General features: G+C 45.6%; 4 protein-coding genes across 4 annotated transcripts in view; 1 reads left to right on the forward strand and 3 right to left on the reverse strand.

Moving 5' to 3' along the window:
- Positions 1-5,538: 5,538 nt before the first annotated feature.
- Positions 5,539-15,688, reverse strand: LOC142490435 (heat shock 70 kDa protein). The gene is made up of 2 exons (XM_075592742.1): positions 13,338-15,688; positions 5,539-5,877 (listed from the first exon to the last, which is right to left on the reverse strand). The coding sequence occupies exons 1-2, from the start codon at positions 15,208-15,210 to the stop codon at positions 5,774-5,776; spliced, it is 1,977 nt and encodes a 658-aa protein (XP_075448857.1). The 5' UTR covers positions 15,211-15,688; the 3' UTR covers positions 5,539-5,773.
- A 761-nt stretch (positions 15,689-16,449) lies between these two features.
- DNAJB13 (DnaJ heat shock protein family (Hsp40) member B13) lies at positions 16,450-36,737 on the forward strand. The gene is made up of 8 exons (XM_075592741.1): positions 16,450-16,594; positions 17,894-17,997; positions 20,400-20,561; positions 22,023-22,180; positions 24,402-24,515; positions 27,139-27,252; positions 29,870-29,946; positions 35,918-36,737. Exons 1-8 carry the CDS (start codon positions 16,527-16,529, stop codon positions 36,069-36,071), a joined length of 951 nt encoding a protein of 316 aa, XP_075448856.1. The 5' UTR covers positions 16,450-16,526; the 3' UTR covers positions 36,072-36,737.
- Positions 36,738-38,186: 1,449 nt separating this feature from the next.
- UCP2 (uncoupling protein 2) lies at positions 38,187-54,188 on the reverse strand. Its single transcript, XM_075592743.1, has 8 exons — positions 53,867-54,188; positions 51,994-52,152; positions 47,315-47,541; positions 46,345-46,552; positions 42,440-42,634; positions 40,996-41,097; positions 40,264-40,444; positions 38,187-39,957 (listed from the first exon to the last, which is right to left on the reverse strand). Exons 3-8 carry the CDS (start codon positions 47,438-47,440, stop codon positions 39,843-39,845), a joined length of 927 nt encoding a protein of 308 aa, XP_075448858.1. The 5' UTR covers positions 47,441-47,541; positions 51,994-52,152; positions 53,867-54,188; the 3' UTR covers positions 38,187-39,842.
- Positions 54,189-65,950: 11,762 nt separating this feature from the next.
- LOC142490437 (putative mitochondrial transporter UCP3) overlaps positions 65,951-71,798 on the reverse strand; it is a 13,829-nt gene continuing 7,981 nt past the window's right edge. The window contains exons 5-7 of the mRNA XM_075592744.1: positions 71,101-71,202; positions 68,186-68,366; positions 65,951-67,725 (exon numbers count right to left, since the gene is read on the reverse strand). Of these exons, the coding sequence (XP_075448859.1) occupies positions 67,626-67,725; positions 68,186-68,366; positions 71,101-71,202 (383 nt within the window). The 3' untranslated portion in view covers positions 65,951-67,625. The remainder of the gene's footprint in view (positions 67,726-68,185; positions 68,367-71,100; positions 71,203-71,798) is intronic.

The following is a 71,798-nucleotide window of genomic DNA, read 5'->3' on the forward strand; positions in this document are numbered from 1 at the left end:
GCTCACCTACCCTCTCTATCTCTTCCCCTGCCAGCCTCCCTTCCTGTACCCATTCCTGTACCTCTCCGGCAGCCTCTGACGCCATTCCTGCACCACGGCGTGCGCCCCGCAAGACTCGCGCACCCGTGCGGTTCCCAAGCCCCTGCTGCGGAGTTCCCCACTCTCAGCCCCCCTCGGTATCTGCACCCATCCCCTTACCTCCGGCGGCTGTTCCCTCCGTTCCTCCATCCTCCTCTGCGGGTGTCCCCGCGGCACAGCTTTCCGCGCGCCTCGTGACGCAGCCTGTGCGCGCGCACTCTCAGATTACAGAGGGCGCGTGCACACGCTCTTCTTCTAGGGGTTTCCAGCCTCCTGACTCCTCCTCCCATGCCCTGCAAGCGATCTCCCTTACTGGTTCCCCTGTCTCCTCCTCCTCCTCCTCCTCACCTATCCCTAATGTCTCCCACTTCACCTTCTGCTCCTCCCCTCTCTCCTATTGGTGTTCCCTCCTTTATAACCCCTGTCTGTCCTTTCTATCATTGCTCTGCATAGCTTCTCTTATCCCTGTGTGTGCAGTCCTGTGCTTGGCTCTCCTCTGTGTTCCAGCTTGTTCCTGCTCCTGCTTATCTCTGGATCTCCGTGGTTTGACCTCTGCTTGTCCTGGACTACCCTGCTCTCTGTTGCCCGTGAACCCTGCTTACGAACTCTACCTTGCTGACCTCTGTAACCCCTGGACTTTGGCTTACGAACTTGACGACTCTGACTTCTGGATCCCTGGACTCTGGCGCACGGACATCACTATCCTTACTCTGTACTCCCATGGCGTTGCAAGTATCACTAACTACCTTTCAACAGGCCCGGCAACGCCATACCACACTCCGGGCACGCCCTCACTGCTGTGGGTGCGTGGTAATACCCTTCCCACCTCAGTATTGGGGTCTTGCCAGGTCTGCGGGCATACAGGCGTGACAGGATCAGAGCGGTCGCCGACCTGTTGAGCGATGGAAAGTTCCTGAGTTTCCAAGATTTACGCACCAAATTCAACGCACCTGAGCTAGATACATTCAAATTTCTCCAAATTCTGCACTTTTTACAAAAAATGTCCTCAACGTTGAAATTTCCCCCCTCTCACAATATTTGAGAAGCTGTGCCAAGAAGGGGCACACAAAAAAGGTCTAATAACACAAATATACGCCGGAATGGAGAAGCCAGCGAACCCCACCGCACACAATTATATGCTCAAATGGGCAGCGGAATTGAACATGGTTATAGACAGAGAAGAAATATGGGACTCGGCCTCAGGAACTTCCGTATGTATCACAGTGAAGGAAAACATATATAAAATAATTTACCACTGGTATCTTACCCCAGTGAGACTGAAACAAATATACCCTCTGGCCTCAGATTTATGCTGAGGAGGCTGTGGACAAAGAGGGGACATGGCCCACATCTGGTGGCTATGTCCAGAGATTCAGACATTTTGGCTCATAATACAAGATTTAATAAAAGAGGTCACAGACCTCATAATTCCCATTGACCCACTGAGCTTCCTATTGGGCAGACCAATATGGAAATTAATCTCCTTTATTCTCACAGCAGCGAGATGCTCAGTTGCGTCCTCTTAGAAGAAGGTAACGCCCCCCCCACAAAACAAATGGTGAAGAAAAGACTCAATGAGGTCACGACAATGGAAAAACTCACGGCCTTCCTTAAGGGCTTGGTCCTGCTGCGTCCGGTGGCGCGTGCGACACCAGCCCCTTACCTGCAATCCGTTGGTCCCCGCTGCCTCCTCCCTCCGTGGCTCACTACATGCTGTGACGCGTCAGCCGGCCAGCGCTACCAGAAGAAGGTGTTCTGGAGTGTTGACGCGTCACGTGGTGCGCGTGTGAGCCAATGAGGAGGTAAGCAGGGGAGCAGGGAAGGAGCTTGTAGGGAGGCGGCCTGTTTTTTTTTTTTTTGTCGGCTCTAGTTTCATTCAGGAGGAGGGAGCCTGGCCTCCGGGCTCCTGCACACCGGAGGAGGGGATGGGGTGTTCACTGCTTTGTGAATAGCAGATCAGGCAGTATCGCGCTGTAAGGGCATTTATCGCCCATTAAACCACTTATCACTGCTTTTTTAATTGGCCCCATAGAGTCCCTGAAAAAAGAACCCGTTCATCATGTATGGCAGCGGTGTGCAAACTGGGGGCCGCGAGATTGTCTGCTGGGGGCGCGGGGTTTACAGAGGCCCGGGCTCTTCCCGAAGGCACTTAAATTAAGTGCCGGGGAAGCAGAGAAGGCCTCTCTAAACTGCACTTACCTTAGCTCCGGAGATGCATCCCCATAGCAACTCGGCGTCAAATGATGCCGCGAGGTCATGTGACGTCATGACGCCGATGCCGGAGGCGAGGTAAGAGGGGGGGGGGGGCGCGGAGAGAGGGGAACAGCCAGCAGGGGGGCACAGGGAAAAAAGATTGCGGTCCCCTGATGTTAGGCACATACATTTCCCTAGGAAAGCTCCTTAAAGAAATTGAAAGCAAGAAGGATATCATTATCAAATCAGCAGACAAGGGAGGTGCGGTAATGATCATGGACAGGACTGACTGCAGAACAGAGATTGTGAGCCAACTGGCTAATGCCGCTAATCCATCTAATTATGGTATCATGTCTCATTACCATACTGCTGATATTTCTAATAAAATAGCACGGCTTGTCCAGGAAGCAGGGAGGGGTGATTTCTGCCAAGCAGAAAACGACCTTATTTAACCAGATCCCATCATTCCGGTTTTATACACGTTACCTAAGATACACAAGAACCTGATTAAACCAGCGTCCCGCCCTATGGTGGTTGGCACTGACTCAAGGTTTCAGCCCATTGCCACATTTCTTGACACATTGCTCCGCCCTCTGGTGATCAGCACCCGATCCTATATTCAAGACGCTTCTGATTTCTTACATGGGGTCAGCTCACTGCTAGAGATCACAGAGGAGGTATTACTCGTGTAAGATCTCTACCCCCGGCGGACAGAAGAGGGGCCGCACCAAACTGTCCCAATGTGTGTATGTGATGCTCAGCGGCTGTTACCTTATTTCTCAGGGTGCTGGAACGGTGAGCAATAATAGAACCGGGCGCCAGGAACTTTTCTTTAACTTTGTTGTCCCGAAATCTTTAACAGGACTGGTTTTCAGTTACAGGGTAGCGTCTTGTTAGGGCGTAGACCCATGAGACAGGGTGTCCTCAAACATGAGACTTGTAGGCAGGGTAACTCTTTTTCAAGTCTTCCCCCCTGTTGCTGGAAACAGACACTTCACCAATAAGGGTAGGGGGTTAAGGTTAGGGTAAGGAGTCCGATTAGGGGTTTTAGGGTAAAGAGTTAAGGTTTAGCTTTTTAGGGTGAGGGTTCGATTACAGGGTTAGGATAAGGGGTTAGGGATTTACCTTTGAGGCTCACCGGCAGTGGCTAGATGGCAGCGGCCAGATGTCCCAGACAGCTTTGGGGAGGCCATCATTCAGCAGTTCAAGCACACAGGCACTTTTTTTTTTTAGATAATTTATATGTGTGGAATACTGTATGATTTCATTATGTAAAAAATACAGCTATGTATTCTACGTTCTTTTGGGGGAAGTGTGACATAGAAACGCAAACACACGTGAATATATAAAAATGTTGTATTAATGTAACACATCAAACTGCTGTTACAATATATATGTGTGCAAGAATAAGATGACAAAGTACATTACATGTTACCAGATACTTTAGTTACAAAATAATGTTACATATTACAAGGTAGGGTTGCCAGGTGTCTAGTATTGAACTGTCCTGTATTTCGACACTGCCCAGTAAAAAATTAGAGATAATACTGGACATGTATGTGTATTACCTCTCTGGACATAGTGACCTGACCGGCTTGAGGTGGGGGGGTAGGGGGGCACGGGATTTCCCAGAGCAAGGAGAGAGCAGGTCTGTTGCTAGGGGCACTGGGCAGCTTCCTCCATCCTGATTGGCTGCTGCTGGGTAATGCAGCCAATCAGGAGGAGGTGTTAGGAGCCTGGGGGTGGGGCCAAGAAGAGGAGGAAACAGCATGTAGCGGTGAGAGGTGTGTGTGTGTGTGTGTGTGTGTGTGTGTGAGTGTCTCGAGAGCATCACACCTTTCACCATTGTGTCCAGTATTTTTGGAGAAGCCACCTGGAATTACAAGTTCCATACAGATATATATTAACCTCATCCTCCTGTGTACAGCATATCTTCTGTTCTTGAGGAGTTCCTTCGCTTCATCATTCAGGTCATCCCTCTGGAGCTGCTTACTGGAACCTCTTCTCCTGTTGGAAAGCTGCTGATCTCAAGTCTCTCTGGGCTTTAATACCAGTTTTGAGGTCTTTCTCTTTGAATTAACCATGTGTTCAATTTCTACTGGTTAGAAAGATCCTAATCAATCTCTTTCCCTGATAAACTGACCACTGGCTAAATGAGGAAAAACTGGTCTGTGTGTCCAATTTGCTGCCTAGAGTTTACATGGCTACATTGTAGATTCAACTGTTGTTTACCATGTCTTTGAAGTACACGCAGGGGTGCGCAAAGTTTTCTTCAGGTGCCCCCCTGTCTCCTCTCCTCTCGGGCTCGCGCCTCCCCCCCTGCACGTCTCCGGAGTCAAATGACGTCACGTGACCCAGTGGCATAATATGACACCGGGTTGCCATCGAGACGCGTCGCTGGAAGGCAAGGTAAGTAAAGTTACAGAGGCCTCGCGCAATCCCCGGCATTGATTGTAAATGCCTTCGGAGGAAGCGCGGGGCCTCTGTAAAAATCACGCACCCCCACCCCCACTTTGCGCACCCCTGAAGGATAGTATCATTTCTATTGAAGTGTTAGATTTTACAATCACTGACTGGTTTGAGTTTCACATGGTATCTTGTCATCTATTCACACAATGGGTGACTCATATATACATGTGTATACACACCTACATAAATATCTAGACGAAACAGTTTATAATATGAAATCACCGTCTATTCTGAAATTACAGACTTCAATTCTTACAATTAGAAAGTGAAAACCAGGTAGTAGATATTTATTTGTGTGTGATTAATACTGTACTTGAACACTGTTATAAATGTATTAAATATACATAGGTGCCTTTCCTTCAGCATAACTATGCTGGTCCACTGGGTCTGAAAGTGATACAGCGTAGCTCAAAACCCAGATGACATAAATATAGTTATATCATTGACATTAAGAATAGGTTAATTATACATATGGGCAGGGCCACCGACAGGGGGGGGCGGGGACAAAAGGGACAGATGTCCCGGGCCTGGTGGCGGCGGGGGGCAAATTGTAAATTGATCATTTGAACTCTCATTCACTACAATCGGTGTTTACAACTTGTAGAAACGATACAGCTTAAGGAATAGACCTCAAATTGTAAATCTGACTCTAATTACGTCTGCAGAGAACGACTGTAAGGGATGAACATACAGCATGTTTTGGAATACCGTACAAAATTCCTGTTATATAAAACTTAAAACTACAAATTGTCTTTCAGTGCAGAAAAAAATAATATATAAACTAAAGAAACATACAATAATGTAAAAAAAATAGTTTATTTATTACACAACTATTAAGACACGAGTAATATAAAGAACACTTATTCAGAATAACAAAAACACGTCAGACATTTCTGTGATCAAGATATATTAGGGTTCTGAAGAAAATACGCTTTGTTCCACATTATCTGTATAGGTATGACTATTAGAAAATTGTCCTATGAAATTGCACATTATAGTCATAGATTTGAAATGTCCTTTTTTCATACAGTTTTTAATCCACCTCTTCCACAGTAGGGCCAGAGTTGCTGCCTTGTCTGGCTTGGGCACCACAGCTGGCACCTGGCATTCCTCCTGGCATCCCACTTGTTGTAGCACCTTGGTGCAGTTTGGTGATTATGGGGTTGCACACCTTCTCCAGCTCCTTCTGCTGATGGACATACTCCTCTTTCTCAGCTAGATGGTTGCTCTCCAGCCAGGAGAGGACCTCCTTGCACTTCTCGATAATGGTTCTCTTATCGTCCTCGCTGATTTTGCCCTTCACATTCTCATCCTCCACAGTGCTCTTCAGGTTGAAGGCGAAGGACTCCAGTGAGTTCTTGGCTGCAATCTTCTCCCTCTGAGCATCATCATCAACCTTGTACCTTTCTGCTTCCTGCACCATATTTTCAATCTCCTCCTTGCTCAGTCTGCCCTTGTCATTGGTGATTGTAATTTTGTTCTGTTTGCCTGAGCTTTTGTCCATGGCAGAGACATTGAGGATGCCATTGGCATCAATGTCAAAGGTTACCTCGATCTGAGGGACACCACGGGGGGCCGGGGGTATCCCACTCAGCACAAACTTGCCTAAGAGGTTATTGTCTTTTGTCATTGCCCTCTCACCCTCGTAAACCTGGATGAGAACGCCAGGCTGGTTGTCTGAGTAGGTGGTGAAGGTTTGAGTCTGCTTGGTGGGAATGGTGGTGTTGCGTTTTATGAGAACAGTCATGACACCTCCAGCTGTCTCCAGCCCAAGGGAGAGAGGTGCCACGTCCAGCAGGAGGAGGTCCTGTACATTCTCAGACTTGTCACCTGTCAGGATGGCAGCCTGCACTGCAGCCCCGTAAGCCACAGCCTCGTCAGGGTTAATGCTCTTGTTCAGTTCTCGGCCATTGAAGAAGTCTTGCAGCAATTTCTGCACCTTGGGGATACGTGTAGAGCCACCCACCAAGACAATATCATGGATCTTGGTTTTGTCCATCTTGGAATCTCTAAGGGCCTTCTCTACTGGCTCAAGGGTGCCCCTGAAAAGGTCTGAGCAAAGCTCCTCAAATCGGGCCCTGGTGATGGAAGTGTAAAAGTCAGCGCCCTCAAACAAAGAGTCAATTTCGATGCTGGCTTGGGTGCTGGAGGACAGGGTGCGCTTTGCTCTCTCGCAGGCAGTTCTCAGCCTCCTCACCGCCCTCTTGTTCTGGCTGATGTCCTTCTTTTGCTTGCGCTTGAACTCCTCCACAAAGTGATTCACCATGCGGTTGTCAAAGTCCTCCCCTCCCAAGTGGGTGTCACCAGCCGTTGCCTTGACCTCAAAGATCCCATCATCAATGGTGAGGATAGAGACATCGAAGGTACCGCCTCCCAGGTCAAAGATCAGGACGTTGCGCTCACCCTTGCAACCTTTGTCCAAGCCGTAGGCAATAGCGGCCGCTGTGGGCTCGTTGATGATCCTCAACACGTTCAGGCCGGCGATGACACCTGCGTCCTTGGTGGCTTGACGCTGCGAGTCATTGAAGTAGGCAGGCACGGTAATAACTGCGTTTGTCACTGCGTGACCCAGGTAGGCCTCAGCCGTCTCCTTCATCTTGAGCAGGATCATGGAGGAGATTTCCTCCGGAGAGAAGATTTTCTCCCCGCCTTTGTACTCCACTTTCACTTTAGGCTTTCCCCCGTCGCTCACCACCTGGAACGGCCAGGTCTTCATGTCCGTCTGCACAACCTGATCGCTGAACTTCCTGCCGATCAGCCTCTTGGCGTCAAAGACCGTGTTCTGGGGGTTCAGGGCCACCTGGTTCTTGGCAGCATCTCCGATCAGCCTCTCTGTGTCAGTAAAGGCCACATAGCTGGGGGTGGTACGGTTACCCTGGTCATTTGCAATGATCTCCACCTTGCCATGCTGGAAGATGCCAACACAGGAGTAGGTTGTGCCCAGGTCAATGCCGATTGCGACTCCTTTGGCTGCCATTTTGCTAGAGGTGCTTCTGTTTGTGTGGTGATTCAGGCTTCAAGTGATTCTTCTTTCTGCTGTGCAGGGTAGCTGAAGTGTCTCAGCTCTTCTCTGCTGTCAGGTAGCTGTGCTGCAATTAGCTGCTCTTTGCTGATGCTCCTCTAGCTGTTCCATACCTCTATTTATACTCAACAGCCACTCTGACATCACACAACCATCAACCAATCAAAGTGCGATCACTAAGACGCTACCATGAGTCACCCTGGCAACCATCTGGAAGCTTCCCGAGTTTTCCCCGCAGCATTGACCAATCAACGCAGCGATCGCGTTATGACGTCGCCCGTTGAATCTTCGCGTTGTTTCTAGTAGAGTAGAGGGGCGGGTTCCTCCTAGAGCCGACCAATCAGCGGCGCTGTGCGGTCTGTGACAGGAAGGTTCTCGGAGCTTCCATTCAGTGTTGCATAAAACGGGGCGCGGTGTTCAGCTCCGGGCTGGTGGGGGCGGGAGGGACTCTGTGGGGGCTGTGAGGAGATACGCAGGGAATAAACGTTAATGAAATGAATTGGGTATGTGTGTGTAATAATCAGCTATTGTGGGTAACATGTTTACATGTGAAATGGAGGAATCTAGTTCAGGAAATGTGTTATTGTATAAGTACAATATAAAAAAGATTAATTATATTATAACCGAAATATGGATTTATACTGTGTGTGTGTGTCAAATATATATATACACCATGTGTATGTTTATATATTTTTATTAAATATATATATAAATACTTTCGATTCATTTGTGTAATGTGATGTAATACATATAGTAATAAGCAGACAGTAGATACTTGTGGGTTTAATACATGATGTGGGTTACAGTGTTATATATACACAGGTGTGTGCATACACACACTGTGTCTATCCCCTGGGTCTGACAGTGACCCCGTGTGATGCAGGAACTCCTCACTCATTACTATCACTCATTATAATTACAACTCAGAAAACATTCAATAATAAAAACCCCATTCAGTTCCTCTAGCCGCGCTGCTTTGTTATGCGTACGAGGGTGATGCGCGCAAGGCATTGTGGTATCTGTAGTGCCCTTGCTCCATTGTGGGTAGTTGAGCACGCGGCTAAGTATAGATTTTTTGTTTATTTATGCGCCGATCGCGGCTGAGCGTGTGCACGAGCGCTGCGCGCACCGCGTGAGCGGGGATTACATATATCTATATATGTAATTCAGCGCCGCCCGCTCAGCCCAATCAGCGCTAGCGGGGACTTAGCCTAACTGTACCCAGGAGACAGTGTGGGGGGTGCCCCCCTAACCATACCCAGGAGGCAGTGCGGGGGCTCCCCCTAACCGTACCCAGGAGGCAGTGCAGGGGCTCCCCCTAACCATACCCAGGAGGCAGTGCGGGGGCTCCCCCTAACCGTATCCAGGAGGCAGTGCGGGGGCTCCCCCTAACCGTACCCAGGAGGCAGTGCGGGGGTACCCCTAACCTTACCCAGAAGGCAGTGCGGGGCTTCCCCTAACCGTACCCTGGAGGCAGGGAGAGGGTCCCGCTAACCATACCCAGGAGGCAGGGAGAGGGTCCTCCTAACCATACCCAGGAGGCAGTGTGGGGGTCCCCATAACCATTCCCAGGATGCAGTGCGGGGCTCCCCCTAACCATACTCAGGAGGCAGTGAGGGGCTCCCCCTAACCATACCCAGGAGGCAGGGTGAGGGTCCCCCTAACCGTACCCAGGAGTCAGTGCGGGGGTCCCCCTAACCGTACCCAGGAGTCAGTGCGGGGCTCCCCCTAACCGTACCCAGGAGGCAGGGAGAGGGTCCCCCTAACCATACCCAGAGGCAGTGCGGGGCTCCCCCTAACCGTACCCAGGAGGCCATGCGGGGGGGTCCCCCTAACCATACCCAGGAGGCAGGGAGAGGGTCCCCCTAACTATACCCAGGAGGCAGGGAGAGGGTCCCCCTAACTATACCCAGGAGGCAGTGACACACACACACACACGTGAAGTCTGTTTTTTTAATATGTATTAGGGGGTGGTGGGTCTTTTCTAAATGTATTGGGGGAGTGGGGGCCTTTTCTAAATGTATTGGGGGAATAGGGGTCTTTTTTAAATGTATTGGGGGAGTGGGGTTCTTTTTAATATGTCGGGGGAGTGGGGTTATATGTATTTAGGGGGTCAGGTTTTTTGGTATGTATTTTGTGGGGGGATTGAGTGAGAGTAGGGTAATTGACGGAAGGTGGGGGTGAGTGAGAGGAGAGATGGGGGGAGGGAGTGTGAGGAAAAGAGAGTAAGAGTGAGACGCCGGGGAGAGAAATACATGCCAAGCGGGAGGGGGGGAGAGTGATAGGGGTAAGAGAGGAAGGGGGAGAGAGACGGAGGGGAGAGAAATACATGGGAAGGACGGAAATAGAGGGGGCTCGTGAGGTGCGAAATGGGGGGGCTCGCAATACCGCCGGGGGGGGGGACCCCAGACGCAACTCTATTCCTGGGCCCCGGGAAATCTGCGGCCCTGCATATGGACGCACCCTACTATCCCCTCACACATCCACAAGATACCCTACTGCCCCTAACACAGATACTGGGTGCCTGCTACCCCACATAGTTTCATGGGGCATTCTGCTGTACCCCACACATATGCAGGACAATAGACATTTATAAGAAACAGCAAATAAGCTACACAATGCTATTTTGCTGCACTCACAATAATATCCTACATGAAAAAAATAAAAGAATAACAATCTTTAAAAAAAAATTAAAAAAAAATATATATATATATATATATATATATATATATATATATATATGACCATTTACAGTGTTGTTGGCATCTGAGACCGTTTATACCAGACTTTTTCTATATGATGAGGACTATAGTGAATGTTAGATCAGGGGTGCGCTAACGTTTGTTGCTGCGCGCCCCCTGCCTGCTCTACACAAGTGCTCATGCCCCCCCTACCTTAGTGCGGTGTCAAATGGCGCCACGGGGGTCATGTGACGTCACGTGACCCGTGGCCATGGCGACGGACGTCAAATTATGCCGCTGGGTCATTTGACACTGAGTTGCCGTGGTGACGTGGCGACCGAAGCTGTTTGAATCACGGTAAGTTGAGATGCAGAGGCCTTGCGCAGTCCCCCGGAATTTAATATTAATGCCTTGGGGAAGAGCGCAGGGCCACTGCACCCCCCAGTTTGCGCACCCCTGTGTTAGATCATGATTACTGTATCTATTCATCAGTACACACAGCACTTTGTGCAATTAAATCCAGCACAGAAATATACATGTGCACAGTGCAACTAAGGAACCTACGGAAGACAGATATCAGTCTGGGACGGGCGCGATATACAATTTGGCTGCTATATATCGCCCTGAGGACTGTGACTAATAGTGTAATAAAAGGACGTACATCTGGCTGTGCATGAAAAGTCTCACCAATGCATATCATTTCTGAAACGGTGATGGATAGAATGCAGGACACATTATACATTGATCCATTGATTTGGTGGTGAAGTATGCGAGTAGTCAGTATTGATGAACTCTATATGGCTAATCCTTGGGTTTCTTGAAGACGTCACTGTTGAAAAGTCTCTCACTGTGGAGCTGCTAAGTGAATTTTAAGCAGAATTGTTGCTATTATGGATGTTATTTTCAATGGTTACTTTGGAATGGAATGGCTGACGAAGCGTGGACAAGTTATGTTTCTGGTGTCTAACACGTTTACAAGACAATGTATGATTGTATATTTTTATGTAAGTAGTAGTTGTGAAGGAAGCAGACAGGAAGCAGAACTGTAAAAAGCTTACGGTTTTTAATCCATAAGCAGAGCAGGTACAAACATGTGACGTTTCAGGTCAAAAGCCCGAAGAGGATACAATCAGCACAGCCTGGGTTAAATGCATAGCCAGTAAACCTACTCACAGACAGCGGTTTTGACCCTTCTGGTCTCATCAGTGTGAGGCTGGTTATACTGGCTTTGCAATGTGAAGCTGGGATAGGTTTCAACCCACACCATAAATAAGTGATATGGGATTTCAGAGGACGCGGCTTTCTGCAGGAGATACGGTGAGACAGATTTAGGAGAGTGTGAAGTGATCCTAGCATCCGAATAATGTTATTTTGCATATGCAAAATATATATATACATATTAGTAATAACGTGTGTTTGTATGCACACAGGGCCACAGACAGCTTTTCTCGTCCGAGTTGTTAAGCAGGGGTGGGGATCTTTGCTGACCAGCTGTTCAGCAGGGGCAAGGTGATACATGCCTTGTCTGCTACACCCTTTGGCAGCCCTGCGAACCCCCTGCCCTCTCATTCACCCAATTCTCTCTTTGCTCCTTGTACCCCCTCTCTATCACACTTACTCCTCTGACTTTACCCCATCTATGTATTTACTCTCACCTCCCTTTCTCCCCCTCTCACAATCACACCTCTATTTCTCCTATCTCCCATCTCTATTGCACCCCACCCCTCTTACATACCCACTCTCACACCTTATTTCTCCCTCCCTTACATCCCCTCTCTCACCTCATTTCCCCCTCCCTTACATCCCCCATAGTGCCCGGGCTTAACTCCCGGTTTGGACCACGGGGGTGGACCCCCCTCTGCTTTCGGGCTTGGAACAGATGTTCTTGCACTCTTCCCATCAGCAGCCCTGCATACACACATGCATACATATATTCCCTTTTGAAAAATATTCTACGTGAAATATACATATTAATGTATATTATATTAACAGACATCCCATGTACTATGTATTTTATAGCTATCTTTATATTAACCTTCCAGCTGCCTCTGCTTTGCAATGTGCTTATGACCAACCTGGCAGCAAAGAGGTTATCACACATATATTCCTCCACAACAAGCCATTTTAAAGTATTATATTTCTTTATTAAGCAGACTTTTCTTCAGGTTACTGGGACCGTTACTTTGCCTCATCTGAGAACTTTTGTTTAATCTTGCTGACCCACCAAGCACTTGATGTGTTTGCAGCTACAGACGGGTATCTGCCACGAATGTTTGTGAATGATGTGTATTTTTTATGCTAACGGGTCTATTCACTAAGGGTGTAAATTGATCATTTGAACTCTCATTCACCACAATCGCCGGTGTTTACAACTTGTAGAAACGATACAGCTTAAGGAATAGACCTCAAATTGTAAATCTGACTCTAATTACGTCTGCAGAGAGTGACTCTAAGGGATGAACATACAGCATGTTTTGGAATATACCGTACAAAATTCCTGTTATATAAAACTACAAATTGTCTTTTAGTGCAGAAAAAAATAATATATAAACTAAAGAAACATACAATAATGTAAAAAAAATAGTTTATTTATTACACAACTATTAAGACACATGAGTAATATAAAGAACACTTATTCAGAATAACAAAAACACTTCAGACATTTCTGTGATCAAGATATATTGGGGTTCTGAAGAAAATGCGCTTTGTTCCACATTATCTGTATAGGTATGACTATTAGAAAATTGTCCTATGAAACTGCACAGTATAGTCAATTTTAGTCAAATGAATGAAAAATGGATATTTCAAATCATAGTCATACAGTCTTTAATCCACCTCTTCCACAGTAGGGCCAGAGTTGCTGCCTTGTCTGGCTTGGGCACCACAGCTGGCACCTGGCATTCCTCCTGGCATCCCACTTGTAGCACCTTGGTGCAGTTTGGTGATTATGGGGTTGCACACCTTCTCCAGCTCCTTCTGCTGATGGACATACTCCTCTTTCTCAGCTAGATGGTTGCTCTCCAGCCAGGAGAGGACCTCCTTGCACTTCTCGATAATGGTTCTCTTATCATCCTCGCTGATTTTGCCCTTCACATTCTCATCCTCCACAGTGCTCTTCAGGTTGAAGGCGAAGGACTCCAATGAGTTCTTGGCTGCAATCTTCTCCCTCTGGGCATCATCATCAACCTTATACCTTTCTGCTTCCTGCACCATATTTTCAATCTCCTCCTTGCTCAGTCTGCCCTTGTCGTTGGTGATTGTGATCTTGTTCTGTTTGCCTGAGCTTTTGTCCATGGCAGAGACATTGAGGATGCCATTGGCATCAATGTCAAAGGTTACCTCAATATGAGGGACACCACGGGGGGCCGGGGGTATCCCACTCAGCTCAAACTTGCCTAAGAGGTTGTTGTCTTTTGTCATTGCTCTCTCACCCTCGTAAACCTGGATGAGGACGCCAGGCTGGTTGTCTGAGTAGGTGGTGAAGGTCTGAGTCTGCTTAGTGGGAATAGTTGTGTTGCGTTTTATGAGAACAGTCATGACACCTCCAGCAGTCTCCAGCCCAAGGGAGAGAGGTGCCACGTCCAGCAGGAGGAGGTCCTGTACATTCTCAGACTTGTCACCCGTCAGGATGGCAGCTTGCACTGCAGCCCCATAAGCCACAGCCTCGTCAGGGTTGATGCTCTTGTTCAGCTCTCGGCCATTGAAGAAGTCTTGCAGCAATTTCTGCACCTTGGGGATGCGTGTAGAGCCACCCACCAAGACAATATCATGGATCTTTGTTTTGTCCATCTTGGAATCTCTAAGGGCCTTCTCTACTGGCTCAAGGGTGCCCCTGAAAAGGTCTGAGCACAGCTCCTCAAATCGGGCCCTGGTGATGGAAGTGTAAAAGTCAGCGCCCTCAAACAAAGAGTCAATTTCGATGCTGGCTTGGGTGCTGGAGGACAGGGTGCGCTTTGCTCTCTCGCAGGCAGTTCTCAGCCTCCTCACTGCCCTCTTGTTCTGGCTAATGTCCTTCTTTTGCTTGCGCTTGAACTCCTCCACAAAGTGATTGACCATGCGGTTGTCAAAGTCCTCCCCTCCCAAGTGGGTGTCGCCAGCTGTTGCCTTCACCTCAAAGATCCCATCGTCAATAGTGAGGATGGAGACATCAAAGGTACCGCCTCCTAAGTCAAAGATCAGGACGTTGCGCTCACCCTTGCAGCCTTTGTCCAAACCGTAGGCAATAGCGGCCGCTGTGGGCTCGTTGATGATCCTCAACACGTTCAGGCCGGCGATGACACCTGCGTCCTTGGTGGCTTGACGCTGCGAGTCGTTGAAGTAGGCAGGCACGGTAATAACTGCATTTGTCACAGCGTGACCCAGGTAGGCCTCAGCCGTCTCCTTCATCTTGAGCAGGATCATGGAGGAGATTTCCTCCGGGGAAAAGATTTTCTCCCCGCCTTTGTACTCCACTTTGACTTTAGGCTTTCCCCCGTCGCTCACCACCTGGAACGGCCAAGTCTTCATGTCCGTCTGCACCACCTGATCGGTGAACTTCCTGCCGATCAGCCTCTTGGCGTCAAAGACCGTGTTCTGCGGGTTTAGTGCCACCTGGTTCTTGGCGGCATCTCCAATCAGCCGCTCCGTGTCAGTGAAGGCCACATAACTGGGGGTGGTGCGGTTACCCTGGTCATTTGCAATGATCTCCACCTTGCCATGCTGGAAGATGCCAACACAGGAGTAGGTTGTGCCCAGGTCAATACCGATTGCGACTCCTTTGGCTGCCATTTTGCTAGAGGTGCTTCTGTTTGTGAGGTGATTCAGGCTTCAAGTGATTCTTCTTTCTGTTGTGCTGGGTAGCTGAAGTGTCTCAGCTCTTCTCTGCTGTCAGGTAGCTGTGCTGCAATGAGCTGCTCTTTGCTGATGCTCCTCTAGCTGTTCCACACCTCTATTTATACTCAACAGCCACTCTGACATCACACAACCATCAACCAATCAAAGTGCGATCACTAAGACGCTACCATGAGTCACCCTGGCAACCGTCTGGAAGCTTCCCGAGTTTTCCCCGCAGCATCAACCAATCAACGCAGCGATCGCGTTATGACGTCGCCCGGGGAATCTTCGCGTTGTTTCTAGTAGAATAGAGGGGCGGGTTCCTCCTAGAGCCGACCTGTGACGTCACCGACTCGGGAAGGTTCTCGAGGCTTCCATGCAGTGTCGCATGAAACGGGGCGCGGTGTTCAGCTCCGGGCTGGCCGGGGCGGGAGGGACTGTTGGGGCTGTGAGGAGATAAGCAGCGTGTTTAGTAATCAGCTAGTATATTGCGGGTAACATGTTTACACGTGGAAGGGAAGAATCTGTAGTTCATGAAATGTGTTATTGTATAGTTACAATTTAAGAAATATATTATAAAGAAAAATGGGAAGAATTTGGCGATTTTCGGAAACTAACCCCCCCCCCCCCCCACCACCACCCCCCTTCCGAAATATGGATTTATAATAAATACTTGTATACAAACACTAGTGTACCAATATATATAAATATTATACAGTAATGTGTCTGTGTGTCTGTATATATGTGTGTGTGTGTGTGTGTGTGTGTGTGTGTCTGATACGGTGGAGGTTTTGTGTTGCCTTTTTCACCCACCGTTTTGTAGATGTATTTGTGTAATGTGATGTAATACATGTAGTAATAAGCAGACAGTAGATACTTGTGGGTTTAATACATGATGTGAGTTACAGTGTTATATATACACAGGTGTGTGCTTACACACACAGGGTGTCTATCCCCAGGGTCTGACAGTGACCCCGTGTGATGCAGGAACTGCTCACTCATTACTATCACTCATTATAATTATTATTACAATTACAACTCAGGAGAGATTCAATAACAAAACCCCCATTCAGCTCCGTAAACGCACAGCAGTGCTGTAATGCCCTGTAGGAGGATGCTGCGCGTAAGGCATTGTGGGATCTGTAGTGTCCTTGCTCCGTGGCAACTACACGAGCGCGAACTACATCTCCCGTGATGCTCTGCGCCCGGGCGTCCCTAGCAACGGGTGTAAAACAGACAGCGGCGGTGAGAGCAGCGGCGGCCGCGCGGACATGGGGCAGGATTACTATGCGGTGCTGGGGATCACGCGCAGCGCACACCATGCAGGCATTAACCAAGCGTGAGTGCCAGCAGCAGGAGGCAGTAACCGTACCCGGGAGGCTGGGCGGGGCTCCCCCTAACCGTACCCAGGAGGCAGTGCGGGGCTCCCCGTAACCGTACCCAGGAGGCAGTGCGGGGCTCCCCCTAACTGTACCCAGGAGGTAGTTCTGGGGTCCACCAAAACATACCCAGGAGGCAGTGCAGGGTCCCCCATACCATACCCAGGAGACAGGGAGGGCTGGCGAGGGCAGCAGGTAATGGGCAGCACAGCCTCCCCCCGCCTCCCTCACCCCCTTCACCCCACACATAGTTATACCCATCAGCTGCACCACAATGTTAAATGGGAATGGGATCACACTATTTCATACTAGTTACACGCATGTATTCTTCCTATTCCACACAAAAGTTGCTGCAATGGGGACTTCACTGGGATTACTTTATTACTCATTGCCCCCCGTATGGACTTTGATGGGATCTCTCTATTGCACATCACAGTCTTCCCTATATACAAATCAATGGGATCTGTCATCGTTATACATAATGGTTATTCTCATATAGAATTGAATGGGGTCATCCTATTACACATACCATTACCCTCCTATGTTATAAACGGCAATGGTATCACCCTATGGCACAAATCATTGGCATCGATTTCGACATCAGTGGGATCATCTCCTTAACACAAATTATTTACCTTGTAAAGACTTCCGTGCACATCATTTACACACAGGAAGATGTCAATATGATCACCATACTAGACACGTAGATGGCATCACAATGGCTCTAATCCCATCCCTGTACATATTTGCCTCGTATACATTTCATAACATAGTCATAGACCATTCCCCTTAAGGGACCACTGTATCACACGCATCATTTTCTACATATAACTTCAATAGGATCACTCAGTCACACATCCCCCCCCCCCCCTATAGATTTCAATGGGATTATCATTCTGGAATTTAAAGGGTCAATCCCTCCTAGGACCAAAGTGCACTATTAGCAGTGACATGTTTAAGGAGGTGATAAATCTGGGTCATTTATTAATTTTCTACCAAAATCTAACATATCTCATTTTTTTTAACCATTAAGGTTTGTTTATCAACATAATGTGCTGAGGCTTAGTACATTGTATGCGCTTCAATGCGTAAAATCTCTATCACTGGTTTGAAATGTGTTGCTGTCGCCTCTTATGAGGAAGGAGGTCTATATGTCGGCCCAGCAGTAAATGGAAGGTGTCTTTAGAGAATAACAAGGATAACTAGGAATTCTGTGGTTGGAAGCAGAGCTGAAACTGATGCCTTTGACCCTGTTTCAGATACCGGAAGCTCGCCTTGAAATTCCATCCCTTAAAAAACAGCGAACCCGCGGCCCCACACCGATTTAAACAGATTGCAGAAGCTTATGATGTGCTGAGTGACCGTAAGTAGCAGTCACTTTGTTATCCTGATGTTTTATGGAAGATGCACTGGCGAAACGCGCCGGTTTTTGTCTCGTGTCTGTGTATAAATCTGATGCAAACAAATTCTCCAGATAGAGAGAGAACCGGCTCTCCTAAGGTCTTGTCAAGACAAAGGTCCCAGTTGGTGACTGAAACGTCGATTCATCCAGAATAAAGAATCTTTTTTTCAAGACCTCGGGAGTGCCGGTTCTTTCTCGATCTAGATAATTTGTTTGTATCCAGTTTGCCACCTCTTCACACTTCCGTGCACCCGAGGCGACCTGTGAACTCGTGTGACTGTACAAGTTACTGTGTAGAGATGTATGCACTGAGATAGAAAAGAATCCCTTTGACACGGCACACAAGCACCCAGTAAATTAAAAGTTAATTTTATTAGTTATATCATTGAAACATAGGTGTAAGGGAATACAACCGAAACAAACAAAAGAATAAACATTAAATTTAAAGTCGGAGAGACTTGACAAGGGTAAAGGAGTGACTAAGCAACACTGAGTGAAGGTAAACCCAATATACCTCTTAATCACAGTGTAATAATTGTGTTGTGACTCCTATGACCTACGTAGGGTGTAATAAGCCCTATACAAAGATGTATCTATGCAGTAATGTCTAGACCGTGCAGTAGCTGGACTGACTATGGAAATGAAGGCTCTATATGTGAGCTTATAATGCCAATGAGTGATATCACCGTGTGGTGAACTGTCTAGTTCTTAAATGATGGGGTGATGTAAAATCTTTAGAGACAGTGATATAGGGTAAATGCTAGATAGAAATCCTATGAGGAAGTTGAAACTAGCAACCCAAATAAGTGGGTGGGTATAGTAGCCCCTCCACCAATGAGCAAAAATACCTTTATTTGCTCAGTTCGGTAGTACTTAGGGAAAAACACTTCTTACAAAGTTTAGAAGTGTTATATTCAGTACTCAGCTCAGTGGCTGTATATAAGAGTGAACATGTATGACCATAGATATATTGCATATAAACTGAGGATACAATCATACAAAAATGTCAGCGTTCTTGCTGTCCATGGCCACAGTCTCCGAAACGCTCTGACTAGTAGGACGCCCTTGCCTCTCTGAATCAGCCGACGTCGATCGTTAGCTGACGTCACACGTACCCATCGTACGTTTCACCAACAGGCTTCATCGGGGTCCCCCGATGAAGCCTATTGCTGAAACGTACGTCGGGTACGTGTGACGTCAGCTAACCAGCGACGGAGAGGCAAGGGCGTCCTTCTAGTCCAAGCGTTTCGGAGACACTGGGTATATTGGGTTTATCTTCACTCAGTGTTGCTTAGTCACTCCTTTACCCTTGTCAAGCCTCTCCGACTTTTAATTTAATGTTTATTTGTTTGTTTGTTTGTTTGTTTCGGTCTTAATCTCTTACACCTATGTTTTAATGATATAACCAATAAAATTAACTTTTAATTTACTGGGTGTTTTTGTGCCGAGTCAAGGGGATTCTTCTCTATCTCAGTGCATTCATTCAACCTTCCCCAGTGTGCACCAGCCATTCTCAGCTGTTTGGGATTTTTGAATTTGTCCACTACACATCTACCCTCTACACTACGTTTGAGCGAAGTTCATCCCCACGCTCTCACAAGCGTACCCGTGTTAACCTCTGTATAGATGTGTCCTTTGCCCTAACACATATTTATGTATGTATTTGTATCAATGTCGTGCCAGCCAGTGTACGCAGCTCTTTACCTAGATATTATACATTGCATAATGAAGGAAGAATTATACAGTACAATGAGTGCATAATACATCAAAGTAATCGCTGAGAGAGAGGGTTCTTGGGCCCCAAAGAGCTTACAATCTAATGGTTATTGTAGAAGACAGAAGTACATGCAAATTGAGTAGGGACAGGTTAAGAGGGTAAGTGCGTATGCAGCTGGTTGTGTGGCCATGTAAAAACATTATGTAAAGACTTCCTTGTATTTTGTATTGTAGTTATCACATATACGAGCTCACTAGACCTTACGACTCTTTTTCCTAAAAGTGCTTTTATATGTGTTTGCATGATCATTTCTTGTACACGACTGGTTATTTTGTTAAGCGATTCGTACATTACCTATACGAATACGAATGTACATAGATATATACAACTTGGTTTCTCTGTCTCTATTATGCCCTCCGTGCTGCCCTGTCAAGCCCCAGAATGATACACTGCTCCGGGCGCATATGCCCACATTAAATCGCAGGGCGTAACTCTCCTGGCAAAAGCCAGCGATTGGCACTCCGCTGCTCTTAACACTCCTTGGCTAAGCACAGAGTGGCCTACAATAAATTGCTTTGTATACCTAGTAGGGATGGACAATGCAAGGAACCACGTTGCATCAGCATTTTTGTTTTCTTCCCATCAGCTAGGAAAAAAGCCACCTATGATAAGTTTGGAGAAGAGGGTCTGAAGGGTGGAATCCCCCCAGAGTTCGGAGGGGAGGGAGCCTGGACCTCCGGTTATGTGTTTCATGGGAACGCTGACAAAATCTTTAAGGAGTTCTTTGGAGGAGATAATCCCTTTGCAGGTATGAGGACGAAGCTATGATGTGTGGTTTATTTAACAAGTGTATGATGGTGTTTCTATGCCAATACACTGTCTGAATCTGTGCACGATTATAACACGGGAGGGAACTATCGAAACTATAGAAGAGATGAGTGAACTGCTAAAGCTTGGGAGTGCAGACTATTTGTTGTTTTATCTGTTCCCCTGAAAATAAACATGTTTGCACTGTATAACGTTAATGAGTATCTTTATAACCTGTAACACAAACAACAACAGGACTGGCGCTCTTGCAGTGATTATAGAATATTTATTTAAAGAAATGTGTATTCAAATATAAGTGTAAACAGTGACACCCAGTGGAAAACGTTATAATTACACTTAATATAAAATAATAAGTGCAAACCAAAAGAAAATACAATAAATGCACTGAGCCTCCCACTCACCCTCCAACAGAAAACAGTCTTCTCATTTTCTCACAGACAGTAGTAGAACAGGATGAGGAGAGGGATGCGTGATGTTAAAATCAGAATAGAAAAACACACCTAGGGTAGTACTCAAACACAGAGATTGCATCCTACTAATCTTCAATCATTATACTCGCATAGCTGTGAGTAAAGAGAGCATGTCACACTCCATGTTCTGGTGTGTAGATGAATTCCATCATGGATAGAAACAGCGCCTGGGGTTGGGTGCTGTGTAGGTATTCTTTAGGATAGAAAGAGGGAGACCCCGTAGCGCAGTCAATCTGAACTGATTTAATAACTAGTAAGATTAAAATAATCCCTCCGGGATGCGCACTTACAATTTGCGCAGTTTTTTAAATCACACACGTAGAATTCCAGGCGCAGGACCACGGCGTTCTCACCACCCTCTCACGTGGACCAGGGGAACGCGTCCGAGCGTCACTGGAGCTGCTTCCTATTGCGGCCGCCTGGAAACAGCAACCTTGCTCCGTCAATCTCTGTGTTTGATTACCCTATGTGTGTTTTTCTATTCTGTTTTTTATGTCACATATCCCGCTCCCTCATCCTGTTCTACCATCTTTATAACATGCCCGACCTCAACGTTTCCTGTCCTTGGAGAAAACAACCCTGCACACTGTATATTTGATGCAATCACAACATCCATTGTATGCCATGTAAAATATTTACGTGAAAGGACATTCTGTTGTGGGTTTGTGGCACCATTTAATGGACCAACATGAGCGTTCGTCATAGATGAAATGAGATTGTACAGAGCCTTTGAAACCTCACAGGTCTCTTGTTCATGTGTGCTGGTAATACACACTACACAACACACTATAATTGAGTTATGAAGAGCTCTCTTGTTGATACAATAAAGGTGTCACAACCTACAACATATCTGCCTTTCTCCCGGAGCATACAGCTACTGGAGCTTTCTCACACATCAGGTAAAGGGGCCGCACATTTGTTTTCCATTGTAAGGGAGTGTTCTGACTGTTTTTTCTTTTATTCCATCCCAGATTTTTTCAAGCCGGACGGTTCTGAGGTGATCACAGCATTCGGGGGGCTGCGTGGCAGAGGGGTGAAGAAACAGGACCCTCCGATCGAGAGAGATCTGTACCTGTCCCTTGAGGATTTGTTTTTCGGCTGCACCAAGAAGATCAAAATTTCTCGCAGGGTAAGTAAAGAAATGAAAAATCAATCTGTCGCAGCCAAAGGGGATGTTCATGGGATACATAATGATATAATGTAATGGGATATATATGTGTGTGTGTGTGTGTGTGTGTGTATATGGCACTCACTTGTTAGGTAGGGCCCTTGAGGCTGGTTTGTACTTGCTAAAGAATTTCTGTACAAACAATGAACACCTGAAGAAGACATGTATACCAGCACCAGAAAGGACAAAAATAGAATTGTGACTAAAGATATTACTTTATTGTTACATGCTCCACATACAGACCCAACGTTTCCGTCCCCAGGGGGGTCTTCATCAGGTCCTGGATGAAAGTAATATCTTTACTCACCATTGTCTTTTTGTGTTATTGAGATGTTATGATATATATTTATTCTCCCCTTCCTCTCTCACCCCTCCTTCTCTTCCTCTTTCACTCCTCACCCCTCTCCTCTCTCACCCCCTCCTTCTCCTCTTCCTCTTTCACTCCCCTCCCTCTCCTCTTTCATTCCTCTCCCTCTCCTCTTCTTCTTCTCTCACCCCTCATCCTCTCACCCCCCCTCCTTCTCTTCCTCTCACTTACCTGACTTCGGTGGAGCACTGCATCAGAGGAGGAACACAGCGGCCGGGGGGAGTAGAGGACAGTGGACCACCATATCAGCGGAGCAGGGCAGCAGCGGCACTAGACAGCGGGCGGCGGTAGGAGAAGAGCATTGACACCATGTGAGCAGCACAGGAGGACGGCCAGGTAGGAGCGCGCCCCAGCGGTCCGAGCCGGAAGTCTTTACTGACTTCCGCTGCCACAGCGCAGCTCCTATCCGGCCGTCCTCCTGGGCCACACACATGGTGTCAATGCTCTTCTCCTGGCGCCGCCCGCTGTCTAGCGCCTCTGCTGCCCTGCTCCGCTGACATGGTGGTCCTCGGTCCTCGTCTCCTGCCGCCACTTGTCTTCCCGTGGTCTTCAGTCCTCCTCTTCTACCGACGGCCGCCCTACTCGCCAGCTACTAAAATCAACTCGCCACGGGCAGGCAGGCGTTTGGATTTTAGGGAAAGAGTTGGCCTCAACTTTCTTAAATTGTGGAAAATAAAGATGATATATTTTACTGGACCACTGCTGCTAATGTCACACTAGATCCTTAGGCAGCTAAGTGTATTTATTCAAACTGAAACTCACGTTAAAGTTAAAGTAAGGTGTGTGTGTGTACAAACATAAATATATATTGTAAAATCTGCAATATAATATATATTATATTGCAAACTAATGAAATATAATAATTTTTAAGACTTCAACAAACTTGTGGCCCTTCTGCTTCTAACTGTTTTCTGATGTGGCTCCTTGGGAGATCTACTTTAAATCTCCCTGCACTAGTATGCAGGGGCTCGTTCTTCATGTTTGTGCAGAGCCTGTGAAATCTCACGTGTTTTTACTTCTTATGTACCCATGAAAGAGAGACTCGGCAGCCTGGAAAGCTCTGTGCATTAGAACTTCACCTGTAACGGACTCTCAAGCTGGTCTATTATATAGTATCACGACCGTCTATACTTCTAGTCCAAAACAGAACTCACAACATAACATTCTATTTCGATCCATCTATTTCTGGTCCTGAAATATTTCCCTATATCAATATCCTGAATAACGTCACTGTATCTATATCACTATATATTACATATTATATACTGTATATACTAAAATATATATGTTGTGCCTTTATTAAATAAATTTCCAAGCACCTTTCATTTTGTTAGCAGTATACAGGCATACCCCAGTTTAAGGACACTCACTTTAAGTACACTCGCGAGTAAGGACATACCGCCCAATAGGCAAATGGCAGCTCACGCATGCGCCTGTCAGCACGTCCTAAACAGCAATACCGGCTCCCTACCTGTACCGAAGCTGTGCGCAAGCGGGGAGACTATAGAGCCTGTTACAAATGCGTTATTTACATCTGTTATGCACGTAAATGACGATTGCAGTGCAGTACATGCATGGATAAGTGGAATAAAGGTAGTGCTTCACTTTAAGTACATTTTTGCTTTACATACATGCTCCGGTCCCATTGCGTACGTTAATGCGGGGTGTGCCTGTAAGTCATTGTTGTGGCTCTTGTAGTCTGCTTGCTGGGGCTGGTTTTTCCTTAATGATCTTGCACACATCTTTCATTGCATCCGTGTGTACTTCAGTTGATATTAAATTAGGAATGTCTAACAGCCTTACCACAACCCTTAGGTAATGAATGAAGATGGACATACATCCAGCATACGGGACAAGATTCTATCCATAGATGTATGTCCTGGCTGGAACCAAGGCACCAAAATCACTTTTACAAATGAAGGTGACCAGGTAAGGAACACACACACAGCCCCTGTAAGCTCAGAACCCAAACCCACCACACTATATGTATATTTGTGTCAAAGAAGCACTACTGGGATTGTGACCTCATGTATATAACAACAGGCAAAAAATCCCCCGTGCTACATTCATTATGACTAATTATATAGTTAAATACTTATCTGTTTTTCTTTTCACAAGTGAGGGTCATTCAACAAAATATTTTGTCCAAAGCATTTTAAGCTTGCAAAACATGCCAAGGCACCCCCCCCCCCTTTTTGCAGATGAAGAAGGGAAATAATTCCTCATTCCAGTTTTGCAAAAATGGGCTAAGGGATGGTGAGTAAAACAGTACAGAAAAAAATCATCTTTGATCTCCATTCTTGCATTCAAATTTGGTAGTAGCCATGGTGGTTACCATAACACTGTCCCAGTTCCTTAAATGCTTTAGTTGCCTCCGTGGCCACGGGGAAATCATGGCACATACAGCAGTGTTTCTGCTAAGGAGACACCAGCCAATCAGTCAATATTCCATACTAGGACTGCTGTAACCTTCCTGAGTGTTGGGGGGGGCGGTGTTTGCATTGTGATCATACCGAGTACAAGAGCTATCTTGCGGGGGTTGTGTTGGGGAGACGGCTAAAGGTCCTCGGGCTGTCTCATACATAGAAAGATAATGCTCGATGATGCGATTGAACGTTTGTAGAAAATGGAAATCCTATTGTAATGGAAAAGCAGAGGGGGCTCAACGCCCCATGTTTAAATCAAAGAGGGGTGCCCTCCAGATTCTTAGTTTCAGCCCCATGTTCCATACATTATACAACCTAGGTTCTTCCATGTATGTCTGATCTTTCAATGGTAATTCCTAAAATCTCCTCTGTTTGAGGTTCTTTGGGCAGATGGTCGAGAGATACAGTACAGGCATCGGGATGAGGTTCATCACAAGAGGGTCTGCAGAGTTCCAACAGATGCATTGTTTCTGGGGCAGCGTAGATTATTTTTAGGTTGCAATTCCTTTTCATTGTTCAACATTTGAGGGTTTGTCATAGTCTGGTAACGACTGAAGAAGATACTTCTGAGGTCCTGCACGATTATGTACAACTGCCACTATGGAGAACTGAAGTTGGACCTTTAGAAGGTATCACAAGTTGCAGCTGGAAAGTCCCTTGGTGCTGAACACCACTATTTCCAGGGACATCCCGGAGCCTGAGATACATACCGATAAAGTTATCAGGTTTAAATCTCCCTCCAGGGGAAACAAATTAGCTGGTAAATCTCGGGCCAGTTGGAAGCCACATCATCGGTTGCAGTTTCCTATTGGACGCCCATTTAATTCACCCTTAAAAACCAGGAAGTAAGTATCTTCGGAACCAGGGGTCCTAAAAACAGCGCAGTTCAACTCTGGTGGACCCCACTCCCCCCCTGTTCCAATCCTGTAAAACACAGAAAAGGGGGCTAGTTAGGTGGGATGGCTGCTTTAAGGGGAAATAATTATTTATTTTTTAATTAAATGTATTGTTGCCGCTGTTTCAGTTCACCCCGATCTGATTTTTAGATGGATTCTAGGAAATCCAGCATTTCTGTGTGGACCGGAGTTGGATTTGCATTCACACCTACTTGAATTAATACAACAAAATATAATATTCCCCATGTGCTGCAAAAGGTGCACTATAAAAAGGAGTTGTCTCTGTGCACTGTAATGGAAGATAATTGATATATAAAGTGTATTTACTTTCTCTGACCGTTAAAGGGCAGTTCTGCGTTACCCAGCAGTATGACTGGTGATAAAAGTGCTGATAATCAGAGTTTTTATTGCGTGGGAATTGTTTGTTTAAGCCTGAATATTTTTTATTGTAGTTTAGACATAAATTAGTTGTTTAGTTACTATGTAATGTATTCAATCATTATATTCCCTTATCTTATAACACTGCACGGCACATTACTGAGATGGGAAGGGCACACAAGATGACACAGATTGTTTACTGATTGACAAGGTCAGTGAGGGCTTTATCTTTCTCCAGGTCCGGCAGGTTTGGGGTGAGGCGACATCACCGGGACTAAGGCTAAGGCCCCGCTCCCTCCGTCAGCGCTCCCGCGCTGCCGACAGGCCTCCCCTCCTCATTGGCTCACAGCCACACCACGTGACGCGTCGACGCTAGGGAATACAATTCTCTTGTATCCGCTAGCGGCTGACGCGTCACAGCCTGTAGCGAGCTGTGCAGCCAGGGGGGACCGGGACCGGCTCGGTGGGGATTCCCCTGCTGGTGGGGAACGCTCGTGCGGCCGCCCGCGCCGCCGAGCGCAGCGGGTCCCAGCCCTTAGGGTTAACAAACACCATTGGCTTAAAATAGAACTGCCTGTGTCTAATTCTATATCACATATGTAGGTTTAAACATCAGCACCAGTGCACAGTAATCATATTTTCATCTTTATGTGGAACAAAAAAGGAGGGAAATTATATATATATTTTATATATAGGGCACAGTGAGTCCCTGGGCCAAAGAGCTTACATTCTACGGTTGGTGCTCAAGGATGTAAGGTGACTTCTCCAACATCACAAGAAGAGCTGAGACTCAGACTGGGCTCTTCTGCTCCATGAATTACTTTTGTATATGATATTTCATATTCTTCCTAGGGCCCCAATATTATCCCGGCGGACATAATCTTCACTGTGAAGGAGAAACCTCATCCAAGGTTTAAAAGGCAGGGCAACGATTTGGTATACATCTCAAATATAGCACTGGGAAAGGTAAGGCGCTTAATATACTTGTCTTTTCCTCTATATTATTTATCTCATTGTTATTTTATTTATTTTTTTGCTTAATTTCTGCTACAATGTACTATATGTTTTGGAAAGTGGTATGTCTGTTCGCTTTGCATGTGGACACCTCCTAAGTCTGAGCTTATACTCCGTGCTTTTGTGAGTGCGAGCGGGCGGGCGGCAAAAGCAAATTGCAGACTCCCTATGAGGCCGCCCCTGTTTCTCGCGCGCATACACACAACGGAGCGCGATTGCGGGACCGCGTTTTCTAAAGACAAAGATTTTTGTCTTTTGGCGCGGCGGCCAAGCGATGGTCACGGCGGCGGTTCAGCCAATGAGGGCAAACCAGCCGCGTGACGTCACGGCCGTGCCCCCCTGGCCTGAACATCGCTTTCCAGGAGAGTTTACAGATGGGCTGTGCTAAAGCCGCGCTGCTCGGCATGCGCTCGCACTCGCGCAGGCAAGCGAGCGTTTAATCCCAGCCTAAGATATCGTAGCCACATTTTGCATGACAGTTCCTGACATCATGGGGCAGGTTTTTGTCTGTTTGGATACAATTGGACGCCATTTTGAACTGAGACGGCAGAATGAAAAACTGCACTGATTTTACCCAAATTGAAAGTAGCTGAGCCGAATTTAGAAAATCCATGTTTTGCACGGAGCGGGAACTGGAAAAAAATGTGTTTTTGCGCCTGATAAAAAAACCAAAAATATAGTTTATCCACAGCATTAGAATACAAATACATTAAGAAAGTAAAAAATTTAATTATCCATTTATAAATCTCAATATTTTTTGGTTTCTTAGAATTCCTGAGCAACGCCGGGGACTTTCAGCTAGTGGAAAATAAAGGACAAAAAACAAAGGGAGGAATAGCGATTTCTAAAGATACAAAAAGATGCTCACATATATGTTAAAAAAAAACCTTTTATTTTATGTACAGTAGGGTCTAGGTTATCCGACTTAAAACAGGACCAATACCGTGTCGGATAATACGGAAAATATCTGACATTTTGCGGCCCCCCCTTCTCGCTTACCGGCGGCCGCACTGCAGGAGCGGAGTGGCACAGGAGTCAGATAGCTGGTGGCAGTAGAAGACCATGTCAGCCGATGGAACAAGTTGAAACAGCGGGCGGCGGTGGCTTGGCGGCGGCAGGAGAAGACATGCGATCGGAGCAGCACAGGAGACAGCAGGGGAGGAACGCAATGTAACACCGGAAATTGACCGGCGTCTGACTTCCGGTGTCGGCTGACATGGTCTTCTACTGCCGCCAGCTGTCTCGCGCACCCCTGATATAAGTTATGGTGTTTAAAAAAGTGACAAAAACCCTCCACCATATAGTGTACAGCAAATAAAAATACCACTTGTGAGCGCATTCACATAAGGTCCAAACAGCTGTCAGTGAGTGGGGTTACTGGCTCTGCACTTCTTTACCCCGGGCTGTGCAGAAATGCTGTGTAATGCGGCAGGCAGAAGCTCATAGGGGGCCATGTCCAAAATGGACATGAAGTAGAAGGTGACTCTGTGCTCATTTGCATGTCATTGAAGCACTGCATGCTAAGAGATAATGGGGAATGACAGGGTCGCAGACCTGTCTGAGACATGTGAATATGCCAGCACGTGATATTTTTATTTGCTGTGCACTTTTATTTATAAATCCCAGAACTTCAGTCTTGTCGGCAGACGTTCAGGTGACTACTGTGCATTGTCATATTGTGACCAGCAGGAGGTCCCAAAGCGAACCGAAACGTAGACGCTCGGAGAACAGCAAACAGCGAAGGCCCAATGCACATCCAATAGGATAAATAGTCAGTTTCTATATGTTCTTTTCTTCTCATAAACATTTAGTTCAATATTTTAGCCAATAAAGGTCCTGCCTGCAATCATGAGAAAATACAAAGGCCACGGTATAAAATGGTTCGTGTAGGAACCGGCTGACAGGGTTTATTTACCTTGACATGGTTGCAGGCTCGACATGTTTTGGCTAAAAGATTGAACTAAATCAGGGGGGCTCAACTTCAGTCCTCAAGACCCCCCAGCAGGTCAGCTGTTAAGGATAACAGCTTCAGCACAGGTGGCTCAATCAGAGGCTCCGAGCCTCTGATTGAGCCACCTGTGCTGAAGCAGGGACCGATTGAGCTACCTGTGCTGAAGCTGGGACTGATTCAGGCAACTGTGCTGAAGCAGGGATATCCTTTAAACCTGATCTGTTGATGACTGAGTTGAGCGCCCCTGAACTAAATGACCCATACTTATGAGCAGAAAAACACAGAAATGAATGAAATAACTTGTCACATTGGGTGTGCTGGGGGTTTCTTTGCTTACGCTGTATATTTGAGGTTACTTCCCAGTACCGCTCCAGTTGGCCCAAATATATGATACTGTGAGTGTGAGGTTTGAACTTACTAAGGATGTGAATGTCTAATTGTCCATGCTTGTATGATTCAGTAAACCATGCTGAACCTCGTGTGTAGGTCCCGCGGGTGCACAATGCCTTTGCACAATGTTTGTATTCCCTACTTTCTGCTGTGCACCCAGGCAAGGGCCGCCATATAACCATGCTATATATACTGTACAATATAAATATATATGCTTTTTCTTTTCAGGCCCTAATCGGTTGTACCGTCGCCGTGGAAACATTAGATGAGAGGCTACTACATATACCTATTAACGATATTGTACAGTAAGTCACGGCTCTGGTAATTCAATCTGTAATATCTGAAGCAGAGAGGATTGTATAATTCTAGTATACAGATATCATTTTTTTGGTGTGTGACAGAGTTTATTCTCACCTGCGACATCATCCCAGGAGGACACTGCTTGGATATTTATTTGTTCACTTCCTTCCAGTGTTATTTATTAAAGACAGCAGTAAAGGGATTCATACCCTCATCTCCTGACTGACTCTTATCAGCATTTTGCTTTTCCGAGGACATAACATGGCAAGCTTGAGTTGGCAGTACCACAAGGACCACTTTTCTCATGCCGTTGAGTCCGCACATGCAGGGGACCCAGCTTGATCTCTTACCGGAATTTCTGTGACCCTGAATTTCTGTGACCCTGAATTTCTGTGACCCTGAATTTCAGTGACCCTGAACTTCTGTGACCCTGAACTTCTGTGACCCTGAACTTCTGTGACCCTGAACTTCTGTGACCCTGAACTTCTGTGACCCTGAACTTCTGTGACCCTGAATTTCTGTGACCCAACTTGCCTGTTGCCAGCACATATAATTCCAGCACTCTATGTTCGCAGTGTGAGGGTATTTAGTTTTTATCTTTACACCCAGAGCACCACTACGCTTTACTTTACAAACTTGCAATTTTTTATTTCATCTTTTTAACGATAAAGGAATCTATTTAAAAAAAAAAAACACAATTGTTTCAATATTTCTAAAATAGTCTAAAGTGCTTTACACCAAACGTAGATGTTTTTCTAAATCGGGCACAATGACCCATCTTTTTTAAATTCACTTCAACTATTGTGTCATACTTTAGTAACTAAAACCTAATTTTATAGACACTGGTACTAGCTTTTGAGGGATCGTCTACTCCCCTCTCCAGTGTAGGCACGTGACTCATTATTTTACCATGCTTCAGGAGTAAACTCAATGTTTTCATAGGTTTTATACGTCCTCACGGAGTGAGAGCCAGGACCAGGCCGTGGCGGCTCTGGGGTTGATACTTTATGTAAGGCCTGACCAGAAGTCAGGCACAACTCCTGTGATAGCCCAGCTGGGCCCTCCTGTGTAGCTGGAACTGGGCCCTCAGGAATTTAGGGCACACTAAATCCCCCAAGTTCAACACCCCCCCTCCTCTTCCCTTGATCCAGGAGCCCTTCCAGAAGGACTTTGAAGATTCTGAGTTAAACAGCAATTACAGTGATCTTGTAAGCATTCTGCTGTCACGCCTATCCTAAAATCCCCAGCCTCTCCCTCAAGTTACTGCCCTATCATCTCCCATTTGCATCCAAACTGTTAAAGTTACTGGTATACAGCTGCATGCTTGAATTTCTCTCTCACAACCCCCTCCACGATAAATGTCAGCCTTGTTTCCACTGTACCCACTCCCCTAGCAACTGTGGCCAATTACTTTCTAATGGCAACGTCTATTTTGCGTTTAACACTGCCATTCATCCCCTCCTCCTCTCCAACGTCTATTCCCCCAGCCTTCCGGGATGGCCTGCCTGGTCTTCTTGTGTTGCTATTCTTCTATTGGCTTTGTGCTGTGCTTTGTGTGTAAGATAGATGAGCCCACTGTCAGCCTTTTGAATAGACAGGCAGGAAAGACCAGCGCTGCGTAGAAGCAGGTTGCAGTAGTGAAATAAAAGGGCCAAACAGTGTTTTCCGGCACGGCAAGATGTCTTATGACATTGCACCGCTTAGTAAATATGGGCCTAAGTGTGTAGGCATGGAGGCAGAGATGTTCCTCTGCTGCTCCCTTGTGCAAGATGCTAAACTGAGGACTGTATGCTCCAGAATCAGATTCCAGGTTGTCATCACTTACAGAATTCTATGTGATCATCAACTCCCACTTATCTGCAAGCTCATCACCAAATACCCCTGCACATGCCTCTCCCTTCCACCTATCAGTTTAGTACTAAGAAGAACAAGCTTGCAGTGTGGGCACAGTTTGAATCCCAGTGACTACTCCTTATGCCCATGGGCAAGTCACTTTGTTTACCACGTACATACTACCCATGTATGTGTGTGTCTGCCCAGTTTCCCTCCCCCCACCCCCCATGCAGGGCATTAAATATGAGCACTCTCACCCTCAAAACCGTCACACTGCTCCCCAGTTACTGTTGATCTATTTATATCTAACATAACTGAAGGTGGTACTTAACATGAATGATCTTATAACATATCACTTTGTAACATTATAGTGTCCTATAAAGGACTTCTAGGATGCAGAAGCGGCTAACTCCAGTCCTCAAGGGCCACAAACAGGTCCGTATTTAAGGATATCCCAGCTTCGGAACAGGTGGCTCAATCAGAATGACCGAGCCACTGATTGAGCCATCGCTGCTGAAGCCGGGATATCCTGAAAACCTGACCTGTTGGTGGCCCTTGAGGACTGAAGTTGTCCACTCCTGTCTATGATGCTTGCTTACGATGGAGACACTGCATGCCTTTGACGCTTGCCACTCAAGATACGCATCTTTCCCTTTGACACCTCTGAATCTGTTAAAGGTCATCAATTGCCCTCCATGGCCAGTTTAATATTAAGTGAGATCAGGCGGGTTCCTGAAAAAAACCCCACTGCATTTCCCTAATTGTCTGAGTGCCCCTCAATCCATGAACAAGTAAAGTTTCATGGCACACATCTGCATTGCTAGGAAAACAGAATAGAAAGGCCTATTAAAAAAATAAATAAATCTTGGTTGCCATAATGCACATGAGTATTAACTAGACCCTGGCTGTACCGGGAGACCCATGTCTCAGGCACCAAAATTAGACTTATAGTGAAAAGGTGTGGAGTGCTGGATCTCCCTAAAGAAGCCAATGACCTACATGAAGCAAAATCCCCAGGTCACTTTCCCTACTAATCGACTCTATCTCTCTGCTGTCTCTGATACTGTTAATCACTACAGGCAGTCCTCGGTTATCCGACACAATGCGTTACTCAAAATGGCGTTGGATAGCGAAACGTCTTAAAGCGAAACACGTTTTCCCATAGGAACACTGTTTAAATGAAAGGTTCCGTTCCTGAAGGCATTTTTAATGCTAAAATACACAAAATATTTTATGCAGGCAATAAGATATGCAGCACACACATAAATTATATAGTGTATATACTGTATTATATAAAATATAATAATATAATATATTATATAGTATAATATTATATAACATATATATTATATACATATAAACAACTTTGCAAAGCGTTGTAAGAGCGTTGGATAAGCCATTTTGGCGTTGAAAAAATGAATATAGGTATGCATTGCATAGCGTTGGATAAGCCATTCGTTGTAAAGCGAAGCGTTGTAAAACGAGGACTGCCTGTATCTTCTTCTGAATAGTTGAAATTTTTTCGGTGTCTGCAAAAAATCTCTATTCGTCATCATACCTCTCCCATCACACATTTCCTGTCTCTCTTTGCTAACATGTCTTCGAATTCTGCTGATCTGTCTGTTGGTGTACCTCAGGGCTCTGTTCTGGGACCTCTCCTGTTCTCTCTCTACACACTATCACCTGGTGACCTCAACTCTTTTGGCCTCAGGTATAATCTCTATGCAGATACACAGATATCTAACCATCCCCTACTCTCACTCCTGCAATCCAGCCCTAAATCTCGGATTGCTACCTGGCTATATCCTCGCCGCCTCTTAAACGTAATATCTCTAAAACGGAGCTCCACACATTTCCCCCTAAACCTGGCCTAATATCCCCTTTCTCCATCACAGTAAGCGGTACTACTGTCTATCCTGTCGCCAAAGCACGTTGCCTAGGAGTGACATTTGATTTTTGCCTTTCCTAATACATTCACTGCATGGCTAAAATGTGTTGCTTTTTCCCCCTGTACTATTGCCACGATCCGCCTTTTCCTCTGTCAATCTACTGCTAAAACTCTAATGCATGCCCTTATCTCCTGTCTGGATTATTGTAACATACCTAACAGGCCTCCCGGCCTCACATCTTTCTCCTTTGCAATCTATCCAGAATTCGGATGCTAGAATAATGTCACCTTCTCCCAAAACAGTCTCTGCTCGTCTCCTCCTTAAATCCCTCTCTTGGCTTCCCATGAAGTTTCGAATCACCCACAAAGTTCTCCTTCTTACCTTCAAGGCTCCCCACTCATCTGCTCCTTCCTACTTTACAGATCATATTTGATCTCTCGTTATACCCCTGCGCTCTACCCATAGCCGTCTCCTCTCCACCCCTTTCACCTCTACTGCTCTCTCACGCCTTAAACCCTTTCCCCCTCACTGACCTCTTGCCTGGAACTCCCTCACACTCTGTATACACCAAGCACCTTCTCTCTCCAGCTTTTAAGACAAACCTAAAAACTCACCTTTTTAAATTAAGTATTTCAATAGCCTGTACTCATGGATACTGTCCCAGTTAATGTTGGACCGGGTCCTACTTTAAACACGAGTACCCGGCCAAAATTAAATGATTTACCCGCCCGGGTAACCGGTTGGCACTTACCTGGGGGGTGGAGGAAGACGGCAGCGACATCTAGGGACAGCAGCGGTGGCAGCATCAGAAGTGTGTGTTCAGCCGGCTGTCCAATAGGAAAGCTCCTGCTCCAGTCACATGGTTCCCCAGCTCCCACGCCAGCTGAACACACACTGCTGATGCTGCCACCGCTGCTGACCTTCCTGGATGTTGCCGCCGCCGTCTTACTCATGGGTCTTCCTCGCCTTCCGTCGCTGACAGCAGGTAAGTGATTATGTATTTTTTAGCTACCCTGACATTACCTGAGGCCGGGCCCACTTCTCAGTTGCCGGTTCTGGGTAATGTCCGGGTAGCTGAAAACCTGCTGGGTACTCAGTACATCACTAGTCCCAGTCACTCCTACCAACCATTGTGGCCAAGCACTGCCATCTACTGCGCTTATTCCCACATCTCCTCTCTGCAAGTCTCCCAACATAACTCAGATTGTAAGCTCTCTGGACAGGTATTTCCTTCCCTATTTTATTCCCTGTACTGGTTCCCCCCCCCCCCCCCCCCTCTCTTTTGTAGAGAAGGCAGAGTACACTGTGGGTGCTATATAGATAAAGATACATACCTGATACACGGTTTATATGACCACTTAAACACATTTAGTAATACAAATGGAGTTGTTTAGCTTTTAGGAATTGTGTAGCAAAAACTGGTCCCACTCTTAAATGCAATAAAATAGTAACAGGAAAGATAAACGGTGCGACAAGAAGTCTTTGGGATTCTTGGTTCAGCTCCTCCGGCCTCAAATAAAGTCTCCTGTATCCAACCTGCATTTTATCATTCACAAAGCAGGTCTCCAAAAAAGAAAAGCCCAATGGTGCCCTCTGTGTGGCAGACCCCGTGACATATGGGCTACATCTTGGGGCACCCAAAATATATACAGTCTTCCTGCTATGCTTACACCAAAGATAGGTCACACAATCCAAGAGGCCAGCTACGAGGCTAAAGCTTGAGTCACAGAACGTACACAAGTCAATATATATATATTTGACACGTATATATATATATATATATATATATACGTGCTGCCGTCATGTTAGAGGGCATCAGGGACTACTCTGTTCCTGGCTGAGGAGTAAATTGACACCATGTTAATGCGCTTGTTGGATCCCTACATTTAACACCATAAGTTTAATTTGCCACTATGTGCCATCACGTATGTGCACAAGAACGTCAATGTTTTGACAGCTACTATATGAAGAACCTTGTTGGTCCATAATGTATGAAAACCTTCAATGTATCTGACCCATGAATCCAAATTGAGCACCAACACACATGCTGTTGGTCTCTGTGTCTAAGATGAGTGCACATACTATGTAGGTGCATCAAAGAACAAAATGATGGGTTGAGCTAGGTATCAGGTGGTTTCCTAGAAGGGGGGGAGGAAATGGGGAGAAAAAAAATTGTTTTGTCAAAAGCCTTCTGCACTGTCAGTGATCAGATCACAGACCCATCTCTAACTCTGCTTTTGCATTTTCCTTTCAGCCCAAAGTACAGCAAAGTGGTGCCAGGGGAGGGGATGCGGCTCTCCAAAGATCCCAATCAGAAAGGAGATCTCATTATCCAGTTTGACATCCAATTCCCTGAGCATCTCACCCCACAGAAGAAGCATCTTATCCGACAGGCGCTCCTATCTTAGCTGTAAAATATCCCATACATTGTATGTTTATCATAGTGAAAGATGGTTAAAAACAAAAAAAGTCCCAAGTGTCTTATTGAGACCCACCTGCTTTAATATAGTGCATGTTACCCCACATTGTACATCGTATTTTCAGACCGGCCTTGCCCATAAGCTCACAACCTGTGTTTTTGGTGCCTAAAGTCAGGTGCTGACAGCGAGATGAGAGTTAAATGGATCTGCTGTTAGCAAGTCATTGTAACCTGGGAGATGGGTTATTGTCCACAATAGACTTGTCAGATACTTTGCATACCACTGGCTTGCAGTCAAATACCAAGTACAGGCAGTCCTCGTTTTGCAACGAATGGCTTATCCAACGCATACCTATATTCATTTTTACAACGCCAAAACGGCTTATCCAACGCTGTGCGTATGGGACTCTACTCTAGTGCACACCCACCATCCCCACATGTGCTAACCTGAGACTTGACAGTTGCATACCACTGTACAGTACAGGCAGTCCTCGGTTATCCAACACAATGCGTTACTCAAAATGGCGTTGGATAGCGAAACGTCTTAAAGCGAAACACGTTTTCCCATAGGAACAGTTTAAATGAAAGGTTCCGTTCCTGAAGGCATTTTTAATGCTAAAATACACCTTATTTTACTCAGGCAATAAGATACGCAGCACACAAATTATATAGTGTGTATATGTATATAATATATATATATATATATATATATATATATATATATTACAGTATATACACTATATCATTTATATGTGTGCTGCATATCTTATTGCCCGAGTAAAATATTGTGTATTTTAGCATTAAAAATGCCTTCAGGCGACAAACCAAATTCGATTCAGAATCTTTGGGATATCTGCCAGATGGAGAAGTTAACGACACTGGCACCAATTTTCTAAAAGTCTGGACGCCTTGGCTGGCCCAGACGGATATCCCAGGAGTTGAGAGAGAATCAATCTGGCTATAATAGAAACAGATGCGTTCTCCTTGGGAGGGGGTAACTATCTCCAACCTAGAGTCACAGGACATGGTCCTACAGCACCCCCGAGACGTCAAACGTCGACCCGCTTACAATGCGCTTGACCACAGCCTAGACTGCTACATTTGAAAAATACCACAGACACTGTCTAACGTACCTCCTCCCCCCCTTACCTTCCCTCCTCCCCCACCTCCTTCCCTCCTCCCCTTCCCATCTTTTTTGTTTTGTTTTGTGTGTATATGATCGATGATATATCTTGAATTATTAGCGTCGCTCAAAAACTTGTTCAGTTAACCTATTAGATTATGGTACGCCGTCCGGCCAAGTAGGGCTCGAAAAGCCGGACGGACTCACCCAATATATGTTATAAGTTTATACTTCATGTAGACATACTGTTGTATATTATATCTGTAAACCTCAATAAAAAATTTAAGTTATAAAAAAAAAAAAAAAAATGCCTTCAGGAACAGAACCTTTCATTTAAACCAGTGTTCCTATGGGAAAACGTGTTTCGCTTTAAGACGTTTCGCTATCCAACGCCATTTTGAGTAACGCATTGTGTCGTATAACCGAGGACTGTACAGTGGTATGCAACTGTCAAGTCTCAGGTTAGCACATGTGGGGATGGTGGGTGTACACTAGAGTCTCTTGTGTATGTGTTAAAAATGGACACACACACACACAGTAAATTGCAATGAGTGACAGGTTTAACATGTGGAAACTAAACCGGTTAAATAGTTTAGGTGTAACAGGACGTTTGTCACTATGGTGATACAATATAAACCAAGGTTGGGAACCACGGCCTTACCGTCCTGTAATGTAGCCAATTATGACCCATACGTACCTTCCAGCAGCAGTACACCACTTTTCAGCAAGTCTTCTGGTGCTGGAAAGTAGCACCACTTTGTAAATATGGGCCTAAAACTTTGAAATGGGAGTTAGGGAAGGGAACCACCACAAAAGGGTCATTTAGACAGGTTTAGTTTTTGTGCAGCCTCAGTGACCAAAATTACTGGAGCATTTCCACATCTCGCATATGTTCCTGTGTCCAACCCCCCTATACCTGAAAAAGGATCCCACTATATCCGGAAAACCATGTAAATACAAAAATCAGCAAGACAAGCAGGGTTTTGTACAAGGACTTTATTTTAAACCATGCATAGTCATTCATAAAAAGGACATACAAAACAAAAAGCGGTAACCATCAATTCATTTGGTCTGTCGAAGCTGCAAAGTTGAAGTCACGCAAAGAAGTACAACTTCACCTGTTACTCTCCATACACGTACTTTCTGTGTGCCCCCACTCTAGATTTTACGCTCTACAGCAGGAGTTGTCAACTCCAGCCCTCAAGGGCCACCAACACATCAGGATCTCTGCTTCAGCACAGGTGGCACTTGACCAAGGCACCTGTGCTGAAGCAGCAATATCCTGATCTGTTGGTTTGCCCTTGAAGACTGGAGTTGGCCACCCCTGAACTAGTTAAAAACAAGGACACCAGGAAGGTAAAGATTGCTAGCTGCTGACACAAGTCACCCGTATTAGAGTGGATACTGTGCTGGGAAAGGCTTTCATGTTTGGAATGTTTCAGTTTCTTGCTGTTCCCAGGATGCAGCCATCTTGTTGCTCTGCTGAACCACAGCAAAGGAAGAAAATCAGACATGGATGCTTTCTACAGCCAGATTAAATTAGAACAAAGAAAAACAACCCCTGACGTTCATTGTGGGGAGAGGGGGGGAGCGAGCGGGAATGAGTTTAGTTTTACCTTTACATCTCCATCAATGCAGCCAAGCAATGGAGTGGAGGAATGGGTGTTCTGGAATAAAAACATTTTACCTCCTGTGGGGTGCAATGGTCTGCTGGGTCTTTGTGTAGCCAATGTACATATTGCGACTTTACAAAACCCCCCAGGGACAAGGATCCTGTCCAATATGCCGGGAGGGGTCTTCCCCACACAGGAGAGAAGGTTTTAGTCTGGTTTATTTGAATGGAGCAGATGTCTCCATGGCATACGGAACAGGAACCTGAAAGTCAGACTAGAACCAGTCTGCTTCTCAAAGGGAACAGCACACAGGACCATCTTAATCAGCCCTAATTCCACTTAAAAGGGGCAAAATACCCATTATTTATTCTAGACAAAGTGCACAGACTTTAAAAAAAAAAATCGGTCAAGTGTAAAATCTCATTCAAAAATTGGAATTAATAAAAGGGTAAAAAAAAACAAGGCCTGGCGGAAATGTGCACATCTAACAATGAAAGAAAGATATATGTCACAGTTAAATACAGACAATGGCGCAGTGTTATTTTAGGTTCATTATGACAGAATATAGACCGTTTAAAAGGTTTATCTATCATGGACTCCAGTAACTCCCACAATGCTTCTCAATATACAGAATGAATCCCTCATTTCAGTATGCCAATTATAATTCTCTAAAATAAATGTTTGATACCAAGACTTTAGGAGTCATTCACAAAGTGGCCGTAAACCTCAGTAAAGGAATGACCCATCATTCTGCAAATAGGAGCGCGTTATATGTATAAAGAATTATCCAGCCCTCTTTGTGAAGGATCCTGATGAATGAGCTAGGGGAGAGCACACGTTACATGTTTGTTTAACCGCTATAAAAAAAATGCACACAGAGAGTATTCTTCAATGCAGAAGGGAAAACATGGTCTAATTTGGATCACTAAAAATCCCTGCGTAAACAATCCTACAGGGAGGTAGACAAATGAGAGTGCCATCTAATTCTAAACACCAGGCCGGCTGAGCTGGCACTCGTGCAGGTTCAGAAAGGAGATTCCCAAGGAACTCGGGTGGACATCATGGCCCTCTTCAGCTGTTCGTAAGTCACAAACATGACCACGTTCCAGGAGCCCAGCCTCAGGAAAGAAGGCATGAATCTAGAGACAGAAAGGACATGGTTTGTACATGGGAGAAGGAATGGCACTGTGGTTCAGGACGCAACACTGAATTTCAGCAAATATGTAACAACCCCTTCATGCACAAGGAGTGTGAAGTATCTATTGTGAGCCAAACACTGGTTCTAAGAGATCAGCTGCTCCCCATACAAAATAAGTTGCTAAACTTTCAGAATAAAAACCAACAACATTGATACAAGTTTAGTGGATCCCCCCAATAAGACCCCTTACGATCCAAGAAACCCATGGATGATGTGCGTATGCCGTCCCATGAAAGTTCTTGCTTACCCCTTGTAGAACGCACGGGGTCCCTCCTTCCGGACCATGGCGAGCGCGCAGTTCATGGCACCGCCGTACTGACCCTGGGCAGAGTTCATGTATCTTGTCTTTACTACATCAACAGGGGAAGCGATCACAGTGGTGCAGAAACCAGCTCCGAACGCAGAGGTGAAGTGGCAAGGGAAGTTATCTGTTGGGAAAATGTAAAAAAAAAAAAAAAAAAAACCTCAAGTTACAGAATATGTCCAATTGCATTGGGTGATTACATTGTTGTTTTATAATGACCAGCAAAAAAATGTAAAGATCCACAGACTGGTCCCTTTTTGTATATGTCAATTCAACACCTGGACATGTTCAACAGGTCATCACCATTTGAGACCATAGAAACTAGATCTTAGACAGAAAAGTGTACAGCTGCTTCTGGGCTACAAAGAGTAGGCCCATGCCTGCACAACTCTAGTCTGAGGGCTGCAAAACAGGCAAGGTTTTCAAGATATCCCCATTTCAAAGGTGGCGCAATTAGGGGCGCAGTCATACTGAGACACTAATTGAGCTAGCTGTGCTGAAGTAGAAATATCCTGAAAACCTGGCCTGTTTGCAGCCCTCAGACTAGTTGTGCAGGCCTGGTCTAGGGTATCTACAACTACAGGTGTCTGAACACAGCTGTGAGGAACAGTAAAAGGTGCAGGAATCCTCTCAATCTCCACCACCAGCCTCCCCCCTCCCCCCCCACAGACTTACCTGTCATAAGGTCGTATTTTAGCAGCATTTCCTTTATTAGATCATAGGTCACCAGCTCAGTGCAGTTGACTATTGCATTGCGGGTAATATTGGGTGCTGTACCTGTATATACAGAGAAGCAAATATAAAAAATCAAGCTTCACACCAATAGGAGGCATTTGTGCAGCAGTGCATTAAAATAGTCCGCTATAAGTTTACGGTATCAAGTGAAATTTTGTTCAAAGTTGTACTAGCAATTTAATTAAAAAGTTCAGTTCCACAAATAGTCCAAAACGTACACCCTTCCAACAAAATGGTCTTTACTAAAGTATTCCACAACGAGGATCACAAGGCAGTGTCTTCCTGGAGCCCAGCAAGACTGCATTTATTCCCCCATTCTGCACCTTTCCTGCAAACTATTGGGACTGCAGATTCCTATTAAGGCAGCAGTCCTCCCAAAAAGGGCACATCACAAGTTCTTCCTCTATATTGTGACAACCATTTTTAAATGAAATCCTTGCCGCAGTAACAGGAAAACAGATGTGGATGTGCCAGGCTGTACTAATGATGGTGGATGGCATGGGTCATTCGTGTCACTGGAATGCAAATTTGCAACAAACCAGCTACAGAATAAAAAAAAAAAAATAATTGCAAGATACAGTCGGACATGAACAGTAAAAAAGGACACTTTCGCTTCGCTGCTTTAACTACGCATTACACGTGTAGCCCCCTCTTGGTTGGCTACTAAGTGGTTAAAGGGTTAATTGACAGGTGTAAACCGTAAGACCAGATTCCGCCCCTCCCATTCTACCTAGTCACCAGTGAGGTCATCATGGGGTGTAAAGGGGTATAAATAGCCCGGCACTTATCCTATAAGTTCTCATGCATGTCTGTAAATGGGTTTATGTGGTGTCGATCTGCAGCTACTGTATGCTATTTGACCTTTTATTAATGTTGGAGTATAGCAAGGTGCCCTTTCAAAAGTGAGGGGGGAGGGATCAGGAAGTTTGTGCATATGGAGGAAAGCAACATCTACTCAATGGTTACCAACTCAACATCAGTATAGGTCGAACCAGCCAACCCGGAAGTTTCTGGTGCAAAAGTCTGAGTTCCTGGTACCCATTTTCTTTTCCCGCGCTCATAAACCGCCAGCAACATCTATTATTTGGCCAAGGACCGAACTTATATTTTATGGATCTAGCCAATGTGACCCGTTTGGAGCCAGGAAAGAACAGTTGCAGACCCATTTGTCATTGCTGACCTGAAGGGGTCAATTACAAGAACAACTGTAGCCAACATTGCATTGTGTCCATTGTTTTGAATCAGCTGCGAGCGAGAAGGGAATAGGCCATCGTGCCGGGTCACCCTCGGGAGCACCCCATGTGTCGCAAGAACATTAGCTACGTCTGTACAACAGCAAGTGTATTTTTGTACCTACACGGGGAGGATAGATTGCTGTACACACCTTTCCAGAGGCCGCGCATGCCTTCCTCGCGGGCGATCGTTCTGTATGCATCCATGGTGCCCTTGTACCTCCTGCTGCTTGACACATTGGCCTGTGCCTGGAACCGGACCTTCACCACATCGGTTGGCTGAGCAACAGCCACGGCCATGGCACCCGTGGTGCAGCCAGCAAGGAGCCGGCTTCCAATCCCAACATCTGTAAAGCGATGACAGGAAGTCAAAACGTGGCCAAAGTGGGCAAGTCACCGCAGCAAACAAAGTGAAGTCCCACCTAGGATGGGGAACCGAGGGCAGTGGCATATGTAATGGACAAGTCACCAAAAAAAATAATGGAGATTAAACCTTTTTTAAGAAAGCCAATTACAGTGATAAATGGTTTATATTTTTGGCCTGTTATATGGAACTGCTCCTTTAATACAGTTTACTGCAGTTGTGCTCAACTCCAGTGCCCCAACAGGTCAGGTTCTCAGGACATCCCCGCTTCAGCACAGGGTGCAGTTTGACTGGGCTTCTGATTGACCCATATGTGCTGAAGCAGGTGTATCCCCTCTGGGTTAAAGGTATAGAAGGGGTTAAGGTCTGGGAAATTGTTGCAAGGCAATGACTCTTAAGGTATTGTTGTTATTCAGTCAACCGACTGCAAGACCCACCCCTAGTCTAGAAAGAATCCGCCCTTAATCTGCCCAGTAACAGGGGGTGGAGGAAGGTGATTAGCCAACCACTCCCAGGTAACCATAGTGACATGTGTGGTCACCAAGTGGTATAAAGTTAGAGGTTTAGGCCTCAGACCCCGGGGAGGATCCCAAGTACCACCAGGACAAGAGAGTTGGGGGGGTGGTGTTGGGTCTCACCTGTGTTTAAAAAAAAAAAAAAGTGTGGTCATATTATTTTGCACTTGTTAGGGAAAACACCCCTTACTTTTAGGGCTCACAATCAAGAGGACCAGCCTGCTTTACTGTGACATTGGAGAGCAGTATGCGAGTACCCACAAGCAGGGGCACCATGGGTAGTGACCCCCCTAGTGATGGGTGCCACATTGGATCTGCCCTTTCAGCATTCCCACGAGTAGGAATTCCGTGCAGGACGACAGGGGGAGGGGGAAGAAATGGGACCCCCAAAACCTAGTTCCTAGGCGCTTGTACCAATCCTCTGGCGTTTAGGATAAAGGAGATCATGTTCCTGCCGCTAAAGGTGGTCACCTAAAGGAGGACAGCCATGTGGAACCTCCCTGGACCGATTTATAGGATACGGGGAAGCATGCGTTATCAAAACCTGTCCTGAATAAACCTGTCCTGTGTGTATAAAAGTTCCTGGCGCCCTTATTACTACCCTGAGGAGCTTACAATACCAGTCAGACGAATGCCAGTACCCCGAGAAGGTAAAGAGTCTGTGGCACCACATCTACACTACCCTCACAGCAACTCCTTAGGCTGGGTCCATGGTATACGGCAGACCGCGTGAAGGCGTCGCACGCTGAGCAAACAGACTGCCTCAAGGCAGTGTTCGTGTCCATGTTGCGTGCGGGCGCAAGTGGGGAGGGGGCGCGCGCTGTGCAAGAAAATCAGTTCAAACTGATTCCTTGGCGCAACAGGCCGGTCACGTGAGCGGTTCACCCAATGAGGGCGAACCAGCTCCGTGACGCCCCTAGGAACGCCCCATCCACCATGGCCAGGTAAAGCACCCGCTTACCTCACAGCCTCCGCACGGGCGAAGGCACCATGGCCCCAGCCTTAGGAGCCAGGCAAGGATGGGTTACACAAGGATATCATGACCTGTGGGGGGCACGCTTGAAGACTGGAGTTGAGCTCCCCTGGTTCACTGGATACTCAACACCTGTGTGGCCAGAGGGGGTCAACATGCATTGCAGAGGGGTTAAAGTCAGCCTTAAGGGGATACCCCCCCCCCCCCATGAATTGGGCACTTGTGTCTGGGTATTAGAGCATCCAAGTACACTTCCACCTCCCCTGGGAGAATCAAAGGAAAAATACTACTAATACTACTAATACTACTAATGTCAATCTGCACAGCACCATGGACCAAGTATTAGGCCTCGTTCAGGGTGCTGGCTTCGGAGGGAGGGCGTGCTGACGTGCTTGCTGCAGTGAGAAACAAAGTATTCAATTTGAATACTTGTTTTCAAGGTAGCTACTGCCCTGCCTCCGAAGCCAGGCGTTGCCGCTGACGACAGCTCAGTAAACGAAAATTTCGTTTCTTGGAGCTGAAGCCGCGTCACAGGGACCAAGGCAGCCAATGAAATCATTCTTCAGAATGATTTCATGGCTGCAGCTTGGATACTTTAACCCTGCAGCCTGTAGCCCCGCCCCCTCCCCAACGCTGAAAAGGCAGCTGGGGGATAATCACATGTCGCCAGCAAACTCCCAGCACTGCCTCCCGCACGCCCCCCCTCCGAGTCCTCAGCTGCCTCCCTGAACGAGCCCTTACTGTTTGTGTCCCGCAATCAGTAGCCAGGCCAATGGAATATATACTCAAATGTGTCTTATTGTAGCGTGTTCCGTTTCAGGAGAGGGTCAAACATGTAATGGCGATCACAGAGACCAGACCACTGGAAACCAAAAAGTGCAACAGGAAGAGACTCCTGAGGCCATCCTAAAAAGTACGACACCCACTTCCTGCTGAACAGGTCACTTATCCCTGGAGCACTGGTTAGTTTAATCTTTAAGAGAAGGTCATCCCTCCTGCTAGCTACGCCTATTAGCTGTCAAGTTATCAGTCGTCATCTACGAAGAACTCTTAATGTTACTATTTAATCAGCATTTAATTTAAAATACAATTATTTTTTTTAAACCAAGCAATAAGTGTGTAGTACTGAATATGTACCGCACTTTTTCCCCTACATGTCCTTTCTAATGGTGTTTAATTTATTAAGCTTCCTTGGGTTGCTATAGCAACCATTTAGAAAGCCACAGCGCTTCTGACATAGGCAGCCATATTGCGCACCCTAGGAAGGAGTATCATAAGAATGCAACGATCGTCAGCTTAGATAATTGCATGGCTGTAAGTGTAAGGAACTGCTGCGTTTAGCACAACCAAACCGGGCAAGAGGCAATGCCCGTTTAATAAGCAGAGGTCTCTGGAGGGGCTATTTATATTCAATCTAGCCGATTGGAATGGGTGTATGGAAGTTCTGAATGTTCACACCTAATTAAGGATATTGGGGACCGCTGCATTACATGGAGTGGATAAACAGGATGGCATTTTTTAGAGACAGGTCAGTTACCATCAAATCAACCAAAACTCATACTTCGAGAAACACAAGACCCGAACACACCCAGAACTCAATCATACGTGTAAACTGGTTGTGCGGAACAGGAGACAGGATAAATTGTGACACTGGAAGTAATTAAAGGTTGATGGTACAAACATGAGGAAGGGGAAGGTGTGACTGAGTAAAGACACCGACCGATAACGACAGAGTTTGAATCAGTGGAATCTGGGGCAATTCCCAGTGTCGGCTCCTTGTGACTTTGGGCTAGTCCTTGTTTTTTGGTGCCTGAGAGAGATTTTAAGATGTGGACAGGGACCGCCTGATAATCCTATGTGCTGCACATGATACTGTAATTGTGATGTGCGGAGAGTCCCGTTAGGAGAATTTCTATATGAATTATATTTTTATAGAGAAGCAGATTACAAGCACAAAAGTAAACACACCTGGTTGTTACATTAGCAACCTACAAACATACCATTAGTCTTCAAACTAATATGCATTAACCTATATAAAACCCAAGTGGTATTAAACAAGCTTTGACCATCTATCCCTCCCCCCCGCACCCTTGCATAACTTGGCTATGCTCTCCTGCTATTCCTTCTTATTGCATTTTGACCACTGAACACAGCAAGTTGCCAAAGTGCTAGAATACAAATGGTGGCAAAGGAACCATCACTTACGTTCAGATCCTTTGGTGTAGAACTGCTTTACAGAGTCATACAGTCCGATACGGACCGACGCAAAGCTCATCTGTCGTTGCAGACCGGCCACCAGCCCGTTGTAGAGACTCCTTGGCCCCTCAGTCCTCACCATGGTGGAGATGGTGCCAAAGACACCCTTGTACTGAGGAGCATTCATATTATGTGGGGCCTTTATCTCTCCTTGGATCTGTACGGAAGAGAATGGGATGAAGAGGCATTTACAGCAGTTCTGGGCCCTGCCCAGGTCGCTAAAGGGGCCGAGTTCCACTCAAATCCAAGATGTCCATCTGCAGCAGGGGAGGAATTACTGCTCCTCGGGTCCTTCAATTTATAGAAAGAAATTATATACAAAAAAAAGGAGTCAGTGAATATGTATGGTGGCACCTATGAAAGCATCATACAGATTCAGGGTCGGTATTTTTCACCCTTAAAAACAAAAGTCTTTACCTCCATTGTTTCAATGCGACGTGGAATCTTCAGGGAAGAAACAACCACAAAAACGTAATCACACCTGGTTTTATATCCTAGACGTTGTACCTTTCTAAAGTCCCATTTGTTCAAAGGTTTACACTCTTGAATTCAAACAGTACCACTACTTCCACATATCAGGAGTGGTCAAAAACTACATGGGTTTTGGAGGGAGTCTGGAAAATGTAGTTCTGGTACCCCTTTCTAAATAGAGATCAAGTGTCATGGGACTATGGCATGAATAGGGATGGGGTTCTAACTGGAAGGGGAGAAAGGTTATCTGCCACGTGCTTCTAGTTGGAGACTTATGGTAGTGGAGATATGCATTTATTTCTTTGGGCTCTGGCACCTTTTGATACAAACCTTCTCTCCCCCCCCCCCGCATTGATAAGACATGACTGCATTTGAAAGCATCAGATGTATGTGGGGACACGCACACGTGACCACAGACAACCCGCAAACATAGCAAAAAGGATATTACCTGGAGTCTGACTTTTGCTGTGTCCAGTGGGAAGGTGAACAGGTCAGCAATACAAGCTGCCGTCCCAGCACCAATGAACTTCACGGCAGCTGTAGGAGGGACATCTGTGGGCTTGAATCCAACCATTGTCGCTTTTGTGGAAGGGAGAAACCCCAGAGAGCAACGGTCTGGAGAAAGGGGGGGTTCTGATGTAGTGATAAGACAAGGCAAACAAACTCTGCCCGAGTCTAGAAGAAGAAAAATAAATAAAGTCATGAAGACATATTTATATATTGGGAATACTAGGCGACCAATGTTAAAACATTGTACCAACGATTGCCACAAGATACTTTAATGGCACGTTCTCGCCATGAGGCCTGTTTATGCTCCAGATACTTCTGCTATACAAAATGGCAGCCACCTTGTCTCAGAAAGGAAGAGACCTCCAATCTACTGGTAAAATGTTTAATCATTTCCTGGTTAAAATGCTGTACATTACTTATTCTAAACCTCTGGTTCTTACATTTGAAGTAATTGTAGCAACAGAATAAAGTGCATCATTGAGACATTTTAACCACAGGTTAGAAAGGATCAAGGATTTTTCATATGTATATTTTCTTTTACTGATTAACATGCTAAAAACAAAAATCAAAGTCCACCCTAGTATACTAAAAACGAGACCTTTCACTTCTCAATCCATTGATCTAAAAACCTGCTCATCTTGAGGGCCATCTTCTTTCGGTAGAAGTACATTGTTTCCTCTGGAGAGAGGGGATTATACAAGGATTTGCTTCAAAATGTGAAAAACATTTGTTAGGCCGTTCCTCACTTACAAAAGTGCTTTCTGATTTAAATGTGAGCCCTATGAAATACTAGGTCACTGCCATCTCCAATTTGCAAGAGCCCCCCCCCCATCTAAAAAGGCCAGGATGAAAATGAACTATTTTTGCCATTTAAGTGTGCCATTTATTTAGATTAACCCATTTGGTTCCTGTAACGACTACAAAGGGATTTCCTTCCAGTAACAAAAAGAGTTTAACCCAAGGCCTCTGCCATCTTCAACTTTAAAGCTGGTTTTGTCCAGCTGGGCCGTCACCCAGGTTCCTGATAAAGGGACTTCCCCTCCCCCTCCCCGCTGCTGACTGCATGCGTTTCTGGGCAAGGTCAGGATCTGCAACTAGAGACAGCAGCTTTTGTCTTGTAGGATGTGGGCCGTTTACTTGGATAGGACAATCAGCAGAACAACAAACTGCCTCTGTTCTACCAACACAGCCCACCATCTAATGCCAACAGCACCAGTCATGCTGCAGAACCACCAACGTTCAGGAGAAGATCATGTCAGGTGGGCCCAGAAATGGAGGTGGTCCGATTTAATCTTGAGGGGTCTGCAACACATTGCATCATACCCCAAACACGCTCACTGTTTGATTGCACAAGTAGGTGTAGGTCTGTGCATGACCATTGCATCTCTCAGCCACTAGTCTAAACAATGTGCCAGTATGTGTGTTACATTTTGATAACAGCAACGCACAGTGATACAATGTACACTTCCAAGATATTTGCACTGCCGGACAGTTACACAGTATTTTCTGGGGACCACGAGTTTGGTCTCTATTATAACGTGAAATGTGTTATTCTTTTACCATGTGTCCCATGGGAGAAAAGCGCTATATAAAATAAGTAAAGTTATTAAATTCCCACACGTGCGACAACAGTGCGAGATTGAGGTACACAGCTCAGTTCTTGCCATCTACATGTTACATTGTTTGTCATTTCACTTAATTGCATCTCTAAGGCATGATGCTTAGTGGGGCATTGAAATTAGGGGTGGGGAGCTGTTATATTGTTGTAGCATCTGCTACTTCTAAAACCCCATAGAGAGAAGGGGGAGGGGGAGCGGGGGGGGGGGGGGGGGGTGGTGGGGAAGAGAATCTCATGTCTAGAGGGGGCTCTTCTGCTTGGAAGCAAATCCAGCCCATGGGGGCTTCAGTGGATGGTTTGCTCCCGCTCATTTGATTGTAGTGGTCTTTATATTTAAAAAAAAAAAAAAAAAAAAAGAAGACTTTGTGCCATTGTTTACAATGAAACACTTGTAAGCCCAGGTAATGCACATTTATACACACGTCCAAATGTCAAACATCTGGCGGGTCTTTAAAGAAAAAAAAAAAAAGCCACCCGCTTCCAACTTTAAAACATGTTTGTAACCAGCTTGTAATGTTAGCACGGGGCGGCCAGGGCAGACTTCAAATCAAGGAGACTTTCCTAGAAAAATATTTTATAAGTAAAAAAAATGATATGAAATTACAATACTCGTGGCCCTTTGAGTTTTCTGAGCCCAACTGACGAGCCCTAAAAAGTGATTTCCTGTCTCCTTAATCAACAGTTCTTAGCTGGGGGAAAGTACATGAGGGTTCCCTGGCAGACGGGTCGCCTCGCCCCCTCCCCCAGTCCTCCCATTTAACATGCTAGTAGTGATAACAGAAAGCCACCCCCTACATGTCCAGTGATAAAACATCTCCAGAACCAGCAGGATCCAGTTACATTGGTACTGCTCGTCTGCAGAAGGAATGTATTTACAGAGGAGTCTCACTGTGCAGATGGCTATGAAGCCTTCTCACGGTCTTACAATAAAGACATTCATATCAAGGTTACCAAATGCACAGTTTAATTGGACAGCCTGGTACCTTTTTCTCAGTCAGAAAGTTGCTCTATTGTGAAGAAAAAAAAAGAAAAAAAAACACACAACAAAAGTCTTACAATCAGATCTTCATCAGGACCATCGCAGGCCTGATTGTGTCAGCCGTACTGTAAATCGGTTTTACATTTTGTAATTTTTTTTTGGAGAATTAAGTTCCCAGGTTGTTTGGACATTCAGACTTCTGTCAGCCACAACTAGTGTCCTTTACACACCCCGAAAGAAAACCCATCAATGTGGAATAGGTCTTTATTACAGCAGAATCCCATTCCCCCAAACATTACCAGTTTAGGTTGCGTCATATACTTCTGACAAGTCATTTTTTCCCCCGCTACACCTAATTTTTGCCGAGCGATCACAATTTATCATTTCAACGGTATCAGCTATTGCCATAATATCCAGTAGCCTTAAAGTGGCAGCGGCCATTTTAAGCGCCCAAATTGACAATGTCAACAACTGAGGTCTTCAGGATTCAATTTAATAATTTAAAGGGTGGAATTGCTTAAAACGGAAGGAATAAAAAAAAAAAAAAGAAAAAAGATTTTGCAACGGTGAAAAGTAAAGTAAAAGACTTGAAAACGAATCTGCTCTAGGTGTTAGAGTTACATTCAGAGGTCTCAGCTTGTCGTCCTTTCAGGGGGGAGGGATATATTGGTAAATCAGAAGGAGGAGATCTGAGCAGTTGAAAGATTAAGTTTCCGGGATGTGAAAATGGATGTCTGCCCAGAGCAAGTTTGAGATTGCCATGGTTATCTCCCATTGAATTTAATAGGAATTTTTGGCCTCTGGACTTTGATTGCAGCTTTAATACCTCGAGTAGCCAAGGGTCAAGAAAGAAAAATAAAATAAAAAAAATGTTACAGGAGGTCAGATTGTCACATACATAGTGCCGGTCACAGTCACCCGGACCAGAGTGTAGAGGGCAGTACACCAGTCTCTATAAGAGAAGACTTTTAGGCTCTGAAAGATACGTTGTATTTGTATGTTACTCAGGGACACTGGACACTTATGTTAAAATGACAACCAGAGCTTCATTTAGGGACCTCGGGCAAGTTACAGCATACATTTTTCTTTAGCAATTTCACTGGACTTTAAATTCTGTCCACAGAAGAAAGGGGGTGGAGAGAGATACTCATCATCATTATACAGTGCTGCAAGTCATTGCCCAAGGGACAGAGGAAGATACGTTAGCTTACACCAAGGATCTCCAACTCAGTCCTCGAGGGCCAGCTTTCATGAAGATCCCTGCTTCAGCACAGATGGCTCAATCTTTGACCGAGCCACCTGCGCTGAAGCAGGGATCTCCATAAAAGCTGGCCTCTTTGTGGCCCTCGAGGATGGAGATCGAGACCCCTGGCTTAAAAACCATCACAAAAATAAAGTAGAATAGAACAAAAATCTCGGATATCAGTGCATCAGGATCCTGAATCAAATAATGCAATATATGAGTGCTAATGCAAACTTGCATGAAGGAGGACTATGAGCGCATCAGTGAGTGTGCATATGTAATCACAGCTGATAAGGGCTCCTAGTATGAGTGGTACATGTAACACTACGAATCCCGCTGGTAGACAAGAGTCAGGGACTGTAAATGAACAGCCCAGACTTGTTCTACCTATATGGATAAACCACCCTAGAGCATAAATAATACACACGTGCAAAGAATCTGGAACATCCAGCAGTTATAACGACGAGCTCACAATTACACGCTCGTCCGGCGCGTTCCGCACGCTAGAGACGTCACACAGGAGAATCCAAAAAGGCAAATAAAAAGGGAGCGCAGCACGCAGAGTAATATGGGGCAACGATGCGCAAAAGATACTTAATAGACTTTAGCAGGCTCACACCGTGTCACTTTAGTAATAAAGTCTATTTTTACGTATCCTGTGCACCGTAGCCCCATATTACTTTGCATGCTGTGCTCTGCTTTGTAACACGTTACAAGCTGCAGAATTCGCACAGCACCAAGGGGGTCTTGTAACGCAATCCCACCAGCAGACGTTACCTTATCCCAGGATTGCTGGGGCGGGGGTGGAGCCGCGATCAGGATTCTCTGAAGGAGTCCCGGCCGTCACACTTGCCGCCGGCAGTGAAAATACGATACCCTTTGCTTTCCATAGAAGAACGGTGGGAAACAAGGTGCCGTAAAATCATAATACTTTTCCTGCAAAGGGAGACGGGAGAGGACCGGTCAATATAGGGAGTCACAAACATATTACGGCCTGAATAATTCTCATGTGGGGGGGGGGGGGGGCATTAACCCAGTCATTGCCAGCAAGAATACAGGCAGGCTCTGAGGACCCAGGAGGTTTCTGGGAGAGTTAACTTATGTCCTGGTAAGTACAGCAGTGCAGGCACCACTAGCCCAGGAGGGGTTAAATGTACATATTTGATAACCAGTCTAGTCTCCCAATATACCACTTAGATTGTAAGCTCTCTGGTGCAGGGATTTCCCATCCTATTATCTGACGTTTCTGCGCCGATTGTATTATAATTCCCTGTACTGTATAGTCTTTGTAAAGTGCCGAGTACACAGCCAGCACTATATAAATAAAGAAATACATACATACTAAGGGTTACAATCGCTTGTTTTTAATGAAAATCGAAGAGCTAAAAACCTGCCTACATCACAATTAACAACCAAAGCACTTTAGGTGTTACATGCTCACATAAACCCCTCAGCTCTTCAGTCACTACTCAAGTCTTTGGGACCAAGGTGGCCAGTAGGACAGGGGGTGCTCAATGCCAACAGCTCCCCACCCCCTCCCCCCAACAGGTCAGGTTCAGAGGTGGCTCAGTCAGTTCCTGCTTCAGCACAGGTGGCTCAGACTGACATCTGTATTGAAGCTGGGATATCCTGAAAACCTGACCTGTTGTGGGAAGGGGGGGGGGGAAGAGAAGCCTTGAGGACTGCAGTTTAGCAACCCTGCACTAGGGCACCAACATTAACTCCTTCACTACTAGGGGAGACTGCAGACATGTGTTATAAGTCTCCTTTGGTAACCAGCGGAAGTCGGGCTGCAGGAACAGGGAACTCACGTGATACCAAAATCAGAGTTAAACTAAATTAGCACGAATTTTAGTCAAGGTATTTGTAATTAAAGTACACGTAACCCCCTGATTTACAGAAAGGACACCAGCAAACAAACAGAAAGTGCCGGGTTAGGAAGCAGAAGCCGGCAGGAGAGAAGAAGCAGAGGTCAGCCATTACATGACCGAAATACTCATTATTCTGACATGTGAACGACATGTCTCCAAAGAATCACACACGTGTGTATGATTACCGCCACACACTAGTCATCCAGGGTCAAGTTATATATTAATTAATGGCTTATTTTAATTTTTAACAATACCCAAGAGATTGTACTGGATAACAGATGGTTATAATAAAATCTATACAAAACAATTCAGTGGCAAAATGTTACACCCCCTCCACATAAAAATCAGAACGTGAATAATTAAATACAGTTAAATTAGATTTACAGACAGTTTAACAAAATAAAAGATAAAAGACACTGCCACAAACAGACCCTGGTCACCAATCTATACCAAAAATAATAATAATAATAATAATAATAAATCTTTAACAAATAAACTTCAGAAATGTGGGAGATAGAAAATAATCAGATACAATGTAACTAAAGAAAGTTGCCAAGTAAATGAAGCCCCAGTGGGGCAGATCCATCAGGAAATCACTTAGATTGTAAGCTCTTCGGGGCAGGGTCACCCTCTGCCTTGGGCAATTTACCGGTTGCATTTGTCCCCATTGTTTGTCATTGATTGACCCAGTATTGTAATTTAGTAAAGCACCGTGTGTTATACACAGGGGGCACCAGGTCCTTTATAAAGAGCATTATACATACACACACATTACTTACCGGGATGGAGAAAATGTAATCCGGTGTGTAGGAAGAGGTGGGTACAGGGGGCTGTGTGTATGGGAGGTGGGTACAGGGGGCTGTGTCTGTGGGAGGTGGGTACAGGGGGCTGTGTCTGTGGGAGGTGGGTACAGGGGGCTGTCCTCTGTCTGGTGTGATCAGGAGCTGATCCAGAGCAGAACTAGCCGGCGCTTCTCTTTATATAGGGACAGGGAGGCAGGCATGGACAATAGGAGATTGAGGGCGGGTCTGCCTGATCCCCCCCCACGCCTCAGCCCCTCCCCAGCCATCCTGCAGCCTTGTTAACCAAGCAGCACCTCTCTCCCCCTCACTGTGAGGACACAGCCGGTCTGACTCAGTTACTGCTTGTCACATATCCAGTTGGTGCCCAGATAAGGAAGGGGTGGGAGATTTCTTCACTTCTCAGTGATTTGCAGGAATCTGTGAGGGAGGAGGCTGAAAAATCATTCATCTCTCTACTAATTCAAATTAGAGAGGAGCCAGCCTTCTGATTAAAAGGAGTTAGCAACATGTAATTATATCTGCCCTAGGTGTAATCCTCAGGTTTCCTAGAAACACACATTTGCTCACGTTAGCTAGTGGGGCAACACACACACACACACACACACACTCACTCTTCTCTCTTCTCTCTTCTCTCTTCTCTCTTCTCTCTTCTCTCTTCTCTCTTCTCTCTTCTCTCTTCTCTCTTCTCTCTCTCTGTATGTGAGTGGTTTCTCTGGCTTTGCATCTGATTCCCATGCTGTGCTTAAAAGCTGTGTTAACAGCGAGCATTAGCTTATAAGGGTTCTGTGTAAAAATGGATTTCAGGCAAAAGGTGACACAGTGTACTCATTTGCATTTCATTTCCCAGAGTCCCTTGCTGCAGTGGAAGCACTGTATGCTAGGTGATAATGGTGAAAGGCAGGGTTGCTGACCTGTCTAAGACATGTGAATTTGCTCACAAGTGATCTTTTTATTTGAGATATATATATATATATATATATATATCTCAAATAAAAAACAAATACCGTTCTGTGGCTAATGAAATGCTTTTATTTGTGCGAGCGTACGAGATTCACTGATCTCTTCTTCGGGTGGTGTTACAATCGATAAAGCAAGATACGTTTTACTTTAAAACAGCCTGGAATGTTATCTGTGGATGAAGCCTATCCCTCCCCCCTGTGCAGTATGCAGTTTATGACGTTAGGTGTTAAATGGTTCCTGAATGTTTGTGATGTAAGAGTGTGTGTGTGTGTGTAAATATACATTTATAAAGTGCACACAGTGTATACAGCGCATTACAAAAGGTGTGTGTGGAGTGGTAGTGTATACCAATGGTGTTGGTGTGTGTTGAAATGTAAGAGGGTGTTGCATTACTATAAATGTGTGTGGATACTATGTGGTCCCTATTGATATATAGGGATAGAATGACATTGTACATTTGTATGTGTAAGACACAGGTGTGTGTGCGTTCATATAGCGCAGTATGTATAGACATGGGATTTAGCACTACACTCTTGTGTAGTGGCTCATGAAACTACGGTCTTGGTTTAGGCCACCGGTCAGTGTCCCGAACAGTTTCATAAATTTGTATTCATGCAACCGTCTCCCTTTTGGTATTCTAAGATTACCTTTGTGTATGGCCACCTTCAGATCGTTCATCTTATGGCCACACTCAGAGAAATGTTCGCAGACAGGACTCTCTTGTTCTGCGCTTGATGCTGTGGCGATGCAGGTTCATTCTCTTGTTTAGCCCCTGTCCCGTCTCACCTATGTAGTAGCAGCCCCCTGGGCATTTCATGCACATGATGAGGTACACGATGTTGCTGGAGGAACAGGGAAACCTTCCATTGATTTTGTAATCCAGATTCCTGTGTGATATTTGTATTGTGCCCGCTGTGTGGAGCATTGCGCAGGTTTTGCATCTTGTGCCCTGGCATGGTCAAGCATGATGATGCAATATCCTGTCCTGACGCGTTTCGTCCAACGGGCAACTTTCTTAAAGGATCCTTTGAGATTGCGGATCAGAACTTCTGGCGGTGATATTGATTTCACAAATGCTGTTTTAGTATTCTACCTTTGTGAGGGAGCTTGTTTCCCTCCCTCACCTCTTTTTATTAAATGTTATACCGCTTTACACTATGGGGCGTGCGCTTCCTTTCTTTCTTTTGTTTTAGGTAAAACCGGATTGTATGTGGTTCATCCTTCTGAACGCAGCCTGGACCCCGAACACCTGTAAGTCTTACATCACCATTGATTGGACTTTATCATTGGACTGGTCATTTTGTATTTTTTGTTCTGTATTGTTCATTGTTTGTTTGTCACACACTATTAGAGTGGCACCCACTCCATTCATCTTTATACATCACATTTATTAAACATTTCTTTGGAATTTGTAGAAGAGTGACCTAGGCGCAATTATTATTACAATTAGGTCACTCTTCTACAAATCTTCAAGGCGGCGATTGTGGAGCCGCAGACCTAAATTGGCTGCAGTTTGTAGGGATAGGTGTACACCAGGGTATGTACCTTACCTAAAAATATATTGGCTTTATAAGTGGTGTGTATAATCTCTTCCACTCAAACATACTGTTAAGATTTGCGCTGTATGCTTCTTGTCTATATATTTCTTTGGAATTGTTCACTGAATTAATACAATAATAGCACATTAGTATATTACCACAATATATCACATTACCAATTTATTATCTAATCACCTCACACTATCGGCACTACTATTTATTTCTTGTTTAGCTCTCTCTCTCGCTCTCTCTCTTTCTCTCTCTGTCTATATATATATATATATATTATTATTATACAGTATTGCTGACCTGAGGAAGAGAGGAGAACTCTTGAAAGCTTAGTCCAAATTAAAAAAGGTTTCACCTAATACTGAAGTACTCATTTATTCTGCACTGTATATATATATATATATATATATATATATATATATATATAAAATGCTGATGCATGGGGGTTGACTATCTCTTTGATCTTTTAGTACAAATTGATAACGTTAAATATTGTGTATTTTGTGTATTTTCATCCATTGTACAGCATCTTTCTGCCTTTTCCCCCTTTATTTTCCCCCCTGAATGTTGGGTTCATAGAGGTGTTCGTTAAGATTTAGTGTGACTTATTCATTATGCTTTGGTATTGATTATCCTACACACGTCGTTAAAGCACATCACTTCATCCATGTGTAACGGGGAGAAATTGGGTTAACCCTTTATCCTTCTTGTATAGACTATATGAAGCATCTATTGGCAGCAGTCTCTATACGTGATGGGTATGTACTCTGCATACATTGACAACTGTGCTTACGAAGGTGACACTTGGTCTATAATGTACGTTTAAATATGGCCTGACCTATGTAGGCGATATATTAATTGATTTTATATTTATATTCTCCCACGAATATGACATGATATCGTTCTATAGCCCACCATATAGCTTGTTAATATGTAATACTTGTCTAATAATCATAGTTAGAAATTATAGCCCGTGTAGGGGACGAAATGTTGAATAGGGGAGGAGAACACTGCTAACTAAGCCAGTACGTATATCGGGATCTCAGGGGAGTTCCCCATAGATACAAATAAATGATTTCCTCCTCTTTCAGGAATTCAATATAGCCGCCAAATCTTGCAGGTCCTGCCGGCCAATTGGAAGCCACAATGTCATCATTTTCAGGTTTCTATTGGACGCCGCATTAAATGCCCTGTGAAAACACTGGTAACTAAACCGGTATAAGTATAGCTTGGTTTAGCGCCAGAGGACCGCTCAGTATTTTAAAGAAAACATGTTCATCTGGTGGGATTGCTACTGTAACTGCTTGGGAAACTGCAATTAAATTAGGAGACGGAGCAGGGGGTCCAAGGCCAGATATGGCCACTGAGTGTGGTGGAGAGGAAGAGCCCTTCTCTACATGGTAAGATTGCAAATAAAGGCCCAAATCCACACCAGGGTGCTAAGCTTTAGCATACCTCCGCCTCGATTCATAGCAATGGGAGTAAAGGCATGCTAAAGTTTAGCACCCATGTGAATCTGGGCCAAAGAGTATTTAGTTGGATATTGGTGAGCAGCAGTACCCATATTTTCCCACAAGGTGGCGTACACATTCATGAGATTAAAGATATTTTATTTGATGCATATAATTTGTGACTAATCCTGGGATTTTTAAAATTGTGTTGACTGTAAAATCAATGGGAAAACATAAACCTACTTATGTATGTCTTTATTTATATAGCGCCATCCATGTACATAGCGCTTCACAGCAGTAATGCACGTGACATAATAATATATGTTATTTCTACACCTTTCTCCCAACAACTTCTTTACCCCTCAATAAAAAGCACCCCCAGAAATCCTTTATTCACACCGCTATCTACTCCTTTCTGCTGATGGGGATCTCCCCTAAGCCTGAACCTGGACATACACACACCTGCTCTCACCCACGCCTCCCTGCCATCTCTTCCCCTGCAAATGGGGTTCACCTTCTGATTTAAAACTGACTATCCTTAAAACTCACCCCACAAATTAAGCATAACCTGCACTTACGGTTACTGCACTGACTATCTCCTGTAACTCCGACTATTACTACCCCCCCCCCCCCAAAACAGGGGAAAAGCTCCTTATCCCATTGACGCAGAGTAGAAATATTTGCATCTGTTTTTTGGAGCCGTGCTCTCGTTTACTACACACATATCTCAGAAAGAGAACGCCAGAGGGTTTAGCTTATATAAATTATAGGGCAAAGTCACGTACGTGTGTATCATCCTAAAGAGAAAGCTTATGGAACATTTTGCTGTGCAATACATGAGCATGATGGCAGAAGGGAAGTCTTGTCTCTGAGTATGTGACTATTATAGAGCAAGGCGTCGCAAACACCTTTTAGCAGTGAAGGGATCAGCTGAAACTAGGAATAAACACCATTCCAAACACATCTGTGAGATCTGAAATAGTCAATGTTCAGACTGCTGACCCCCTCCTCCCCTCTCCCCATGGTGCCCGCTACTCTCTGTGTGCTAATGAATTTCAGGGAGGAAAGCTTTCATACAGAGGTGTATCACCTTCATGCAATCTGCCTTTAGCACTGTCTGGAGTGAACTGCCCCTAGGGCAAGGAAAACTCTGAACACATTCAGATGCAAACGCAGAAGCCTTGTGCTGCCGGAGAGGCCGTGCATTGCTCTGCATACAGATTATTACTGGGACATACTGTAGTCATTTAAAGTCACTTGTGCACATTGCAGCCACCAAACTCCAGAACCAGGCGGCGGTTCTACAATGTGATATGTATATTTGTTAATGTCAAATAAAACATAGCCGTGTCCGTTTTATTAAGCCTGTTATGCCGTCTTCCGTTAGTATTGGCCTAGTTGTGAGTTTATTTAATAGAAACATACAATATGATGGCAGATAATCTGCCCATTTTCCTCCTTTTTTTGTAAAACCCCAGGCCCTGCTTTATCTTTGGCTCTCTCCCATATTTAGGAATCGCCCTATTTCTATCCCCAGCACTTTTTAATCCCTTTTCTGTATTACTCTCTACCAAATCTGTTGGGTTTACACCCCCCTTTTCACTAAGAACTACTTGCTCGCCCCTCCCCGGAGCCTGCCACCCTACAGCTTCAGAGAATGACTCCTTGTTCTAACACTTTCTCAGAAATATGCCGCCCACCCCCGTACCTTGTGGGAACCCCTTATGCATTTGGAAGTTTCATATCTCCGTCTCCATTCTCTGCACTAAACTGTACATATTAAGACCCTTTAGTCTTTCCTGATGAGTTTGATGATGTCGCCCATGCACGATTTTTGTAGCCTTTATTTGCACAATCTATCATTTACTGAGGTCCTCCTGGAGATCTGCTGTCCGGGGGGTACTCTAGATGAGGTCTGCCAAATTATCCATGAAGGGGCATCACGACCTCTCTCTTTCTGCTGCTAATACTGTACCATTCCCTATACAACCTGCAATACATTCTGCTGACCTTCCCCGCTGCTTTGTTACATTGCTCGCCTGGAATAATGACTCCCTATCCCCTCTCTTCTATAGTGGCTGATATTATAGTGCCATTAATTCTGTATTCTGCCTTTGGAGTGTGATTTTTGCACATTTTGGTATTAAATACCGATACAGGTAATTGGTATTAAATAAACCGTTACAGGTATATAATGGGGAATGGGGCAATAATGGTGCAGTTCTATTTAGTCTCTCTAAATAAATTATACACACACTCACTCCACACTAACAGAGGCATGGAATACACAGTTCTCTGTGTGTGCATGTGCGTGCATGTGTGTGCATGTGCATGTGAGTGCATGTGCGTGCAGACACACAGGCCTCCGTACCTTTTGTACGGATTTGCGTTCATTTGTATGTAATTCTACTTTATGTCACTGCTGTTCCCCCCACTGTACAACGCCGTGGTATATGTTAGCACTTTATATAAATAAATGATAATAATATATATACAGATTTACAGCCCCAAATCCGCAGTGAAGGGGTTACTAGAGATAACTAGGTGCCTCTGCAGACTGACGGATCAGCAGGATCTCCTGAACCTATGGAACATGTGCTGCACAGGTGTTCCTTCCTGGCCACCCTGGTCAGATCACCAGGGCTCTTTCCCATTGGAGGAGACGGGCCAGCGCCCCTGCCGAGGCAGCCAATAAGTAGCCAGCTCCCACCTCCTCCCCTGTGAGGAAGGGGCCTTCTGCTGCAGCAGATACAGTGTCAGCAGCTTATGTAAAGGTTGCATCACTGTGCTGGGGGGGGGGGGGGCAGCAGTGATGAAATCAATTGCCCGGGAGTCTCCATGGATGAACGCTGTGCAGAGTTCAGTGTGCCATAAAGAAAAAGTAGCTGTACTGTGTATAACTGCCAGACAGACTTTTTATACACAGCAAAGCTCTTTTGTCACCGAAAGTTTATTTTTTGAATACAAGAACCGTCCCCATTAAAAGAAACAAAGTGTTTTCTGATTTTAACCCTTCCGCTGTCTGCTTGGCCTGCCCCTCTGGCCGTGTAGGGGTTAAAAGGAACCAGTAACCCAGAATATGATGAGGATATTTCTCTTTTACTCGCAAAGGATTTGAATGAACGTGTTGGATAAGGTTAACCCCAATCTCAGTGTAATGAGAGCGATTATGAATCGTGTTTTATATATATAATATATATATATATATATATATATAAACAACAAAACAGGTAGCGCTAACCGCAATGTGTGTGGTGTAGTAACTATTACCTTATATATTAATTAAAACTATACATAAGGGGCTGCCTAGGACACAAAGCCTGACCCCCTGGTCAGGAAAACAGTATGGACAGGGAATAGTTCCGTGGGCGCCTATAAAATTTTACCACTATAAAGGATATACGAAAACCAAGCCTGTTGGTTGTGAAGATTGTTGATCCTCACGGTGGGCTTGAAAACAAAGAGAAAGCACAACACATAGCGTAATACTGTTGAAACATTAAACAAACAACATATAAGACAACATATAACAGCTGAATACTGAAATGGTATTTTTAGGACAATAAAATCATTTAATAACAATTAATATTTACTATAATGCACAATTTGCATGGACACATAGATTTAAGCAATTAAAAATCTGAATAGGTGGTTCAACTGCTCCGTAGCACCAATGTTGATGATAGCAATGCCTACTCACCAGATGGAATAGGTTTGCAGGCAGTGGATATTTTAGAGAGTATCCCCTCTCATCTGTGTGCTGCTCTCTGCTTAGCTGGCGTCTCTGTTGGCTCGTGGGTGCAGCTCATCAGCAGGGACTCCTGCAGCTCCAGGAAGCACGTCTGAGCAGATAGAACTCAGCTGCAGCTGATTCAGCACGATGTCAGCCACGGACCACCGTGAGCTCGTCTATCTGCTGCTCACTGCTAGCTGGCGTCTCTATCCGCTCGTGGACGCAACTTGTCAGCAGGTACTCCTGCAGGGCGCCAAGCAGGGCGCTTGAATAATGGAAAACCGCAACAGCTGGTTCAACTCGTCGGCGGCTATAAGAGATGGTTAGCTGGCAGCTCACGTTGATTCACCGATGTACGGGGGTACTACACCAATGTGTGCGGGGCTTGAACCTCCACCCTACGCGTTTCAAGAGCGATCTGCTCTCTTCCTCAGGGGTATAGGATGAGGATATTTCTCTTTTACTCGCAAAGGATTTGAATGAACGTGTTGGATAAGGTTAACCCCAATCTCAGTGTAATGAGAGCGATTATGAATCGTGTTTTATATATATAATATATATATATATATATATATACACATATGTGTGCATTTTGGACTCAATAAACCACCTTGATGTGATGATCTCTCGTGCTGCGCCGGTATATTGGATCTCTAGGGATCCTCACAGACTTTATAGCTCGTGGCTGCGAGTTGTAAAAATAACCAGTGACCGTTGGCGGGTTTGTGGGGTGACACAATAACCGCCACGTACAGATGTAGCGCCCGTTATTCAAAACAGACCGCGCACCATTGCGTTAAGTCAGCGCAAGTAACGGGGGCGCTACACCTGCACATCAGCCGTGTGCCCTTCCCAGAAAGGTACAGTCATTTGCGGGGTGACCTCACACGTTCACGTGGGAACGTGGTTTCCGCCCATAAACGCAAAGTATAATTTAAAGGCGGGGTTCCTCCCCCAAAGATGGACTTATTTTGATCGGGAGCTCCCTGTGCTGCCGTAGAAAGATTACCAACTTTATTATAGTTTTCCCACCGTTTTTTTTTTTTACATTTTATCTTTAGTTTAATTAAAATAAGTCACTAGAATCCCTATAAAGGACACATACTAAATGTATGTTAATGCCGAGCTGTGGAATGAGCCCATGGATACCTGTTGGCAGCTTCGGGTGGGGCACTATTTCTACAAGCAGATGCTAATAGCTCTAATGCTTTCACTATAAGACACTCAGGGAAGACCATCAAGGTAAACCACTGAAGAGCATCACAATAAATAGTGTCCTTGTCACCACAAGGCCTGTCTGCACCTCTGTAATGTTTAAGGGCTGGACCTGTTTTGTGGTTGTGGAAGTATTTGTCACCTTATTAAGCACCCTCCACTGTCCTGTCTCCCCAAGGATCCCAAAACGTCAAGGTCTCTGGGCAGGTCCAATGTCACTTTGGTTATGGGAGACTTGGCTTATTTGGGGGGGGGGGGGCAGCTGCTTATTCTTGTCCCTGAGACCTCTTACAGGATCTTGACTGCCCCGTTATGTTGGGGTATATTATATGAGCAATCCAAGCCGTTTTTTATTTTCTTATTTTTTTAAAATTTAGGATTGAAGCAGGGGGTCTCCGGGGCCGAACCCCAATCATTTCAGCTCCGCGGACCCCCCTGCTTACCGAGATACTTACTTCCAAAGGGGGTCCAGTATTTCGACTAAGTTTGAAGCTCCAGGGTCACACAGGCCGACCTGATGAGCCGACCTGATGAGGTATTTTATTTATAAAATGTGTTACCAGGAAGTAATACATTGAGAGTTACCGCTCGTTTTCCAGTATGTCCGGGGCACAGAGTTATGATGACATGGTTACAAATACATACTTTAGTTACATTAAGTGAGCAGGGTTATACATTATATACAAGACATTGCATGCACAGTAAGAGATAATATATGTTATGGGCCAGGGGGGCGCGAGATTTTTTTGGGGTGGGGGGGTGCGGTGGTTGCAGAGGCCCCATGTTCTTCCACAAGGCCTTTAAATGAAATGCTGGGGGACTGCGTGAGGCCTTTGCAATTTCACTTATCGTGACTCAGTCGGCTTCGGAGACGCCTCGCCATGGCAACGTGGCATCAAATGACGCCGCGGGGATCACGTGACATCACATGACCCCGTGGCGTCATTTGATGCTTCAGACCAGGTAAGGGGGGCGTGAGTAGGGGGGGGGGCTGAAAAGCAGGCAGGGGGCGCAAGGCAAAAAGTTTGCGCACCAGATTAAAATGTGAGACCGCTTTAGTTTTGAAAGAACTTAAACTGGCGACAGCTGTTGGCTTCCTATTGGCTTACAGGGCGCGGGAGCTGTGAAACTCCGCCAGCGCATGAACCCTGGCAAACGAGCAGAGCGGTTACCGACACCCCATACGAAGGTAATTATCTCGGGAAGCAGGGGGTCCCTGGAGCTGAACTGAATGGGATTCATCTCGAGAGACTCCCTGCTTCAACCTAATAAAAAGATTCACCAAGAAAATTGCATGCGTGGTTCGCCTCTAAGTGGCAACCTGTTGGATGTATGACGATCCCCATATGTTATTGGCTTTCTGCTAGTCTCTAGGAGAGATTGCAAATTCATCTGTCGGTGAGCTGGGGCTGGAAGGGAAGAGGAGGGCTTCAGGGGAGTTACGTGACACACATTTTATGATATTATTCATTTATAAAGTGCAGTACGTATTAAAGAATTACTCTTATTATATTTTATTTATAATGCGCCAACATATTCCGTCGCACGGTACAATAGGGTGGGAGGATGAAGACTGTAAAATATCAAACATTAACAAACATTGTTACAGTGGGTAAGGAGGGCCCTGCCCCGAGGAGCTTACACTCTATAAAGAAGAGTAAGTGGAAACATAAGGTACAGGCAGGGCCGATTACAGGGGGGGGGGGAGGGTGTAAGAGGGAGAGAGGAAGAGAATGTGGAAGAGTGAGACACAGGGGGGAGAGAAATACAGGTGTGAAAGGGGAGGATTTGCAAGGCCGCTGACACAGGGGGTGGGAAGGGGGGCACCGACATGGGAGGTTTTAGAACGGAGGCTCATGAACTGAACTCTCTGTCCCACTAATTCTGCACCCGAATGGTTATTATCAGAATTACTGGAACAATCCTGTATATGGGAGGCTACAATTGGGACTACACTCCGTGATAGGGTTATCATGGGATGTGGGGCTGTTCTGGGAACCTGACTAAGAATCCAGTGGCTCTCTCTGAATAGGAACCCAAGAAGAAGAAGAAAAAAACAGCAGAAAAAAGGATTCAGTAATGTGCAAAAAAGTGCAATAGTTTTACTAAAAAACTGTATTCTCTGCACCAATACTCAATACTGATTGCAGTAAGCAGGTTTTTCTGTATATTAGAGCTTCAATAGGGTCTTTGAGTCCACGCTCATTTGCCTGCGCTCTCAACACTTATTCCTGGTGCGTCCGCGCTTCCGCAATAACGTCATTTCCACTCGTCCGAGATTCTCCTTGGGTCCCTCAGAGCCGGTCTGTTCCGCGCCATTCAATCCCAACGCATTTCGGGAAGTAAATTTCACTTCATCAGGGATGAATAGAAACCAGCTGACACCAACTATTGAGTTACAATAATTCTGCCACCTAATTTTTTCCTAGGAAGAGATTTCAGTTCGTTCCTTAATGGCTCACACACAACATATCCGGTGGGATTCAGCAGCCTGGGAAAGAGATTGCAAATCAGCTGAACACTTTGCCTGTTGGAAGAGTAGGGAGTAGGAGTGGTGTTGGGGAGATTTAGCATTCCCATAAGGCCTGTTATATACAGCATGCGGCCGTGCGTTCCTATGCGAACGCGCGTGCACGTGCCACATGCTTTTCCTGTATATAGTGCCGGGAGCTGCAAGTAAGGTATATCTGTGTATGTGTATGTGTATGTGTGAGTATATGTGTGTGCATGGGTTGTGTGAGTGAAAGGAAGTGCTAGATAAGATTTTCTAATGAAAAAAAATCTTTATTAAAATTTTTTTTTTAACTTCTGCAATCATTCACACATAAACACACACACACACACACACACACACACACACACACACACACACACACACACACACACACACACACACACACACACACACACACACACACACACGAGCGCAGGCAGTGGCGCAAAAAGATTAATTTCCTCATCTTCGCCGCTGTCTGTCGGCTCCCCTCTCCCCGCCGTGCGCGCGCGTGGCCCTTCTATAGAAAGGCTGACTGACGTCAGCCAACTAAAAATCCGCGCGCGCGCACGGCGCAGCACGCACGGCGCAGCACGCACCCGGCACTATAGAACGTGCCTACACCTTATACAGAGAATCCAAGAACGATAGACAGATGGGTAAAAGGTTACATATTTATTGGTTGGTTGGCAGTATCAAGAGCACTCATGTTTTCCATCTTCAAGTCACATTGTAAATAACCCACAGAGAGGTGAACATTAACCGCTAAGCATGTGATGTATTCATAGATCTGGGAGCAGCCAAAAGGCAAAGATACTCTGGATGGGACATCATGCAAACGTCCCAATCTGGGAGACCTCCTGGTCTCCTCGTTGCCAATGCTGACTGAGTGTGTTATGCGTTAAAGTTCTCTGGGGGAAAAACAGGACTGGGTTTATCAGAGAAAGAAGCAATCCTATTTCTTGCGGCGGGATTTTTTTGGTCAACGCCTTTTAGTGCTGTCCTGTCCCACTTTTGCCCTAGAGAATACTCGTGTACTAATGCTGTGTAAAACACTACATTTATTTTTGCTTCTGCCCTGATTAAACCCTCGTTATCAATGCAGATGGTGGAACAAATACAATAGGTCACATTCACACAGGGGTCCCCAGAGTCACATGCAGCCAAAACAAGCAAACTGTGGCCCCTGGATTATCTGCTTTTATCTGGCACTTTGCTCTCTGTCACTTGGCGCTCCCGTGCTTCCTATCGCCTTCTAAGTCTGTCTCTGTGCGCCATGTTCATTCATCTCTTTTATAGCTGTAGCTCTTTCTCTTGAGTATGTTGAACACACACTAGCAATGTCTTCATTGACTCTCGCTTGCTCACCTTGGCCACTCTCCCCCTCTCATACAGCCCACTACTCCTCTCTATCTCCACTGAGCTCTCCCACTTTGCTTTCTTTGGCACCTGTGTTTCATTCTCACTCTCTTTGTGTCTCTCTTTGGCCAAAGTCCTTATCGGACATTAATATTTAGGTATCTGTCTGCACCAATCTCTGTATTTATCCCTCCCGCTTGAATCGCTGCCTTTAAGTCTGCATGGACCTGCAAAGGCATGACTGCATTCCACTCCCAAGGTCACCTTGCAGAAGTCTCACCCTGAACGCCTCCACCTTGGCATATCTGTTTCCCAGGTATGCTATGCGATTTATCTCTTTGTTAAAGTGAAATAAGGTCCGCTCTTCCTTTTGTCCCAAGTAATATTAATCTGTTAACATTTACTGCTGGCTGAGTATGAGACACTGTACACAACAAAACAATAAAACCTACGTTTCAGTACCCGAAGCTCATTGAGATAAAGGGCGATATTTACTAAGCCATAAGGTACCTTACAAGCCTTACAAATTAGCACCGTTTAGTAAATATGGCTCAAAGTTTCTATAACAAAGTCACAGGAGCTGGAAATGGATCGCAAACTTCAGTTCCTCAGTTTATAAACCTTGACCACAAAGGCACCGTCATCTCTCTCAATCCTCGAGAAATATGTGTCCACTCGTCTTCCAATTTCTTGGTTTAGCCCTTGTTTATCAGCTGAAATATACTCCTTTTTGTGATCGGAAGTTCTCCGTGTAGTTATGTCCAAGCTGATATTGTAAATGTGGAATGTAATCCTGCACCTCGCTGACCTGCAACAAGTTTCTGCGTCTAGGATGGAAGTCCTTTGAATAAGGTCTATCCGAGCACGGTGAAGTTCTCCGAACATGCAGCACCTTGCTCATGGTCCATGTGGTCCGAGAGTTCAGCTCGCTAAACTCCTCCATATAAGAACTGCTGTACTTTTAGCAGAGATATTCTCAAGATCCATGGGCCATCATCATAGCTCTTTTCAACTGCTCATAGCTTACAAACATGACAATATTCCAGGAGCCGAGTCTCAGGAAGGCTGGGATGAAGCTGCGAAGAGGAAAGATCTGATAATGATTATGCCATTCATGGCTGGAAGATCTCATTACTGTAACTTACATTGAAAAGAGATGAAGTTCCTATAGTGTAACCTCTATGAACATTAGTCAAAGCAGTGATCAAGCTGTGATGGTACTAGTAGGTCTTAAGTACCACTGTTTTGTTATTTACACACTTACAATACACCCCACGTGTCTGCAGAAAACATTAAGGACAATATTTACTAAGCGCTGTTATTCCATAAGACATCACCTGGCATCGGAAGGCACCTTAAAGCCATTCCGGTGAGGGGATGCAAGGTGTGTTTCAGTGTCGGAAGGTCTTCTGCAATAGCATAGCTTAGTAAAAATCGGCTCCGATGCTACATTACAGGTCTTAGCAACTTGTTTTTCCAATTCATTTCGGAGTTAGTTTTTGTTAAACTAAAAGCACCTGCGTTCTCCCGACTTACCCCTTGTAAAAAGCCGTGCTTCCCTCTTTTACCACCATGGTTAAGGCGCAGTTCAGAGCGTTCTTGTATTGGCCGGCGGTGGAATTCATATATCTTGTTTTCACAACGTCCACTGGAGAAGCCACAATGGTAGCACAGAAACCGGCGCCAAAAGCGGCCACAAAGTGACATGGCAGGTTATCTGAAGAAGGGGACGCAAGAGGAGTCAGAAAGGGCTGTGGATTAAGGCCAAACATGTACTAACTGCTGTGCTATACCAGGAGTGCGCAAACTGGGGGGCGCGGTAGTTACAGAGGCCCCGCGCTCTTCCCCACGGCATTTAAATGCCGGGGGGGGGGGGGGCGCGCGAGGCCTATTTAACACATTTCCCGTGATTCAGCCGGCTTCAGGTGACGCATCGCTGTGGCAACACAGTGTCAAATGATGCCACAGGGTGACGTGATGTCACATGACCCTGCGTCGTCATTTGCCGCCCATCGCTATGGCAATGCGGCATCAAATGATGCCGTGGGGTCACGTGACGCGATGTCACAGGACCCCGCGACACATAGGTAAGGGGAGAGGGGCGCGAGCACTGTGGGAGATCAGGTAGTGGGGCACAGCACCAAAACCTTGTGCACCCCTGTGCTACACCATCAAACCCTTCCCTGCGCTGGAAGGCATTTTTTGGCTAGTTCAAGTGAATGGGCTGCTTCTAAATATGTGTTATGGCAGCGCACTGCTTAGCTAATAAGCCCCTATATAGCATAGCTTAGAACCATGCTGCTCTCATCACAAATCAGTTCACATGCCTCCACAGAGAGAAAAGCCTCAGAAAACAAAATATTCAGAATAATATGGAAATTATATAAAGGTAAAGACTGCACAATGCACAAAAAGAAGCTTCCAAAGAAAGACCCTTTAGATTATTGCTCACAAAATCAGTCTTCCTCATCACTTTCACTGGAACTGAACAAGTCTGTAAGGGTGACTCAGGAGCAGCGTTTCTCTTGTAATGCACGAAATCGAAGATCTAAATCTTTCCATGATACACATAGCAGCAGCATGTTGTGCAAGCTCCCGCAGTGTTACACATAGCAGCAGCATGTTGTGCAAGCTCCCGCAGTGTTACACATAGCAGCAGCATGTTGTGCAAGCTCCCGCAGTGTTACACATAGCAGCAGCATGTTGTGCAAGCTCCCGCAGTGTTACACATAGCAGCAGCATGTTGTGCAAGCTCCCGCAGTGTTACACATAGCAGCAGCATGTTGTGCAAGCTCCCGCAGTGTTACACATAGCAGCAGCAGCATGTTGTGCAAGCTCCCGCAGTGTTACACATAGCAGCAGCATGTTGTGCAAGCTCCCGCAGTGTTACACATAGCAGCAGCATGTTGTGCAAGCTCCCGCAGTGTTACACATAGCAGCAGCATGTTGTGCAAGCTCCCGCAGTGTTACACATAGCAGCAGCATGTTGTGCAAGCTCCCGCAGTGTTACACATAGCAGCAGCATGTTGTGCAAGCTCCCGCAGTGTTACACATAGCAGCAGCATGTTGTGCAAGCTCCCGCAGTGTTACACATAGCAGCAGCATGTTGTGCAAGCTCCCGCAGTGTTACACATAGCAGCAGCATGTTGTGCAAGCTCCCGCAGTGTTACACATAGCAGCAGCATGTTGTGCAAGCTCCCGCAGTGTTACACATAGCAGCAGCATGTTGTGCAAGCTCCCGCAGTGTTACACATAGCAGCAGCATGTTGTGCAAGCTCCCGCAGTGTTACACATAGCAGCAGCATGTTGTGCAAGCTCCCGCAGTGTTACACGTCCTGGAATTGCAGTGTGTAGGAGTTAAAATACCACGGGCAGCTCCCAGCCTAGAAGCCATCAGAGTCATGAGAAAACTCTTCCATTATAATACACTGTGTGCTCACTTGCATGCCATTTCCCAGAATCCCTGGCTGCAGTGGAAGCACTGCATGCTAGGAGATAATGGGTGGGGGTGGGGGTGGGGGTGGGGGTGGGGGTGGGAGGGAGGGGGAAGCACGGTTGTAGATATGTCTGAGGCAAGTGAATGTGCTCACAAGCGATATTTATGTTTGCTGTACACTGTACGGTGGAGGGTTTATGTCACTTTTTTACCCACCATAATGTATTTAATGTGCTCATTATAAGGCACGCATAGCGCTTAATATGTTAGATGATCCAATCCAGGAAATAGAGGAGTTATGGAGTGCAAGGCGCACATGTCCTGAATTTGACCACCAGACTTAGGCTGCGTCCATATGACTGCAGCCGTGCTGAGGCGCGCGGAGGCTGAGGGAAAGCGGGTGCTTTCCCTGGCCTTGGTCCGCGCGCCATCCGGGGGCGTGTCGGGGGGCGGGCCAGTGACGTCACAGAGCTGGTTTGCCCTCATTGGGCGAACCGCTCACGTGACCGGCCCTCCGCTCCCTTGAGCGCTTGAATTTAAAATTTGGCTAAGACTTACGCACGCTTGCGGAAGCGAGCCCCTGCTAAAGCCGCTCTCATTGCGGCTGCAGGGGCTCAGTGCCGAGCGTGAGCGCGCCTCAGCGCATAAGCGCCGACCCTGGATGCAGCCTTAAGGTGTAGGATAGGAAATGAAGGTGTGAGAGAGAAAAAACACTGTGGCAGAATCTATTGTTTTTATTTAGTAGCAACTCTCTGGGTATGTTACGGAGTCCCTGTATTTGCATGTGCCCGGGTATTACGTGTACATTGGAGACTCTCAGGGAAGCAGTTACGTGGTGATGAAATGTACAGTATCCAGCAGATTCTCTGGGTTATGTAACAATCAGACTAAGTCATCTTTCTATCCCCTATGCAAGGGTTGTGCAAACTGGGGGGTGCCCCCGGCCAGGGGGGGCGTGAGATTTTCTGGGGTGGGGGGGCGCTTACAGAGACCCCGCGCTCTACATAGCTCTCACCTGTCATTAGGTGCTCATTAATAAGGGTTTCCTTGATGAGGTCGTACGTGACCAGTTCTGCGCAGTTCACGATGGCATTACGTGCGATGTTGGGTAAGGTCCCTGGTGTTGGAAAAACAGAAAAGCTCGTCAAAAAACAAAGAAGACATTAGGGAACTGAGACACAACAGATAGTCCTCCCAGAATCTGTTATTTAAAATAATGAGGACTCTGTGTCCTTGCTCTTGCACAATGCATACAAACTGGAAGGCTACACTGCAAACAGACGTGCTGAACATATACGCAACGTTTCAAGATCAACTGCCCTGCAATCAGCCGCAAATATGTTCGAATGAAACCTTTGGGCTTTTATCATTTATGTAAGAGGCTTGATATAGAGGGATCATGGTGTTAAGTAACAATGCCTGTGCCTTCAATAGAAGTCCCACCTTAAAACACACTTGCTTAACGAAGCATATGAGTAGCTCTGGGGCTAGCACTATACTGGACACATGATACATAAAGATTGGCCCCCTGCAGACGCACTTACCAGAACTCCCTCCTACTGTCTCTGTACGTTCTTCCTACCTACCAATTAGATTGTAAGCTCTTCCGAGCAGGGACACCTCTTCCGAAATGTAAATTTTTAAGTCTGAAGCACTTATTCCCATTATATGCTATTTGTATTATTTGTTATTTATATGATTGACACGTGTATT

The sequence above is a fragment of the Ascaphus truei genome, chromosome 3 (genome assembly GCF_040206685.1).
Source record: "Ascaphus truei isolate aAscTru1 chromosome 3, aAscTru1.hap1, whole genome shotgun sequence".
Taxonomy (NCBI): Eukaryota; Metazoa; Chordata; class Amphibia; order Anura; family Ascaphidae; genus Ascaphus; species Ascaphus truei.

Coding starts and splice junctions, on each gene's coding strand:
- UCP2 (XM_075592743.1), bottom strand. CDS start 47,440: ATGGTTGGATTCAAGCCCACAGATGTCCCTCCTACAGCTGCCGTGAAG. Junction 46,553..47,314: donor CAGCAAAAGTCAGACTCCAG/GTAATATCCTTT, acceptor TCTTCCGTACAG/ATCCAAGGAGAGATAAAGGC. Junction 39,958..40,263: donor CCCCGTGCGTTCTACAAGGG/GTAAGCAAGAAC, acceptor TTCTGTCTCTAG/ATTCATGCCTTCTTTCCTGA.
- LOC142490435 (XM_075592742.1), bottom strand. CDS start 15,210: ATGGCAGCCAAAGGAGTCGCAATCGGTATTGACCTGGGCACAACCTAC. Junction 5,878..13,337: donor GATGCCAGGAGGAATGCCAG/GTGCCAGCTGTG, acceptor AACTGCACCAAG/GTGCTACAACAAGTGGGATG.
- DNAJB13 (XM_075592741.1), top strand. CDS start 16,527: ATGGGGCAGGATTACTATGCGGTGCTGGGGATCACGCGCAGCGCACAC. Junction 22,181..24,401: donor AGATCAAAATTTCTCGCAGG/GTAAGTAAAGAA, acceptor CACAACCCTTAG/GTAATGAATGAAGATGGACA. Junction 29,947..35,917: donor CCTATTAACGATATTGTACA/GTAAGTCACGGC, acceptor TTTTCCTTTCAG/CCCAAAGTACAGCAAAGTGG.